Raw genomic sequence first — 61,511 nt, forward strand, 5'->3', positions numbered from 1 at the left:
CATGGTGTTTTTTGAATCTCCCATTGTATCACTATATAATCCTATAATATAGCCTAGAGAGTATAATTCTATAATAATAGCATATAGCCTAACATTTATATAGCCTAGTGACTTATAGTGTGTCTATGGTACTCAGAAGTGATTTTAATGTCATTTTATTGTACTTTATAGTATTTTTTAATCTCCTATATCGCTATATTATTCTAATGCTATATTCTTAAGTAATAATCCTACAGCCTATAATATTCTTATAGACACTTCTAGTGTGTTTAGTAGCGAGTTTATAGTGACCTTATCATACTTTATAGTGTTTTATTTCCTATGGCATAAAAAAAAAATCAGAATCTGAATATTAATTCATATAGGGACTTTTAGTGTTTCAATAGTGAGTTTATAGTGGCTTAATGTGGGACTTTTATGGTATGCAATTATGTTTTTTTAAATTTTATTTCCTATGGTATCCCTATAGTATTCCTATGATATTCCAACAGTAACATTCCTACAGGGACTTCACAGTGTAATAACCTTCTAGATGTTACTGTAAGGACTGCAGCAGCCTCACCTGATGATGTCGTCGTTGTGTCCCAGGTAAAACCTCTGTGTGTGTTCCCTGGTGTTGTAAACCACACCGACTCCGGCCACGAAGTACACCAGCTCCTTCCCCGCCGTGTAGTACAGGTTATTCCGGCACTGGTGGCCCCGGTACCCGTAGACCCAGTCCAGGCGGAGCTGGCAGCCCGGGGCGGTCCGGTCCGACATGACTCATCTGCCGGACGGCCTGCCTGCTCCCGGTCCGCCCGCCGCTGCTCTCTCTTAGTCTGCTTTAGTATTATCTGAAAGTCCGGAGCCAGGAGGAACAGGTGGGAAGGGAAGGAAAACTGCAGCGCACTGACATGAGCAGCCTCAATGAAAACACTATACGACACGATACGATACGATACAGTATGATACAACTTTATTGTCAGATTTCTCTAACCACTAGGCTATAATATTACCATAGGAGGTTTATAGTGTGTCTCGTGCTCAATAGTCCAGTTGACAGTCACCTTATTGTACTTTATGGCATTTTTCTCCTATTGTATCACTATAATATTCCTACAGGGACTTGTAGTGTGTCTGTGGCACTCAATACTGGGTTTATTGTGACTATATTGTACGTAATGATATTTTTATTCTATCACTATAATAATCCATTAATATTACTATAGGTAGTTATAGTGTGTATGTCGTCAATAGTGATCCTATTGTACTTTATAGCACTTTCATCTCATATAGTAACACTATAATAATCCTATAATATTCCTATAGGGACTTACAGTGTGTCTGTTGTACTCAATCGGGTCTTTATAGGTAGGTATCGTTACATCGCCTGCGATATCACTATAATATCCCTATAATATTCGTACACGGTTCTTGTTGTTCTTAATGGTATTTTTGGATCTCCTATGATATCTCTATAGTATTTCTCTAAAATCTACTACAGGATCAGTCCAGTTCTTCAGGCAGCAGCCAGCCGCTCCTCTCCTGCTCAAACTGCAGCAATTAAAACGGATGGCAGTTTCCACAAGCTGCGGATAACAGGCAGCTTAGTTCCAGCTCTTTACTCTCTGCCAGCCATCATCATCATCATCGTCACTATCACTATCATCATCATCATTACCATCCTCATCCTCGGGGCTGCTGCTGGACGGGACGCACCCATGAAGAGAAATCACATTAATACTCCTATAGGGAGTAGTGTGTCTGTGGTGGTCAATAATGAGTTTATAGTGACTTTATTGTATTTTATGTCATTTAATTACTATAATAAAAGGTATAACAGCGCCCTATAGGGATTTATAGGCTAGTGTTGCTGTAATATTTGTATCCTTCTAAAATATATTACAGGATTACTATAGTTCTTTTTCGTAAGGCAACGCGCTCCAAGCCTCATTCATAATTTCTGCCTAAACCTGGAATATTCTCCCTGCTTTATTCAGACAGAGTGGGTTTGGTTTTCTGTCAGATTCCCTTGTAAATGACATAAAATAAAACAAATCGGCATTTGACTTCACAGGTAAAATTACAGGCTCCTAATGCGTCCGCAAAGTTGCCTCAGTCCAGTGAAAGATGCCCAGTCGCACTTCAAGCCACTGGAAAACAGACAGGCAATATAGAATAAAACAGCAAATGAACGCAACTGCTGGAGGATTCTGCTCTTGGAAAATATAATCCTCACACTAATCCTCGACCTCGGCATCAGCCATGGTTACTATGGGCTTTCTATATTCCCTCTATGTTCATATTCTCTCTGCATTTCCCTCTGATTATAACGCACAGCGTCTCCAAATACGCACGGTGGCGGAAAAGGTGCCGAGAAACGTGCAGCAGCTCACAAATCCATTCACAAATCTGTGTGTAAATCCCAGAAAGAGAGAGAGGGAGAGAGTCGGGGAGAGACTCTAATCCTGACAGAAAAAAAGCTGATTATTTCCACTGTGGATTTCTCCTAAAACAGGAGGACGGGCAGTCCCGGGTCGGTTCTGTTGGAGCCAAGACAAAAAACAGAAATGTAATCCCCGCAAATGGTCCAACTTCAGCGGAGAGAGGAAAGCAGATGGGGATTCAAACCGCAGCATCCCGACCGGATGACGGGAGAGAAAACTCCTGATTCCCGGTAGGAGGAGAGCATCTTTCCCCTCCAGCCTCCTGCCTCCAGCCCGCTGACAGCCTGCAGTTGAACCCGGACAGACTGTCTGCTGATCAATAACTACAATAAACAGGAATATTGACGTTCAAAAGCGTAATGGAGCCTCTCCCTGCCCGCTGAGTCTGATCAGAGTGATGTTTTCTCCCTCTCCTCTCCCGTTTCGGACTGACATGGGCGTCAAGCCAGACAGAATAGGAGGATAAATAGGATTTCCTGTGATGAATTTCAAAATAAAAGTCTTATGAGCGTGTGTTTCTGCGATTTTGAGTGAAAATGAAGGATGTATTTCAGGGGGAATTTGTAGTTAAAGAAGATATAACTCTTGGAATTGGAGCTTGGAGTTATCAGGCTCTATCTGAGTGCAAGTCCAATTCTGAGATATTGAGCATCAGATTTGAAATCCCATCTGGTCAAACTTTTTGAATAGGTTATTTAATAATAATAACAATAATAATAAAAAAACACCACACAAGGAAAAGTAACAATAAAAGATCATGAATATATGGATATCTCAATTTTGATAACAAAAAAGAATAAAATAAAATAAATGAAAATCAGATAAAATTCCAAGCCTACAATATTATTATTATTGTTTATTTTTTTTTAAGTTTGGGGAAAAAAGTAAATTCCACACACACAGGATCACCTCTGCATTCATTTAGTTTTGTAAAAACATAGACAAAACATTAACAAAATATTGAAAACGATAAACTATTGTGGATTCTGTGTGTGCAGGAATTTACCCAAATTTTTCAAACAATCCTTTTCACAGCATGTAGGTTTATTCACACTCATATGGGCCGATGCAGATGGCATATCCGGTATCTATGGCTGTCAAAAAAATCATGACTTTTATCAGACAACAGGGTGTCTACTGTCTTAAGTTTATTTTAAGCCACAGCAGCGGCATAATTATTCCTTATATCCAGTCAGCCATAATAAACCACGGTACATTACATTTTGCAAATCCTATCCTGTAAAAATGCTGTAAATTCACATATTGTTTTTTCTCATATTCTCTTGTTACACTCTCTAGGCTATATCTTGACATTTTTACAATTTCCCCCTTATTTCATACTGCATATATTCATGTTATTGGGAATAGTTTTATATTTCGTATTAATTCATTAATGTCTTTGTTTCAGTATGATGTTGTTGTTTCTGCACACCTTCAAAATGCTGTAGCCCTAATTCCTTTTTTTTCATACTTTTCATTAATATATTCTTATTTAACATAGTGCTGAAACATTACTGTATCATTAAAAGGGGATCATTAAAATGACCTCTTAAAACAGTGCTTACCATATATTGTATACTATGGGCTGTCAAATTTTAGGATTTTATTTTGAAGGTAACATCTTTGCTTTTCCGGTCTTGTTCTGGTTATTTCCGTGTGGCTTGACGCAGTTTGGACGGAGAGTAACCACGACGCACTGAGAGAAAACACCCCGGCTCCGCTGGCGAGGACGCACGGCCGCAAAGGTTTGTGGGATTTTGTGTTTTTTTATGGCATTTGGAATTGATGTGTTTTGATCAGAGAGGAGACTGGGGAGCAGTGAAGGACTACAAATACCAGCAGCAGAGCTGTCCGTGGTGCTGAACAGAGATGAGAGACGAGATGAAACTTTATTGATCCCTGTGGCTCTCTGAAGCAGGAATAGTAATGCAGGGAAATAAGAAAACTAGAATATAAGCATAAAAATATAATATAAAATAAGCAACAAAACAATAAAAGCGATCAGTAATTTTCTCCATGAAGGAAGACCTTTTGGGACCAGAACCCAGACTGCGGCCCTGAGGATCCAAGAATAAGTTTGGTTTGCTTTCATCTTATTGTTAAAGCACTTTGTAAACACTGACTTTAAAACTGTTATACAAATAAAGGTTACACTTTATTTGGATAATCCAGTGCCAATACTCAACTCTGTGTTAATGTGTCACCAAAAAGTCTACTGAGCTTCAGGTGATACAATCGTATGAAAAGTAGATCTGGGTCTGGGTTATGGTTCATGTTAAGGCCCATTCACATCTAGAAAGATAACCAGAATTGTAAAAACATTTAAACTGATCACAGATATCTGTATCTCTGGAACCCTGTGGCCATTCTAGAACCAGAACTCTCAGAACTCTGGGACACAGGTATTCTAAAACCAGAACCCGGAAATCTAGGAACCTCTGGGATTCTACAACCACAACCCGAACCCAGAATTCTAAGGACCCCTGGAATTCTACAGACAGAAACCAGAAATCTAGAGACCCCTTGCACTCTAGAACCAGAACCCAGAACTCTGTGAACCTGGGTGTTCTAGAGTCAGAGCCAGGGTCCAGAATGTGTGGGACACCTGGAATTCTACAATCAGAACCCAGAATTCTGTGAACCCCTGGATATTCTAGAATCAGAACTCTCAGAACTCTTGGGACCCCTGCGATTCTAGAATCCCAGAACCTGGAACTTTAGGCACCCCTGACATTCTAGAACCAGAACACGGAACTCTGCAAACCCCGGGGTATTCTAGAACCAGAACTCTCAGAATTCTAGGGACCCCGGGGATTCTACAACCAGAACCTGGAAATCTAGGGACCCATTGCATTCTACAACCAGAATATGGAACTTTGTGAACCCCTGGGTATTCTAGAACCAGAACTCTCAGAATTCTAGGGACCCCGGGGATTCTACAACCAGAACCTGGAAATCTAGGGACCCATTGCATTCTACAACCAGAATATGGAACTTTGTGAACCCCTGGGTATTCTAGAACCAGAACTCTCAGAATTCTAGGGACCTCTGGGATTCTACAACCAGAACCTGGAAATCTAGGGACCCATTGCATTCTACAACCAGAACATGGAACTCTGCGACCCCCTGGGTATTCTAGAACCAGAACTCTCGGAATTCTAGGGACCTCTGAGATTCTACAACCAGAATCCCATCGACAATACATAATGGAGGCACGGTGCTTTTGGCCAGTTCAGCAAGCAGCCAGCTGGCTACGAGGAACTTCATTAATTATGCATTCTGTCAACCAGTCAGAGTATTCATTCATGTGATTTTGAATAAATATCGGAAAAACGAATGTCCTACTTTGAAATTTCACATGAACGCTCTCCGAAATCAGACGATTAAGTCGATATCTCTGAGAAAATTTTGCTACCTGACTTTTCGAGTTATGCCGTGATGGTGACCTTTGACCTTATCACATTTTATGTCAGTCAACAGTAAGAAAACACATAGATGGTCTGTTACTGCAAGTTTGTAGTTCGCCAGATCAACCTGACATTTGTTTCAATGAAGTTTGTCAAATTAACTTGTTAAGCTGCAGCACATGTTTTTTTTTTTTGGTGGGTTTGATTTACCGACAAAAAGTCCCGGATGTTGGACTTTCCCACCAGAACATGAACCCACAAAGAGTGTTCATTAGAATCTGGGTGTGAGAGCCACTTAGGCACATATTAATATTTGGTAAATTGTTTTCTGTTGTAATCACATGCTATATACAGTATGTTCTAGCATTGTTTAAGTTCATGCAACAGTTAATCCACAGTATATGTACAGGTCAAGTGTATTTCGAGGATTATAGGTGTAAATACTTGCAATTTTTGTGTTCTTGGGTGCTAGAATGCAATAACACATATATTTTTGTTGTTTGCGACAGTGGATTGCGCCCTAAGGTAATTTATTGCGCATGTGCAAGAATGCCCTAAGAAAAACGTGCTGCTAGGATGTAGATGAATCTGCAAATAAGTTTGGATCGCAACAAGTTTTTGACCATGTACAACGTGTTTAATGTATACATCGAGATAGCGGGTAATAACGTGTGTGTTACAGTTTGGAATACAACATCAAGTCGGAAATGGACTGTGCTTTATGTGACTTCAAATATATTTTCATTCAATGTTTTTCCTGCCTCCTGTGGACTTGTGAGTCCATTGGGTTTCACAAGAAAAGTGGATTTAATTCAGTAGAACACGAGTCAAAACTAAGATACTTTGCAGAGTAAGTGGCCTGGGAACTTGGAACATGGTAAAACAGCCACCATACTGGGTATAAGTGACATCATTTATACTAGGAAGTACATTTGATCTTTAAAATGGTTTGATTCTGTTGACAAGCACTCACTGGCTTCTATAATATTGTGGGTAACTTTACCTTAACATGCCCGTTGTTAATCAATACCAAGACTGGGAAATGTGATTCTCATCGCACCGGACCTTTCAGTTTGACGTGTTTTGAACTAACTTCAGTTCGCTCTGCCGGTCGCACCAGTTCCAGTTCTGTCACCGCTCCTTTTTTTTTTTTTACAGCAGGGATCCACAGGCGGTGAGCTGCAGCAGGCAGGAGCAGAAACAAATGAACGGGAGCTTTACGAGCAGCCGAAAATCCTGAAATCAACACGTCTGACCTTTAAAAGCAGTGACTTCTTATTGCACTTCATCGAGCTGTTGACTCTCTGTCTGGACTCATCAGTGGATGTTGGTTTGTTTGGGAAGCTGTGGTGAATTCTGTGTTTTATTGTGCTTTTATGCCATGGTTTTTATTGTTTTTATGGTATCTTTTTTTCTGTTTTTATTGTACCTGAATGAAAAGATACATTTTCTTTAAGGGACAGTAACATTTTGGACTGAACTGATCAGGATCAGATGAGTTGTAGGAGTTCAGACGGGACTTTCTGTCTGTATGATCTCACACCTTCATTATAATGGACTTTTATCATTGTGAGTGTTTGTATGGGTTGGTGTAAAGTGTGTGTGTGTGTGTGTGTGTGTGTGTGTGTGTGTGTGTGTGTGTGTGGGGGGGGGGGTATTTCCATGTTTACTTTAGCCATGACAGCTGTGCTTAATAGAGCTGGCTATGGCAAATACATAAGTTGTATTGTAAAGTGCTTCATAATGGGATATTAGAAAAATAAGAACACATAAAACAGCAAACAACATAGATAGTAAAACACAGTAAAATAGTAAAATGTTGAGAAGACACAGACACAACCAGAGCCGTAGAAATTAACTGTGTCTTAAGCGCACACACACAGACACACACACACACACACACACACACACACACACACACACACACAGCTTAAACTAGCTCTTTCTCCCATAGGACTTGTTAACTGCCTTCCTGTCTGTCCTCACCTTGGTAACAACATAGCGGATTTACATCCATAGAGACATGACATAAAACACGCATACACACACACACACACACACACACACACAGGGGTCTTATTATAAAGTCTGTGTTTACCTCGCAGCCCCGCCCTGATCCATGCCAACACACACCGACCTCTGGATATAAAGACAGTCAGAGATGAGAGTTACGGTTCGAACATTTGTTTATAACTGTAAATAACACATATTTTTGCACTACTGCATATTTGCACTCTGTTTATACAATCACACTCAACATCCTGCACTGATGCCAGATTAATGACTCCGATGTCATTGTATGTGTTTATATTATATTGTCGGTGTATGGGCATATACTGTATATGAATGTATGTATAGGCTGTATAGGCTCTTGGAGCTGGGGCTTTTAACCAAAGTCAAATTCCTTGTATGCGTGCATACTTGGCCAATAAAAGCCTGATTCTGATTCTGAATAGACAAAACAATAAATGAACTATGATCATAGATTTCCAATTAGAATTTTGTTTAACTTTCTATCCCCAACTGCCATCTCTCTGCCATTTTTAAGGTGATGTGAGGTGTTTCTGAAAAATAAGTTTTCAGCCCAAGACAATGAGGGATTCAAGCAGATGGTGGTGAATCCCTTCAAAATTCATTCTATTCCTGTACATATTCCTGTATTTGTATTAAACTTGGTGGATTAAGTCATTCTAAAGCACCTAGGCTGGCATTTGCTGGTCGTCTTGCGCCATCTTGTGGCCAAAAGACCAAAGGAAATCAACTGCTGTCAACAAGAGCCGGAGGTATTGATCCCCTGTGGAGTGTGGAGGATGAAAAGAGAGTTTTTGTGTCTCAGCTCGGTGAGAGAGAGAGGGGAGAGAGGTTGTATGTGAGATAAAGAGTGTATGTATGTGTGTGTGAGATATAGAGCATATGTGTACCTACAGTCTGTGTATGTACTGTATGTATGCGTGTGTGTGTGTGTGTGTGTGTGTGTGTCTAAACTGCCTGGTGGTGTGTTTAATTAAACGGTCACAGCATGGAGTTGGTAATCCTGTCCAATCCCTGCTTCCTGCTGCTGTAATCCAGTCTGCACCGCTGCAGCGTACACACACACACACACACACACACACACACACACACACACTTTCTCTCTGTCAGGGAAATTTTGGTTAATTTTGGGTAATTTTGCTCTAAGAATAGCATCAGTTTGATGCAGTTAATGTGTGTTATTGGTCAAAAATGCGAAACCTTTAACATCTGAAGAGAAACACACACTTAAATGCAATAAATCGCTCCATAGAAAATAGCTGAGTGACTTAATTTGTAATTTTTGTTTGGATTTTTGGAGTCACTTCACCTGGCACTCGTCAGCTGGTTGAACAGTGAGGAGAGTTTTATGTACAGAGGCGCTGCAGAAGCATTCCAGCGCCCCCTAGTGGCAATGTTGGAAGACCGTCACGCAAGTCCAGCACAACGTCCTACTTCAGTTTACTGCTGTCAACACTGAAAACACCATGGTCACCTTCTGTTGTGTGGCAGTCTGTTCCAATTGAAGAGAAAACGACGGAGAACCCTGGTCGTCTACCCCCCCCCCCCCCCCCCCCCCCTCCCGACCCCCCGACCCCCCGACCTCCACACCCTTACTTTCCACTTTCAAACTATACTGAACAAAAATATAAACGCAACACTTTTGTTTCTGCTCCCATTTTTCATGAGTTGAAATAAAAGCTCTAAGTCTTTTTCTATGCACACAAAAGGCTTATTTCTCTCAAATTTTGTTCACATATTTGTTTAAATCCGTGTTAGTTAGCACTTCTCCTTTGCCAAGATAATCCATCCACCTGACAGGTGTGGCATATCAAGATGCTGATTAAACAGCATGATTATTGCACAGGTGAGTCTTGGGCTGCTCACAATAAAAGGCCGCTCTAAAATGTGCCGTTTTATCTTGAAAAAAGACATTTATTAGGCACTGAACTATGGATCTCACATGACTAGGGCTACAGATATGCATTTTTTGAAAACCAGTCAGTATCTGGTTTGACCACCATTTGCCTCATGCAGAGCGACACATCTCCTTCACATAGAGTTGATCAGGTTGTTGATTGTGGTCTGTGGAGTGTTGCTCCACTCCTCTTCAATGGCTGTGCCAAGTTGCTGGATATCGGCGGGAATTGGAACACGCTGTCGTACACGCCGATCCAGAGCGTCCCAAACATGCTCAGTGGGTCCCAAACATGCTCAATGGGTCCCAAACATGCTCAATGGGTCCCAAACATGCTCAATGGGTCCCAAACATGCTCAATGGGTCCCAAACATGCTCAATGGGTCCCAAACATGCTCAATGGGTCCCAAACATGCTCAATGGGTCCCAAACATGCTCAATGGGTCCCAAACATGCTCAATGGTTGACAGCTTAGATCTTTTATTTCAACTCATGAAAAATGGGAGCAAAAACAAAAGTGTTGCGTTTATATTTTTGTTCAGTATACTTCCTGTTTCTAGTCCTGTCTCCTCCACCTGATCCTTTCCTTCAGGGGAATCACGTGCATAATTTGCATTTCAAGACATCACTCTCATTTCAAGACATTTTGGGAGACCAGGCTGAAGTTAGACACTTGTTTCCCGAAATCTTCTGTGTTCTGTTATACAGCGGCAGCTGCAGCAGAGTCCTCCTTCATGCATTTATCCTGCAGTCATACTGTAGAAAATTCTTCCTTGAAAGGTATGCAGATATAATACAAAGGACTATATTCTAACACAAAACTCCAGTGTCTCTAAACCAGTGGTTCTCAACCACCAGGGCTCCTTGAGGGGGTTCGAGGGGGTCCCCAGCAAATTGATCTATTGTTAAACTTCAGCATTATTTAATTTACAAGAAGTTAACACAAACAGAGAATGTAGAAGAATGACTGTTTTGATCATAGTTTCTCTGTTATCTCTCTACCTACAATACAGACAGTCATGGAATTCTGGACAAAATCATATCTGACAATAAAAATATTCTCAGATTTGGGTCCAAGAGACAAAATCTCATCAAATGGGGGTCTGTGGCTCTAATGTGGACTAAACTAGGGTCCTTGATATGAAAAAGGTTGAGAATCACTGCTCTAAACTACTTACTAGATCACTCCTTGTAACTTCAGATGACTGATTCTACCAAATAATTCCTCTTGGGGATGCAGCTAAAGTGCAGCAGTAGTTCAGCAAACATGTAGTAAAAGTGGGACTTCTACAACGTCTTCTTCTTTAAGTCAAGAAAAGACAAAGATCCTTTTCACCACTCCCTAAGTTTATCTTTAAAAAAAAAAAAGGTTTTCTGTATAGTGTGTGAGTTGAAGGCAGTGTGGTATTATCCTCTCCAGACTCCCTGGAGCAGAAGATGAAAGTAGAGGAGGTTCAAAGTTAATTTTCTACTTGAAACTGAAGTGAAGAGGAAAAGGATCAAAGAGAGAGCTGTGATTCTGAAAGACAGCAGAGTCGCATATATTTATCCAAAACCTGTTAAATAGGTTGGATAGACATAAAATAAAAACACAAAACATCAAATAAAAAAAAAAAAAAACAGTTTGCTCTCTTCAAGTATGTTGCCAAAAAATGTAAATAGTGGATCTCCAGATGCGAGTTTCTATTTGAAGTCTTTTATGATCTGTCCGCGGTTTTAAAGTTTCAGTAAAGGAAAAAGTAAATTTCATGTGCAGCAGAGTGTCCTGGTGGCTAGAAAGTCCCGCCTGGAACAGAAAGGCCACAAGTTTGTTCCCCGCAACGGCCAATGTGTCCGGTCGAGAGTCCTTGAGGAAGACGCTCACAGAGTTTAATTCTCTTTGGGGAAGAAAAGCTTGTTGAAAGTTGTCGTTTTCACGCCCAGCACCCACGTTGTTTAAATAGCAAATGTACTTGCGCCCATCTTTGCGCCCATGGTCTGAAAATGAGGTGTGGTCAGGCTCATTGTTGGTGCATTGCTATCTTGAGGCAGCGGAAAGCAATTGCGCCATTGACCAACAAAAACCTGGTCTAAAGTCTGGCGCAGTATTTTCCTGCTATTTAAAGGGCGCATTATTCAGATAGTAAGATGTCTCTCTCTCTCTCTCTCTCTCTCTCAATCACACACACAAGGTTACCATGCAAAATAGAAAAATTGGATCATCTACTATGAAAATTTGCACTTTACTTCGTTCCTGACATGTACAGTATGTTGTTGCCAAATTGCCATATGCTTTCACCATTACGCAGTGCCAAATGCGCAACGTTCATGTCCCGTTAACCATCATCACACATTGCCAATTGCTAAATATGCAATCTACAACCAAGAAAAACACAGTAAATATGTAAAAAGCACAGCCCAACAAAAAGTCATGAAAATAAACTGCAAAGGCATCTTACCTTCACCCGACGCACAACGCAGGCCGACCCGCACACACACACATCGCCATCGCGTATGAGCAGATCCGTTTCCTCAGCAGAAAACCATTTGTTTCTCCAACTTGCCGAATCCACCTTTTAAATAGAAATGCGCCAAGGTGCAAGCGCACCTGGCTCTTAAAGGGAATGGGAGATGACACTCTGATTGGTTGAGTTCATGTTACGCCCAAAACACACCTATGATTAATTAAGGGACTTAGTACAACCCCTTTGCACCTTGCGCCTTATTTTGCGCCCACATTGTGCGTCGTTTAACTAGCAATTTGGATTTGGACACGCCCTAAATGCACCATGCGCCATGCACTTTAGACCATGTGCCATGGATCGTTTAAACAGGGCCCTCAAAGTCACTTAGCTAACTGACATGGAGAGAACACTGCTCTGCTGAAGGCTGTTGTCAAACAGATTGGCGAGGCGACTCTCCCAAATCTGTATTTCTTTACGGCCCATAAACAAACTCCAACTGGAGAAGCAGATCTGTTTTAGGCGGTCGAATAAATGCTGTTAGTAGTAGCATTATTTTACAAGCTTTGCTTAGCTAATGGCTAACGTATGTATCGACAAACACTGCAGCTGCAGCTCTATCAGCACTTTCAAAACCAACTTAAAAAGTCTGTTAAAAGCTGCTCAGCTCTGTACTCACTGACTTTGATATTCTATATTATGGTCTTCATGACTTTTTTTTTTTTTTGACAAACATACATTTGTGATGTACTTTTGTGTGTAGTTTTGTATTTTGTGTCTTGTGTGTTCTTTTTTGTATAACTTTGTATGTTGTTTTTACTCTGTACTGTTTGTTATTGTGCTGTTTCTACAGGGACTACAGATGCGAATTAGCTTGCAGCTATAATCTGGTACGGTGCATCAAATGGTGACATTTATGTTTGAACTGTACATTGTCCCTTTTAAATAAATAAATAAAATAAATAAACACTGCCCCAGATTTTAACTAAACTAAAATAATGTTTTATTGTAGCGTTAATATCTTGAGCACCTTACCTTGTTGTACTGCTTTGTCCTCATCAGGAAAAAAAATTCTGCTGTTGCTTTGGTTGAAAGTTGACAATTCAAAGGCTACAATAATGTTACTATTGTTTTTTAAAAAGCAGCTTACTACATTTTTATAGATAGAGTAATTTCCGGTAATTTTTTAAGAAAATCCCCATGATGCAATGCATGTTACAATTTTCTACTGTACAGTGCTTTTATAGATTTTACAGTTTTTTAGGGTATTCTGAAGTAATTAACCATAGCTTTTACAGCAAGGGTTAGTAGTATACAGCATTGTTAATATATACAGTAGTATCCTGTAATTTCTAAGAAAATCCCCATGATGCAATGCATGTTACAGTTTTCTACTGTATAGTGTTTTTAAGCTATTTTATTGTGCATTCTGAAGTAATTAACAGTGCATTTTAGCCTGAGTATTGGGAGTGAATACTTTTACAAAATGCTTTTTTCTGTTGTTGAACTTTTATAACTTAACACAAATTTCTTTATTTCCCGTTCCACTTTGACAGAAAAGAGTACTTTGTGAAGATTTTAAATATAGCCAAATTAATATTGGTTACAGATAACATACACTAGATAGAGTCTACAGCATTACATTGAGGAGAAGTTCATCATTCATACCGCTTGGTTGGATTGTTTTAATTGTAAAAATCCAACAAGCTTCACGTTTTTTTTTTTTTTTTAAAGGCTCTCTGTGTTGCCTCCCCTCTCTGGAAGTCTGACTTTTTCCAATGCCACAAAAATGAAATGTCTTCAAGTCATGTTTGAAATCATTAAAATGGACTGCCACTGGATAGGTACGCTGAACACTGCTTCTGTGTTCACTAATGCGCTGTTTAAGAGCCATAGCACAGGGGCAAGTATGGAGGACCACAAGTGTCACAGAAATAGTAATAAAGCATTTCATTAATTAATAACTAATTGTACAATAAAAACAGGCATTAATACATTTGTTTACAAATTAATCTATGAATAAATAGACTAAATTACAAAGTAATTCATTATTTGATATTTTAATGGGCAATAAAAAGAGAAATTATAAAAATAATTTACAAATGAAATATTAATCCATCAATTAATAGTTCAAATTAAAAAGGAATTTACAAAAACAACCATAAAACAGTCAATAAGTACATCATTTAAAAATACATTAATGAATTCATAAATAAATAATGGAATTTAAAAATCTATTTGAAAATGCAGTTCAAAAAGAGAAATAACTAGATTCACAAACTGAATTAAGAATACAGATTTTAATCAGACATTTCAAAGGGCAATTTCCTTTCCCATTTGCATTTCCATTTCCCCGCTGCTTTTCCTATTAGCTATTCGATTTGCTTAGTCATTTAGCTTCTAGCACTAGCTCAGGTTCCTGCTGATGGGAATTTAGTGTGTGTGTGTGCTGTTTTCCTGATCAGTGTACACCTGTTCTTAAGGTGTTCTTAATGTATTCTTTCATTTTGTTTCATTCCGTTAGCCATATTAATCTTTGTTTGCCGACTCTCAACAGCCACTGCACACCTGATTGTCCTGGAAGGGGGATTCCTCTGAGTGTAGCCCTTCCTACGGTTCCTTACTTTTGTTTTTTCTAATGAGGTTGTCATGGACGTTTTTTCTTGTGCTCAGTTGAGGGTCTAATGCTGCAGGTGTCGTTTTCATTTATTGTTTTACTAATGTGGTTGTTGTGACGCCCTTGGAGACTTAGCCTCCTTTAGTCCCTGTATGGAAACATTTCTTTCAGACAGCCTGCCTGTACCTATTTCACCTTGTTTCACAGATAGACAGCAAATGTTAAACCTGACCATGATATTCATGAAACTTATTTTTGGACTCTCAACTGGAAGCAGCACACACATTATTTTAAAAGACGTAGTAGCCTTTAGTCGTATGGAAAAATGACTTTCAGACAGAAGATACAAATTTGTAAAATGTTGTTAGCCAGCATCGTTTCAATTATATTACAGTGATTTTGGCATGGAAAGAGATGATAGCTAAAATGTTTTATATTTTATGTCTCTAGTAATTTGAGACTCAGACACAAGAGATCATTTCCATTTGTTTAATCACCACAATTTTGCAGAACATTTGATAAATCATATAAACATGGAAGTAATTTATTGTTAGGTTTCATCAGTATCAGTATCACAACATATTTCTGGTATCATAAGTGTATATTTCATATATGTGCTGTACTGTTCTGAGGAGCTCAAAAAGAGCAGTTTCTTATTGTTAGGTAGATTTTTCTATCTTCAGTATCTTCTGGGAAGTCCTTTCGGTCTGTAACGGTTGGGATTGCCTCCGTTGCGTCCCCATTCATTAGCTCTCCGATCTGCAGCCAAGTCCTTAGCATCTCGACCCCTCATTTTATTAAAGTTCTCTCTGCCATCACTAAATTAAGAATACAGACATTGAATGTTAGTATCGGACAACACAGCAATGATATTTTTAACAGATCTACAATTGAGATCAATTATAACATTCTCCAGACCGCAGAATTATCTCTATATTTACGTAAAGAAATATTCACAAAGCGCTTCTCTGGGTATCACTGATTCTGTGCTGTTTGGCGATCAGGATTAGAATTGAAATTCAAAATAAAGATACTAAATACCAATCAGAAATTGGAAGACGAAGCGCTCTTTTGCTCTGCTCCATGTGCTAACCTACCAAAACAAAGCTTTTGGAAGAAACTTACCCTGGCTTGGTGTGCCATAAGGTTAGTGGATCTAACTGCAGACTGTGAAAGTGACTTCACATTCATTTTTGTTCTTCAAGTTCTCACATCGTATTTTACAAGTTCTCACATCAAGTCTACAAGCTCTATGACGCATTTTGCGACATATTTACCTTCATACTAAACCCCTGCAATCCTTACACAGATACACTTTAAAAAGAATGGATAAAAAGCCCATCCAGTATAATCACTGTAATATACGTCAGAAACACAACTTTTTGAGTTTTGAGAGATTTCATTCGAATGTGTGTCTTGTTTTCAAGATTTTACACAATTTAGCCTCTCCTCCACAGCGAGCAGCACCGACTCCTCTAGAACTCCTGCAAGAGGAAACCGCTCTGCAGCCTTCTGTCGCTGCTTTTGGACAGTCTGCTTTCTGATAAGGGAACTGAACAGTGCAACACACTTCCAGCTGATATTAAGAGTTGCAGTTCCTTTAGCAGTTTTAAAGCTGAATACAAAATCTGGCTTAAAGCTAAAAAAAAGAACATGTAACCACTAATTGCAGACTGTAACTGACCTAATTTTTAAAGCATATGCACTTTGCATTGGTTTTAAAATTTTGTACACTTCAATGTCTATTGTCTATTATGTGTTAGTATTGTGTGTTTGTATTTGTGTGGATTGTATATATGTGTGTTTTCAATTGTAACCTGCCAAGAGACTGCAGATGAAAATTAGATAAACCTGGTATATAGTAACATTCATGTGTAACATTGTACATGGTCCCTTACAAATAGATACATAAATAAATAAGACATTAACCAACAATATATAATGGGATATAACTTTTGATGCTGACCTGATTTTTCTAGCTGCCCATCTGCCTCCTGGTCCTCTTTGAGCAGCATCATAGTTTCCCCTGGCATGAAAGTATAAGTCTGACTTTTTCCAGTTTGCCTTCCTCATGTCACTATATGCACTCACCATGTCACGAGCTCCTGCACAGAAGGCAAACAGTGATGGATTTTTGACAAGTGAACTAAAGAGTTCATATAAACATGAGGCATGTCATGCAAAACACAAAATATTGGAGATGTCACATTAAAGTGAGACACATTGCTATTATGAAGGCCAGGAAAAAGTCAAGCTTCTAACCTTGAGCAGCTTCGATGGGAAACCGGAACCACTGGGCATGGGTTTCCACAAGGAGAATCAGAACAAGTCCTGCGAGGAGCAACTTCATGGCTGTAGGTGTCTAAAAGGGAAAAAACAATAATAAGTAACAAATTCTAAATCAAAACTGCAAAAAACTATGTACATAGACTTATGCTCTTCCTCATTACCAGTAAAAATTCTAAGTTAATTTGCTGCTGAAGAGTTTAGAGTAAGCCTTACTGGTCTGACTGGATACTGGAGACTCTTGTCAGGACTTTGCTAACCTGACTCCTCTTATATACTGTCCTGGAAAGAGCTTGGATGTGAGGTTTCTAGATGATGATGATTATGCAAACAATAAAAGTGCATCAGTGCAAGAGACTGCTTGCCACTAATCATCAAAAATATGCTTCCCATTTTCACAGTCCTGACCTCAATCAGTTGCACTCTCCAGATATAGTGCAAGAACATCATGCAGTCATGCAAGAACATTTTCGTATTCTTATGTTAAATTTCTCTTACTTTTTTCGTGAGGTGCAGTTCACAAAGCAGTAGTAGCAGCAATTGTGTTTTAGTGGAATAAACCTTTAAAAGTATGTGTTGTAGTAGAAACAGTGTTATAATACAGTGAAAGTCTATGAAGTGCATCAAGCAGCATGTATGTCATCGTTCCTGCTTTTATTAAGATATAAAGTAACTGAATGGAGAGATGATCAGATAACATATCAAAATAATTTTGATAAATACAGGTCTTGACCTGAATAAACCCGAACAAACAGCCAGATAACATCAGGATCAAAGTCCAAACAGTCTCTGATATCAGAGTCAAATAAAAAGTCTGTGTCAGAGAATCAGGAAGTAGTTTTATGATGCGTCTGTCAGATGATGAAATTTAACCTCATCATGCAGTGAACTAAAGAGCAGCTTTCCTGCTCTGAGTAAAACAGGATTAAAAACATTACAACAAATAAACAAGGAACAATGATGCCTTTGTCTCATCTGAGTATTTGTCAAATAACCTGGCAATTATTAGTGTTTTTTGTTTTGTCTTTGTATTGAGCGCACTTATAGGCTACTAACCCACATGGATACTTATGAGATTTTATGCGGCTCTGGTAAAATAAATTACACACTGCCTTCTTTTGAAAAAGCCATCAGTGCTCCCTTGCTATTTTTCCTGTTGCTGTAACCACTGTACTGGTTAATCTCAACATGATTATACATTACTTTACAGTGTCATTTATATATTCAAACTCAAAATTTCTTCAAAGTGACAGAGATACAATCCATTAGTCAACAACAAAGGTTTTTTTTTTTTTGCTTTGGAGAACGGCAGGTTGATTGTGCGTGACTCGTACGACAGGTCTGGACCACTCGTACATTTTGTTCGTACCAAAGAGAAAATTGTAAATAGGCTACGAGAAAGTTGGTGAATGTGGCAAATCATCTTAAATCGCTCGTCTGTTCGTACGAGTGGGTCTTGCATGAGGCCCAGTGTCTCCCAAATCATTCAGTGTTTCTAAGAAGAGATCTTTAACTGACGTCATCGTTGCTCCCTGGCAAATTCAAAGGATATTTTCAACTTTAAGAACAATTATGCAATTTCTCTAACCGGGATGAAGATTCACCTCATCACATCTCACCAGTACCAGTGTTTAAGACATGTTTAAGATTATTTTGACAGCCAGGCCACACAAGGTACTTGGTAATGTTTGTTCTATTGTCTGATCTTATCTACCTCTCAATTACAAACACTCTATATACTATAGTATATATACAATACTCTTTTGTGCCTTTCCCATTCCCTTTATTCCCTTTCTATTTCCGTGTTTCTTTTTTCACTTGGCTGTAACCAGTGTTGCCAGACCCCCACCAAGTTAAATTATCCCAGATAAACCTCTGTAGCCAACAAAAGACCTCTGAAACCTCTGATAATTACACTTTGTACACACACAAAAACTCATCCTGAATCTGCAATCTCTTTGTTTATTGTTGCTTGCTAACATGTGCTAATCTTTTTTTTTTTTTTATTCCAGGACTTCAAACCAACAAGTCATAAAATAGAACCAAACACAGATTTTCCTTCTTTCAGTTTAAATATATCTATCAGCAATAATAAAAGACAGTATAGAGTGACTTAAGTCCCATTTTTAATTAATTACAACCCAGAAATAGGAGAAATTACAAATAATCTCAGTCTGCAGCAATAAAGTGGCTCCTCCTTTCAAAGATGTTTCGAAAGTTTGTAAAGAAACTCCATGATCGCGCGTTTTTGTCATTTTGATTGAAATTGAAACATCTGTCTCACTCATTTTTTTCCCCACCCGCATTCCGCGAAGACCCGCTCTACTCTGCCTCTGATTGGCTAGTACTCGTTGCCATCAGGGTCAGAGCCAGTCAGAGGCTGAGTAGAGCGGGTCACTGACTGTCACCTGTGTGTATGGGGGAAGGGGGGGGGGCGAAGGGAACGGGGTTGTGGACGGATCCTGCAACAGGACAAACTATAGAAAACATCTGCTTGGCAACAACGGAGCAAGCCCAAATAAGCAACTACACTTTAGAAACAAGCCCAAAAAAACGCAACCCGCGACAACCAATATTTGTAAGCGACTTTACAGAAAAACAAGCCCAAAGTCGCTTATAATAAGCGGACTTGGCAACTGTGGCTGTACCTCTTTCCAGCCTCCTGCTGCCAGTAACTAGAATGAGTAACAAAACAGCTGAAAGTCCCTGTGTTCATCCGTCTGTTTCGACATTCACATTCCCTCTCAGTCAAACAGCAAAACAACACAATTAAATATCTACATCCAAACAAAAACTAAAACCGTGTAGCTCCACTGTTTTCAAGAACATGTTAAAGTATACAAACTTGAGCTAATTTTGTAACAGAAGACACTGACACACACACACTAGTTGTGCATTGTCTTGTGTTACAAAATAAGGTCAAAATACATTCATTTGGCTCTTTTGGTTTAAAATCGTTTGAAAGTAGTGTCACTAAAATGTCACTGGTAAACAATTTCACAACATATTTTATTAATATTTAATCTAAAGGCTATACTTGGACATATTGAATATATTTTTCCATACATGCACTAATTTTACTTGTCTTACCAGGAAGTTTCAGTAGCTACATCTGAACAGGATGTGTGGGTGGAGTACCAGTGTCACTTATGGATAACATTTGATTTTAAGGAATAATATATTATCCAGGTAGGATCCTTACCTTGAAACACTGAAAGACACTGCTTTTCCTTCCTCCCGTCAGTCCTGGGTGTCTGTGTTCATTTGGTAAGACAGTGAACCAGTCTAACCTTTGGTCAGCACAAGTACTGTATAAGATGAGATAAAGATAACATCAAGCTCTATTATGCGTCTATAAAATGGTGTAACCACATAATCTACAGTGTAGCCACTCATTCACTGGACGAAAAGTTACATTTCCGTCCGCCAGGAGAGATTCGGGCCGCCACACGTCATTAATTCCCCGAGAATGCACAACTTTTGTGTACCGGACATTTCTGTCACTGTACACACCTCGTTAAATGTCAGTCCACTCCCGTATACTGTTGCAAATTATCAGATATCACTGTACACTCACAGGGAATCTCCATGCACCTGCACACATGGTCCAAACGTGTCCGGAAAAGGCTGATTATCTCCCCCCACATCAATGTATATTTGCCAGAAAAGTCTGTGGGACACAGGGCTTTCCTAACCCTAACCCCCCAACCTAACCCTAACCCTGATGTATCAACAAAACCTAACCCTAACCTAACCCTAACCTCAGTAACCATATGCCTCAGCCCAACCCTAGACCATAGACTTCCCATTCGATTCAAGAGGAAGTCGGGAGTGGTACCATTGGATTGGGCGTCCCTTAAAACCCCTAAGTGGAGCTTGGTTCCGAGTCGATACGACCTTCAGAAAAAAAGTTATTAAAGAAAAACCCTATATTTTAATAAATGTATTATTTTATTTTGAAAATTTAATTTAACATTTTATTTGTAACCACACCCTATACAAGGAAAGCACTGACTGGCCCACATTTAGTTCCAACCTGGAACTCGAACAGACAACACCTCCCCCCCGTCCCTATAGTTTACTATAGGTTCCTACAATACTTCCATGTCCCTATAGTTTCCTATAATACTCCTATAGTTTCCTATGATTTCCTATAATACTCCTATAGTTTCCTATGATTTCCTATGATACTCCTATAGTTTCCTATGATACTCTATAGTTTTCTATGATACTTACTGTTTTTCTTATAGTTTCTTATAATACTCCTATTTTCCTACAGTTTTCTAACTAACTCCATACATGATCCAGATCCAAACTCTAATCTCAACCACTCCCTTATTGGTGCCTGAACGCAACAAAGTCGCTACAGTTAGTCGAATTTTCAAAATTTAAGTTAAGTTCCAGAAAAATGTCACTACAAGTGGGATCCAATCGACTCCAAATAGCCTGAAACGCGCTGTTAGACACTTTCTGGGGGGACGATGTTGGACTTGGCAGTGAAATTTTGGCAACTTTTTTTTTAATGGGGAGTCTATGGCAGCTATATCAAAGAAAGACGCTGGGGATGCCAAACTTTATACACGTGTGCAGTGGGACGAGACGATCACACACACCAAGTTTGGTGGCTCTAGCACGTACGGTTCCGGAGTTATTAAAATATTAGAGGATCGCAGACATCACCTCTAACCCTAACTCCCACTCCCCCTCTCTTTTAATTATTGATTAATTATTAATAATTGTATAGGCTATTTATTGGAGTTAGTTAATTTGTGGTTTGTTTTGGGGTTGTTCGGTGTCATTTTTGTTTGTGGTATGCTTTGAGGTTGTTTTGGGTGTTGCAGGTTAGGGTTAACTGGTTAGGGTTAGGGTATGCGGTATTATGCATCAACCTCAACTGCATCGACTTCCGGTCCGGCTCTCTGCCACACTAGATTCTGAGCGTTTTTAAGTATTTAAGTTTTAAAGTGTGATTTGAGTTTGAGTTTTATCCACATCTTTTTAACGTTCTTAACGGTTTTTTTTTTTTTTTTTACGGTTAGCTGCTAACTGAGAGGAACATTGTGGAGAGTAAACACACATCAGACATGGAGAGCAGTGGTGAGGTGGAAACTGAACTTAAAAACATCAAAGCAGAGCTGAGGACTATGGAGGGGGAGATCCACAAGATACTGGAGCGACAGATGCAGCTAAACACAAGAATGGCCATGTTGGAGACGGCAGGGGCCGGTGATGCTCCCCGTATGGCTGGGGCGGCCATCAACTCCGGTCCCAACGCTGGGTCCGAGGAGGATGAGCCACAAGGTGCCCTGGCTACATCTACGCCGAAAAACTCCCACCTGCGTCCTCCAGGCCTCAGACTGGGCACAGCGTTTTTCACCCCTGCACCCGTGGATGGAGCTTGGGTAGGCCTACGCCAGAGCCACAGAGGCAGTAAAGGCCGCCACCTCCCCTCCACCCCCGGATTTTACCACCACAAACCGGTTTGAAGTTCCCTGCTCCCCTGCATCTTTGTCACCCTCACCGCTGTTAACATCGAATGAGATGGATAATCTTGTCGTCATCGGAGACTCCATTGTGCGGAATCTGGACACCGCGATTGACCACAAACTTTTTAATGATTTTAAAGTACACTGTTTTCCCGGAGCGAGAGTTTCTGACTTTGCACATTTAGTCCCGACAGTAAACACAGACCACTCTGCTACTGTTATTACCGCTGGCACAAATTACATCAGGCTACGGAGATCTGAAATCCTTAAGGAAGAGTTTATTTCACTGCACAGCAAGATAAAAACAATTTGGATTTTATTGACAATTGGGATTGTTTCTGGGGTACACCTGCAATGTTCAGAAGAGATGGTCTTCACCCGAGTCGCAACGGGACGTCAGTGCTGGCCGACAACTTTAAGGACCATCTACTGTCATGACAAAATAATTTTTCAATGAAAAAACAAGGTACTCCTTGTGACCGGGCCCAGTAGAAATAGGAAATTGTCCTGTACCACCTATGGCCTAGGACGTACAGACCCAACCAAATACTTGGGCCTTACCACAATGTTAGATTTAAAAGGTTAGAGACGGAGCGGGAGACGTGCATTCGGTACACACAAAATGTTTATTTAATTTGCTGTAGGAAGAGAGAAAAACTGCTGCAAAGAAACTAAAAGGAACAGGTTAGTCCGACAATAATCTCTTTATTACAAATCATAAATATGGATAAAATATTTGATTAGCCTGATGCAGGTTGTAACCGCAGAGAGAAATCATTTGGAAAAGCCACCACTAGGGGGCAGAGTGAGACAAGGGCACGTACTGCAGGGAGATACTACAACCCCAATAACGACACACCACATGCACAATACACACTAGGATACAGCAGATCCAATGAACGCTAGGTGAAGAGGGTTAACTGCAAACTTTAAAGCTCACCATACCATAAGCTTACCACACCGCATGCAGTGAACACACATTAGGACCCAGTCTACTCCCCGCAGCACGGTCCCTCTGCTTATTTTTAACAATATGACGTCTTCAACAATATAAATTCCAGCACGAAAGCAGGAATGGTCTCATACACAATATAAAAACATATAATGTCCAATGCTCTTCAGATAAACCAGTTCAAATAAAACAATCAAATAAGTTGCTGGACAAAGTCACATTAAGCAAAACACTAGGCAAAACAGCAGCCTGACATGGAATCCTAAGGGAAAAGAACGCAGGTGTCAATCCTCTATATTGGAGGGATGATGTTCATACATTACCTCGGAGGGGTTAACCCTCCTACTGTTACCACTACCAATAGGTACCTGCGTGGAGCGTAGGATATGCTCGGTGTAACACCGGAAAGGGTGACTGGCCTATCGCTGCCTGGAACGTCTGTCATAGGCCTACAGCGCGGGACCAGTCTGAATCCTCACCATATAGGAACACACCTACAGTATTGAACATGTGCATATTGGTAACACATTCTTATATGAATGTTGTGGAGGGGCAGGTATAATAAACTCACCGCCTACCTCATAACCACTGGGCTACAGCACAGGCCACACAGGAATCACTGAGGGACAAAGCCACCCTAAAATCTGAATCACCAAAACAATATAAGACTATGAACTACATACTACAATTTCTCAGTCTCAATCTTAGACTTGCATTACCTGCATCAGCTGTATTGCAGAGGAAGGTGGAGGAAGGAAGTACCCTACACACCAAACTTTTGTCAGGCTCAAACAAAGGAAGGCTAGCTGACACACCTGTCACACCTGAGAATGGACTGCTAATCAGTTCCAATGGCCCGCCTACTAAAGGCAGTGCCCTCTACCTAAGGTAGCAGGCATCACAATCCCTATACATAGACATGTAAGAAATTCATTGCTTAAAAATCTCATATATACACACTGTGATGTCTACAATATTGAAACTGTTACCTCTGATAGAAAAACCAAAGCACAGAGACAGTCGAAGAGAAGGTCTCGTCTGATTATTGTACCCCTGAAAGGTCGTAGTTCAGTAAAAAAGTTCGGCCATGAACAAAAGATAAACATGGCTCTGTTAAGCATCCGGGCACTTACAAATAAGACTTTTGTTGTAAATGATCTTATCAGTGAATGGAAGCTAGATTTTATTTTTCTGACTGAAAGATGGCTCGGTTCAGATGGAGCTTCTCTCTTAACTGAAGCCTCTCCTCCAAATTATAGTTTTATCCACTCGATACGTCCGGGTAAGAGAGGAGGAGGACTGGCAGCTATTTTTTCAGACGTTTTTAAATGCAAGCGTTTACATTTTGGTAGTTTTTCATCTTTCGAATATCAGGCTATTATATTGGAAAGTCAAACGTCAGTGTTGTTGATTACTATATATCGACCACCAAAGCATACAGCTTCATTCTTACCTGAAATGTCTAAACTACTGTCAGTCTGTTTTACTAACTATGATAGGATTCTTATAACTGGTGATTTTAATTTGCATGCTGACAACGTCTCGGACTGCAAGACTATGGAATTTATGCAACATTTACATTCCTTTGATTTTACTCAACACATTGTTGGGTCAACCCACAACTGTGGCCACACCCTAGATCTAGTGATCTCTAGAGGTCTGAGTATTGTTGTTGATAAGACTGTTGATATTTATATATCAGATCACTACTGTTTGTTTTTTAACGTGACTATCACTGGTCTAGCAAAAAACGATACAGAGCGTTTCATTAAAAGGCGTTTTTTAAGTCCATCTTCAGCCGCCAATTTCCCTCATCACATGCGTAGTCCACCTCTCTCAGCTGAAATCGCATCGATACATGAAAAAGTAAATCACTTCAACTCTAAATTAAGATCAGCTTTCGACATAGTGGCACCTGTGAAAACTAAAAACAAATCACAGATTAAAGTAATGCCTTGGAAAAATGAGCGAATACGTGTGCTCAAGAGGGAGTGCCGTAGAGCCGAGCGAATGTGGAATAAAAGCAAACTAACAATCCGCCGAGAGATCCTTACAAAATACATATGTGTTTATAACAAAGCCTTACGCTGTGAGAGGCAGGTATACTTCTCTAAGATTATCAGTGAAAGCGGGAACAACCCTAGAATCTTATTTTCTACCATCGATCGCCTCTTAAATCCTTCCCAGTTTCATGAACAAATATGCCATGCCTCAAAATCAAAACGTGAGGAGTTTGCATCATTTTTTGATAATAAGATCGTTAATATCCGAGCTGGTATTGTGAATACTGTTGAAAATGAAAAAAAATCTGATTGTTAATGGTTCTCGGGGAAATCTGAATTGTTTTTGTAAAATTAGTGACGGGAAACTCCGTAAAATTATTAAGGAGGTCTGAGACAGTTTGATTGGTGATGTACTGGATATTGTAAATTGCTAAATTGCTAGTATGCAGTAATATGCGGTTGTATGCGGTAGCATGCTGTGTTTAGTAGGATCCCAGCAGACTGATTATTAAAGATGCAGGAGTGAACCAAGTGCATTTGTTGAGTGATAACTGTACAAAGTCTTGTATCAAAAATAATACGTCTATGGTTTGACACAACAATATCCTCCATGTTAAGGTTGTTCAGACACAGACCAAGTGTGAAAATTGGGTCAATGGTGTGACCGTGGTTGTGTGTAGGACTAGTAACATGTTGAACCAGGTTTAGAGACTCAGTCATTTTTAAAATCTCAGCGGAGAAATTGCTGTTAAGTACAGTGGAAGAGGCTAGATAAGAGAATTCTGACAGAAAACTGCCTTGTGGCTTAGGAGGACGATAGATGAAATGACATGAACACTAGCTCAGTCGATTTTAAACACAAAGAAGTTCAAACAAGGAGAATGTTCCCACATTCACAGGGCTACATTTAAAACAATTATAAAAAACAACAGCAAGACCACCGCCACAGCCACTAGGCCTGGGGGGGTTTATGAAGTTGTACAGAGGAGGGCACGGTTCAATCAGCTGACTATGTTCACCACATTGCAGCCAGGTCTCTGTCAGGACTAAAATGTCAAGGTTAAAAGAAGTAATACGATTATTTAAAATAAAAGTCTTGTTTGAGACTGATCTAGCATTAAGTAGAGCCATCTTAACATTACTGAAGGGAAGACCAGACTTTGGTTCAGGTCTGGTTCAGGATAGTCTTTAGGTGCTGGTGGTTAAAACACCTCTGGGCCTATGAGGAGGCCTGGGGTGTGAAGTGGTTGCGATGGTCTGAATGGGAAAACCAGGGGATAAGGCACTTAATGCCTGTATTAAGCTTTTTGCATCTGATGTTCTTGATATAGTGTTTGACTTCAGATGGGCATGTATCAAAAGTTAGGGATGTGGCCATTTGTTTGAACAGGCCCAAAATATTTGTGTAGCGGGTAGATAGTCGAGCAGGTTGAGACTTGATTTAACTGACATGGGTTGTTGAAGGCCAATACCAATATTCTTGTATTGACGCTGCTAATAGCCTCCTGATGTTTAATGTGTTGCCATGCCAACACATTGCAAGTATTCAGTGTTTACCCTCGTCATTTTATTCTTCACACAGTGGAAAAAGCCTGAGACCGCATTTAGAACTTCATGGGACATTAAAACTCTCCACTGCAACCCAATACTAACTAAGATTTACCTACACTACCTATTCAATGGCAGGGAAACACTGTGATATATCAGGCCTTTAAATGAAGGATTCATTTCCAAAAAAAACATTATTTAACAATTAAATGAAAAAAATAGAATGTGCAAAGAAAACAACATTTTCTTGCAGATTTTATAGACTGTTTTCATGCAGCTGTGGTCTTATCTGCATGGGACCACATGACTGGCTGATATTTGATATTTAATAAAAGGCCAATATTAACCCCAGTTGAGACTTCAGAGGAATTACAACTTTCCTATTCAGTGGCCAATGAGTTGGTTTCCCATAGAAAAGCTTATCCTTTATACAGTAAGAGTAGCTTGGTTTTTGCTTCTGTTTCAAAAGACACAGTGAGTAAAACAAACATGCTCCTTCTGAGAGCAAAATGTTCTGTCCTCACCGTGCATTTCCCCCGATTTTGTAATCCCAAGGTTTTGTTTAGATTACTTCAGGGCTCCAGACATGTTGACTGCTACCTCTAGTGGAGATTTTGAATACAGTAGATGATACAAAAACAATAGCCAAAATTATTATAATAAAAATAATAATGATAATAATAGCAGCAATAATAATAATGCAGTATATTTGTAAAGCACTTTTGACTAAATAAACCTGTTAAATTAAAGGAACAAAAGAAAAGACAACAAACTATATAACAAAACTAATGTAGTACAATGCAAGCAAAAATAAAACAAATCCATCAATAAATGTAAGATCATAAAATGAGGTTTCTATTTTTTCGCTTTTAAACAGGATAAAGAGTTTACTGGGGCGGGTTGTTCCAAAGTTTAGGGGCTGTGATCACAAATGATCAAAATGATGTGGAGACTGACAGCAGTCTCCACTATACCTGGAGAGTGCAACTGATTGAGGTCAGGACTGTGAAAATGGGAAGCATATTTTTGATGATCAGTGGCAAGCAGTCTCTTGCACTAATGCACTTTTATTGTTTGCATAAATCTACTGCAGTGTCAGCCTTTTTGCCGTTGAGCAGCCAAAGAATATCCTGAAACATTTTTAACCCCTCCTCACATCATCATCATCTAGAAACCTAACATCCAAACTCTTTCCAGGACAGTATGTAAGAGGAGTCAGGTTAGCAAAGTCCTGACAAGAGTCTCCACTATCCAGTCAGACCAGTAAGGCTTACTCTACACTCTTCAGCAGCAAATTGACTTTGAATTTTTACTGGTAATGAGGAAGAGCATAAGTCTATGTACATAGTTTTTTGCAGTTTTTATTTAGAATTTGTTGCTTATTGTTTTTTCCCTTTTAGACACCTACAGCCATGAAGTTGCTCCTCGCAGGACTTGTTCTGATTCTCCTTGTGGAAACCCATGCCCAGTGGTTCCGGTTTCCCATCGAAGCTGCTCAAGGTTAGAAGCTTGACTTTTTCCTGGCCTTCATAATAGCAATGTGTCTCACTTTAATGTGACATCTCCAATATTTTGTGTTTTGCATGACATGCCTCATGTTTATATGAACTCTTTAGTTCACTTGTCAAAAATCCATCACTGTTTGCCTTCTGTGCAGGAGCTGGTGACATGGTGAGTGCATATCGTGACATGAGGAAGGCAAACTGGAAAAACTCAGACAAATACTTTCATGCCAGGGGAAACTATGATGCTGCTCAAAGAGGACCAGGAGGCAGATGGGCGGCTAAATTCATCAGGTCAGTATCAAAAGTTATATCCCATTATATATTGTTGGTTTATGCACATTTTTATTTATTTATTTATGTATTTGTAAGAGACCATTTACAATGTTAAACATAAATGTTACTATATACCAGGTTTATCTAATTTTCATCTGCAGTCTCTTGGCAGGTTACAATTGAAAACACACATATATACAATCCACACAAATACAAACACACAATACTAACACATAATAGACACTAGACATTGAAGTGTACAAAATTTTAAAACCAGTGCAAAGTGCATATGCTTTAAAAATTAGGTCAGTTACAGTCTGCAATTAGTGGTTACATGTTTGTTTAGCTTTAAGCCAGATTTTGTATTCAGCTTTAAAACTGCTAAAGGAACTGCAACTCTTAATATCAGCTGGAAGTGTGTTGCACTGTTCAGTTCCCTTATCAGAAAGCAGACTGTCCAAAAGCAGCGACAGAAGGCTGCAGAGCGGTTTCCTCTTGCAGGAGTTCTAGAGGAGTCGGTGCTGCTCGCTATGGAGGAGAGGCTAAATTAAATAAAATCTTGAAAACAAGACACACATTTGAATGAAATCTAAAATCTCTCAAAACTCAAAAAGTTGTGCTTCTGAAGTATATTACAGTGATTATTCTGGATGGGCTTTTTATCCATTCTTTTTAAAGTGTATCTGTGTAAGGATTGCAGGGGTTTAGTCACTGTTTCTCCAGCTTGATCCCAGATTGTTGCGCAATAGGACAAGTGAGAAAAAAATCCTAGCATGCATGAAAAATCTTGGCAGCATCTAATTTGTTTAAAATTTGCTGAATTGTATTTCATTTTTTTTTTTAATTTATTTTATTTCATCAAGAAATTCTTGCTAACAAACATGCAAACACACTGATTTGTGGATCAAACAGCCATTTATTGAGCAAACAGACAAAGAGGATTTGGTATCTTTATTTTGAATTTCAATTCTAATCCTGATCGCCAAACAGCTCAGAATCAGTGATACCCAGAGAAGCGCTTTGTGAATATTTCTTTACGTAAATATAGAGATAATTCTGCGGTCTGGAGAATGTTATAATTGATCTCAATTGTAGATCTGTTAAAAATATCATTGCTGTGTTGTCCGATACTAAAATTCAATGTCTGTATTCTTAATTTAGTGATGGCAGAGAGAACTTTAATAAAATAAGGGGTCGAGATGCTAAGGACTTGGCTGCAGATCGGAGAGCTAATGAATGGGGACGCAACGGAGGCAATCCCAACCGTTACAGACCAAGAGGACTTCCCAGAAGATACTGAAGATAGAAAAATCTACTTAAAAATAAAATGTATGCAACAAACTGTTCTTTTTGAGCTCCTCAGAACAGTACAGCACATATATGAAATATACACTTATGATACCAGAAATATGTTGTGATACTGATACTGATGAAACATAACAATAAATTACTTCCATGTTTATATGATTTATCAAATGTTCTGCAAAATTGTGGTGATTAAACAAATGGAAATCATCTCTTGTGTCTGAGTCTCAAATTACTAGAGACATCAAATATAAAACATTTTAGCTATCATCTCTTTCCATGCCAAAATCACTGTAATATAATTGAAACGATGCTGGCTAACAACATTTTACAAATTTGTATCTTCTGTCTGAAAGTCATTTTTCCATACGACTAAAGGCTGCTACGTCTTTTAAAATAATGTGTGTGCTGCTTCCAGTTGAGAGTCCAAAAATAAGTTTCATGAATATCATGGTCAGGTTTAACATTTGCTGTCTATCTGTGAAACAAGGTGAAATAGGTACAGGCAGGCTGTCTGAAAGAAATGTTTCCATACAGGGACTAAAGGAGGCTAAGTCTCCAAGGGCATCACAACAACCACATTAGTAAAACAATAAATGAAAACGACACCTGCAGCATTAGACCCTCAACTGAGCACAAGAAAAAACGTCCATGACAACCTCATTAGAAAAAACAAAAGAAAGAAACCGTAGGAAGGGCTACACTCAGAGGAATCCCCCTTCCAGGACAATCAGGTGTGCAGTGGCTGCTGAGAGTCGGCAAACAAAGATTAATATGGCTAACGGAATGAAACAAAATGAATAAATACATTAAGAACACCCGGTTGAAACGTGGGGCATCACCAGCAGCTCGACCGCCACTGTCGTGAGAGTCGGGGACCACAAGGATGCCAGCGCTGCCCAGCCGCAGCCACAGACTGAAACAGACAGGAGACACCCATTCACCCAGCAGATTAACTCACAGACATGAGCAACATGAATGAACAGGTGTACACTGATCAGGAAAACAGCACACACACACACTAAATTCCCATCAGCAGGAACCTGAGCTAGTGCCAGCTCACTGTCTAACCTGAGTCTGGGAACAGACTGAGTCACTCCCAGTCAATGTGCAAAGCTAAGGTTGAGTCTTGCAGTCGGAAGGCACCTGGCAGTATATTTGGTGCAATGAGATCTGCCAAACTGTTAGCAGAAGCATGTTGACGTCACATCTGGCATGAATTGGGAGCCATTGTAGGGAGACAGTGTAGTTGCGGCTTTTAGTTCCTTAGCTTGGCCTTACACATGGGTGACAGTCACATAGAATCCACATTTCCTGTGTTTTTACACTTTCATTATACAAAGTTTTCCCACAATAGATGTTGAATCAAAAATTTAATTTGGCTCCATGTGCCAATCGTGTGGCTCCATGGCTCACAAAACTGAAACTACAAACCTTCTCCTCCTTGAGTAGCCTGCCTAATTAACAGGATGCCCTATCTCTCTTAAAGCAACAGTCCACCTTTAGGCTGCTGCTCACACTGATTTCAAAACAAAGAAAACAAGATTGTTAAGATTCCAAATCCAAAACAACAAACTCCATCAATTAACAACAAGCATATAGGCCTAAATAACATTACAAATCAAACGTTGTACAGAGTATATCCTCTGCATACCACACAGAAAATCTCTTCCCTGCACCAAAGGCAAAAACCAGTGTCCATGTCTTGGCTCCCACAGACAGGATAGGTGTTATGTGGTCACATTTTCTTGTTTTGGCCAAGATTCTGGCAGCAGCATTTTGTACGTTATGAAGATTTTTAATGCCAGTATTAGGTAAACTGGAGAACATGATCTTGCAGTAATCAAGCCTCAACAATACAAATGCCTGTATTAAGCTTTGACGAATGAATCGGATCAAATATAAAGCCAAGATTTTTGATAGCCGATAGCAACATCTCTATTTTGTTGTTAGGGACATACAGTGTTTGACTTCAGATGGGCATGTATCAAAAGTTAGGGATGTGGCCATTTGTTTTAACAGGCCCAAAATATTTGTGTAGATGGCAGATAGTCTGGGATTTGAGAAAAACACCCAAACACAACATGGCAAGCTGAAATATTTGCGAGCAGGTTGAGACTTGATTTAACTGACATGGGTTGTTGAAGTTGAAAACTAATATTCTTGTATTGACGCTGCGAACAGCCAATACTTTGTCCTGATTTTTAATATGTTTAAAATTTTCTATTGTCATGCCAACAAATTACAAGTATTCAGTGTTTATCAGTATAAAGTATCAGGGATAGGTGGTAAGGACTGTCTGCCAGGCTTGTGATTTCTAACATGCTGTCTATCTATGCAACAAGGTGAAATAGGTACAATAATAATCCTACTATAGGGATTACTATAAAATGAGGAAAACTCTGTCCGTCTGTCTGTCTGTCTGTCTGTCTGCATCCATTTTGCTCCTCAATGGGTTGGCCAATCAATCTGAAACTGAAAATGAGCATTGAGCATTGGCATAGGCAGGGACTGACGAAGCTGTTTTTTCCATTTTCCCAAATTTACGCTGTTTATGCGGATTTTTGGCAAGTCTGCGCAGAGTTGTGGTGCGCGCATCCCCGGGTATGGACTAGTAATAATAATAATAAACTTTGTTAGTATAGCACTTTTCAAAAAGCAGAGTTTACAATATGATGCCACCGTTCCCTCAGAGTACCAGGAGTCAGCTTGTACTACACTGTTGATACAAAGGTGAGCATGGAGTATCTTTTATGAATTCTAAACCTCTTGCAATGTACTGTTCTATCCAATATACTTGTAAATGGCCTAAATTAATATTTCTGGACTTGATTCATTGTGGTGCCCTTCCTCCGCAAGACGAAATGCGTATTGAGGAAAGAAGGCAATGAGCATCCCCCTCAGGAGCAACTCTGCAAGGCCAATGCAATCAATCACACATTTCTTTGATTAGACATGACTAGAAGGTAACAGAACAGATTAAACTGAACCTGAGTACAATATTAATATAAAACACCATTATGATCTACTAAAGTAAAATAACCAAACCTGTACTTGAGAAAAGTAAAATAGCAGCTTTGTGAAACCCCTACTACTTTGCAATATTGTAGTATTTCCCATGCAGCATTGAGCATATAATTTCAAATATACTGTACATCTTTCATATAAACATTTTTTTCAGCCATTACGCGCGTGTGTGTGTGTGTGTGTCTGTGTGTGTGTGTGTGTGTGTGTGTGTGTGTGTGTGTGTGTTCCTGTAGAGTGAACTATCATTTCAGCAGCTGTCTATGGTCAGCAGTGTGAGTGTTTCTCTACAGGAGGCGACTCTCCCTCTTCTATCTGACACAGAGACACTGAGGAACCAAACAAGAACCCTATCCTAAGTACAACTCTAGCCTTAGCCCCAAACCCAGGGTAGAAGGGCTCAGTGAATGTGGAGTGGAAGGTGTGGAGGTGGATCAGTGTGTCAGAGGAGACACTGTAGAAGGACAGAGAGCCAGCAAGCCAGTCCAGATACACTGCTACTCTGTTAGAGACAGAGGATGGGAGGGTTAGTATGTCTGTTGTTCTGTTATTGTGCCAGAGTAACCATCATCAGAGCAGAACAGACTCCAGGACGTTTTATTCCATCCAAGCCCGCAGTCATCACCCTTTCCTTTCCTTCCGATTACTCCATAAGTCACTCCTATATAAACCACTCCTTCCCTCTCGACCTCCCAGTAACAGCGACCAGTCAGCGACCATTTCTACACAGCACCTGATCCCAGTGGTCAAATCTCTCTGGGTGATCAGGATATGGCTGCTCCTCTCTTACCTCTGTCACCTTTCTGTTGTCCTCAGACAGGAAGAGGTTTCTGTGTGCTGTGTTTCGGTCCAGTGTGAGTTCACAGGCATCTGATGGAGAGAACAAGACACAATGCAGTAGTTTCTCATCTAATAGACCTGATCTCTTCATTTATTGTTGGTATTAACAAGTAGGCTGTTAATTATTTAACAGTTTCATTGTTGTGAACAATTATTTATTTATTTATTTATTTATTCATTTATTTATTTATTTATTTATTTATTTATTGAAATTACAAGAAAAGGCAACCAACCTCTGATGGTGCTTACCTAAGGTATAACAATTAGGAAAATATTAAATGAGACTAATAATAACACACTGCATTACTGTACATAATAATAATAACATATAGATACCGACACATACATACACACACATATACACATACACAGAAATAAAGAAATAAGGAAATAAATATTTCATAACTTATTTAACGGTTTCATTAAAACACATGATGTAGGATTTGAATGAATGGATGTCACATACTACTGTGTAAATGGGCTTCTATCTAAATAGTTGAATGTGTGCTGCTTTGTTTTCATGAATCAAACTAAAACCACACTTTTCCTCAGATCTGGTTTCAACCACTGCACTCCACCATGGTCCACACTGGGGGGATAAACAAAGTCAGACGAGCATATTCTCTTGGATGATGGAAACATGGGCATTTAATAACCTTCCCTATGATTTTCCATACAGCATCAGTCCTAACTCCTGTTCAACATTAAACTTTGCCCAACATTGCCTCTCCATACCTGAGAGAGTCCAGCCTCCGGTGTGGATCCTCCAGTCCAGCAGAGAGCGGCTTCACTCCTGAGTGTCCTGGATGATTGTAGCTCAGGTCCAGCTCTCTCAGATGGGAGGGGTTGGAGCTCAGAGCTGAGGTCAGAGAAGCACAGCCTTCCTCTGTGCCTGACAGCCTGCACACACACATACACACATACACACAGCTAAGTTTTCTTCCATTTATGTATAGTTTATTTAAAGTTTATTCAAATGTATAGAACTTAGTGTGAAAGGTTGTTACAACCTGTGTGAAACAGGTGAGAGGAATCTGAAAAAGGGGTGGGGTCTTTTATATAGATTTTGGGAGTTTCATATTCAGTTTTCAGTATTTCATACTGTGGATCCAGCTGAGTCCAGACCCTGATGAAGTAGCATTGCGAGACCAGACTAGGGGTCAATTAGTCCTATGTAACCACCCAGTTGGGCCCAGCAACCTGCATGCTACAGCAAGCCCCTCTTGCACAACCACAAACTATATCTGTCCAGGAGCTGCAGCAGCTCAAGTACACCTTACAGACGGAGCTTCATCAGGAGATTTCAGGCCAGATGTCTGCACTGGGGAAGGTACTGGTCGAGGAGCTTTAGAGGTAGCTGGCTGGGATCACATTGGGCACGTCTCAGCATACTGTTGCACCCACAGAAGCACCACAGCTCCCCCAGAGAGCAGTACCAATTACCAGCAATGGAACCTAGGCTTCAGTGGGATGCACAGGGCAGGCCAATATGCAAGGACTGTGGTGAGCCTGGCCACAGCCCTGGTGGAGTTCCAGGGTGTTGACAAGCTACAGAAGGAGTCCCCAGTGTTGGTCCCCCCTGAGACAGAGATGCTTGTTTGGACTCAGGGGGCTGGTTGAGGGGATGGAGGATTCAGAGTATGAATGGTTAGTGGTCAGGACTACTGGGTGGATGTGAGGGAAGCAAGGTCCTGGTAAGGCTGCAATCGTAACCCTTTTCCAACTGCACTGCCCAAAAATGCCCCTTGGCTGCTGTGTTTCAGGTTGATCCCCAATGCAAAAATGCTGTTGACAGAGATAGTGCGAAAGAGAGACAGGAAGGTATGGGAGAGAGAGAGGGGAGGACATGCAGCAAATGACCGCGGGCTAGATTCAAACCCGGGTCACTGCGGGAAGGACTGAGCCTTATATGGTACGCACTCTACTCAGTGAGCCACCGGGCACCCTGATAAATTCTGTTTAATAAAGGATGGAATTTTGTTGGTGTTGGTGGGCCTGATTGGCTGACCCCTTGGTTGACAATAGCAGAGAAAATCCTACAATGGTTAAGAATTTATTCACTCATTTAACTGGTCATGTGTTGACCAGGTTGAGGAATCCTGACCTGAGAGTTTGCAGTCTACAGTATGGACTCCCCAGTCCAGCAGAGCCTACTAGTATAGCCTACTAGTGATATAACCTATTCAAACTTCTTGGTAATTTATTGACTCACCACATGTGTTGTGGCTACACTTGGATTTAATTTTATTACCTCCACTTCCTATGTCAGACTTACCAACACACTATGTTGTAATTGTGTGGCAGGTTCTCTATACTAACAATAGAGTAATAATAATACTTTGAAAACAATCACAGTAATAGCAACAACACTGTGCCAAATTTTCGGGTAAACTTTTCCTTGGGAGATTAAAACTCAAATACAGCAAATTAAAATTCAATCGATGTTTTTTCCCAAAGTGCATTGTACATCCCAAAAAAATGTTGTTTTAATATGACAAACTTATGCCAAGTTAATTTATATAGCCCTTTATCACAAGCATGTCTCAAACGGCTTAACATAGTACCATATCATATACATGTCATATACCATACTACATCAAACACACTCACAGGCAACTTAGACCTGACCTGCATGTGTTTGGACTATCGGAGGAAACCCTCACAAACACACACGCAAACTTCACACAGAAAGGACCGAGGTGGAGATTTTAACCCAGGACCTTGCTGTGAGGCAACAGTGTGGTTCGATGGTGATGAAATGTGAAATGTAAGGCTTTTATTTTGAAAGCAGTGTTATTCTGTCTATCTCTGGCTCTTGGCTAATTGTTATGGAAATGTGATGAATCACAATAGCTGGGTAAGATTTTGACAACAGTTACAAATGGTTACAAATGTTATGATAAGTTACACATGAATCCATAATTCTCCAACAATTGATTGATGTCGTTGGGTATTATATACCGGTTGAGCCACCGGGTGCCCTAAAACCTATTTATTCTTACTGCCATTCACCATCCCTAAGGTTAGTGCAACACTAAGGTTGGTGCTGCTGATCGGTTCGGCTCGGCTACATACGTCAGGTAGGCCTGTTCTGTCTTTCCCACATGCTATTGCTATTGTGTCCTGTGCTTCTTTTGATTCCTGTGTTTTATTTTGTTACAGACTGTATTGATCATTTTGTTTTGCAATTGATTGTTGATTAGTTAGATCTAGTTAGGCTTGTTCTCTATCAAGTCCTTTGAGACAGGCTGGGATGAAGGGTGTGAAATGCTGTAGAAATACAGTTGATTTGACTTGAAAATAACTATGTAAAACTATGCACATTCAGGAATCCTGACCTGAGAGTCTCCAGTCTACAGTGTGGACTCCCCAGTCCAACAGAGAGCAGCTTCACTCCTGAATCCTGCAGGTCGTTGTTACTCAGGTCCAGCTCTTTCAGACTAGAGGACTGGGAGCTGAGAACTGAGGCCAGAGCTTCACAGCTTCTCTCTGACAGGTTACAGCCAGCCAGCCTAAAGAAGAATTAGTGATGAAGACAAACAAGATCTTAAGAAGATCACTTTAATGTATGCCATCAATGGAGATACAGAAATATTAATGTTTTTTTCATATCATTAATTTTCATGTCATTAATTTCTGTACCCACCTAACACATTATACTAGTGATATAACCTATTCAAATGTTTTGATCCACCAAATGTGTTTACTTTAGAACTCTGAAAATATTTCTATTTTCTCCTCAATAAAAAACAAATTTAATATAGTTAATATATCCAGTTATCTATCCACTTACAGAGATATATTGGAGGCTTTGACCACTGGAAGCAGCATCAAAAGAGCCTCCTCTGAAGCAGAGTATTTCTTCAGATCAAACACGTCCAGCTCTTGTTCTGATGACAGTAAGACGAAGACCAGAGCCGACCACTGAGCAGGGGAGAGTTTGTCTGTGGAGAGACTTCCTGATCTCAGGTACTGTTGGATCTCCTCCACTAGAGAATGGTCATGCAGCTCATTCAGACAGTGGAACAGATTGATGCTTCTCTCTGAAGAGGAATTCTCTCTGATCTTCTCCTTGATGTACTGGACTGTTTCCTGATTGGTGTATGAGCTACTCTCTGTCTGTTTCAGGAGGTCTTGTAGGAGATCCTGCTTGGTCTCCAGTGACAGGCCCAGGAGGAAGCGGAGGAACAAGTCCAGGTGTCCATTTGGACTCTGTAAGGCCTTGTCAATAGCAAGCATGTGGACCTCTGTTTCAGATGTTTTCCTGAAACACATCTGCAGACTTCGGAAAGTCAGGTGAGGTTCAGCCATCATATTCTTGTTGCTCTTGATGTGGGACAGGGGTACCTAATCAGCAGCCAGAAATTCCTGAATGCTCAGATGGACAAAGCTGAACATCTTGTGTTTGTCTTTGTCCATCTTTGGCCCATCCTGCTCTTTAAAGATCTGTGTGAACACTCCTGAGTACATTGATGCTTCATTGAAATTAATGCCACTTTTTTTTAGGTCTTTCTCATAGAAGATCAGGTTGCCTTTCTCATAGGCGGATTATGAGACAAAGGACCCCCCCCCCCCCTCCAGTGCGTCATGGTCGCGGTCATTGCGCGTCACGACTGCATTGCCCTCACATTTGTGCGCGTCTGCCGTGCCCCCCCATTAAAGTGAATGGATTTGAGTGTGCAAAAGACGGCATGTGAACCGGCCCCTGGGAGAGAAACTAAATTCTAACAATTACAAAGGAATTACAAGGTGCAAACACATATTATTCTAGGCCTAAAAAACATACTTTAAAGTGCAAAATGCCTCTGATTGCCCACTGACTTGGTATGAGTCAGTGGGTCCTATTCTGACAGATCAGGAGGGGAAAACAACATTTTGGGGTCTTCGTAAACCATGACTTTACATTACAAAGCCTTTGGACAATGATGCACAGCTTTACTGCTAAAGTGCTATAGATAAAATGAGGGGAACATTCACTGTGACGGAGCCATGTTGACACAAATGTTTGAAACAAAGGTTTAGGTTATTGGGGGAATTTTGGGGCTTTGGTAAATAAATAAATGACAAAGCCCTTCGACTGTGGGGCAGTAAATGTAAAGTTAGTGACAGTATCATCATGTATCAGGCTCTGGCTCAGGGGCCCCCTGAGCTCTTGGGCCCCTGGGCCTGGGCCCGGTTGGCATGTTCAGTAATCCATCCATGCTTTTCCTCCTTTGTCAGTCCTGGGTGTCTGTGTTCATTTGGTAAGACACTGAACCAGTCTAACCCTTGGTCAGCACAAGTACTGTATAAGATGAGATAAAGATAAGATCAAGTTCTATTATGCGTCTATAAAATGGTGTAACCACATAATCTACAGTGAACTGCAGCCACTCCTCATTGAAACACTGAAAGTGAAAGAAAATAACTATCCTCATGGCTTTGAGGTTAACTCACAAGCACTGACTTGAAAACCTATTACAGGAAAATGTTGAGAAACAGCAGGTTTCCAGACATGACTTGGCCACAGGTGGGAAATACAGGAGGAAAGACTTATTACTTATGTTTGACTTATTACTGTAAATAGAAGCCAAGTAACCTGGAGGAGAGGAGGAGAGGAATGGAGTGGAGGAGAGGAGGGAGCCAGTGAACGTTTATTTGCTACTCCATCATCAAAAATGGAGGTCTGCTGTTGATGTGGCCCTATCATTACTGATAACATGAAAACGTGAATGTCATAGGCCTATTCATACTTTCAGCATGGTGATATATCTTCTTATCGTGAAAATGTGACCTGATTGTTTTGATTGTTTGTGTCAGTGGGGCTGAACGAGAGACTTGGAGGAGGAGTTACATTTGATCAATATTGCAATCCCTGCTGGTCGCGATAAGGACAAGTCAGTGAAGGACATAGATTACTTAAAGCACCAATATTATAGGAATTAATTTCCCTTTATTTATATACATATGATCAAAGATGCTTAATGAAGATACTGCTGAAGTTTGATTTTGTTTGAGTGGCTGGTTTTAAAGTTATTACATTTTCAGAACTCCATCCTTTTCTCCAGTCAGTTTCAGTGTAACTCCAGGAAACGCATCACAGCTGGACCCGCTCCTGAAGAATGACTGAAATCTGTCCAATCAGGATCCAGTTTGCAACATTTGAACTGGAAAGCCTCCACTCAGCAGGTTTACCTCATTTGAATTAGAGGAGCCGCTGCTGTCGGTCAATCAGGAGCCAGTATTGTGACGACTCAGTCTTGACATAGGGTCGACTTGTAATCCCACCCCAGGCCTACGCCGAAACTGGCCCGGGTAGGCGGAGTCGGCACGCCGGGCGACACCGCGGCGTACACCGGATGGCCCGCTTCAACCTGGCGGCTGAGACCGGCGCTGATGTCACCAGCGCTCTCCTATTGGCTGAGATACTGAACGGGGTTAGAATTCCCAAAATAACTGGAAGATACAAAGGTCTGGAAAGGAATAAAAGGTTTTGTAATTTATGTAATGACAACTGTCTGGGGGATGAATATCACGTTTGTTTGAATGTAAAAACACAAGCATTGCTGAGAATAGAAAGAAGTACCTGCTAAAATACTTTGTAAACTTATATTATTATTGCAGACAGATAAACCAAGGATAGTATGTAAACTGGGTGCATTTTTGAGTAATGTTCTGCCTCTCTTTAAATGACTTAATTTGTGCTAAGATCTATCTGGTTGTTTACCATTGTACTGCTGTTTTGTTTTATGTTTACAAGTACTTCATACCACGATGTGTGGTCTAGAGTAAATAAAATCTGAATCTGAATCAGAAAGAGAACCAGACAAAACACAAGCAGACTGAGGATTCAAGTTTTCTCCTGCAAGTTGTGATTTAGATTTTACTGCGTTCCTATCCTCATGCCAACTGTGCAGCTAGCTGCTGAAGTAAGCATGGAGCATGTGACACATCGCCGCCGGCTGCCTTTTGCACTTCATTTCACCGGCTGACTCCGCCGTCAGGCCCGTGCACCCTGGCTGGCATGAATAACAAGTGCAGCCATTCATTCAGTTTAACTCTTTCAGTTCAACTTTGAACTAAACTACATTTATCTGCAGAACATCATGAAGAACTTTATTCTGATCCTGAGACAGAGGAAACTAAATCATGAAAACTGAATCATATGGAGCTTTAATGCCTCAAATGTTGATTGATGTTCACAAAGATTGCCTACATCTGCACTGGACTCAGATTTGCATGCAACAGCAACTTAAGCCCAGTAGGTGGTGATAAGAGCTGGAGGTGACAGAGGTGCTGGGCTGACCCACAGGCATCATGGGATCACTCTGTTATCTGGATCAATCTGAACCTTCAACACACTGCAAAGACATTTTCCATTACAAGTCCACAGTGTGCAAACACTTTATCTACCATTCTAACACCAGGACCACCAAGCTGAAGACTATTACACCGTGAATTAAGATCCTGGATCAGAACTAAGATGGACAGGTTAATTTGACTATAATTTAATTCACCATATATTATCTCAATGAGAGAAAGCATGACTATTGCCATCGTAGGTTTCACTCTCAGCACCATGGTCTCCCCACATGCAGTGTAAACAAACTAAATCAACAAGAAAAACCTCAGTCCATCAATTTTCATATAGTAGTAATGGCCATAACTTTAATACTAGGCATGCATCAAGAGGTTGTTTTTCACTTCCTGTCCCAAAAACTAATGCAAGTCAACGTACTGTTATGTACGGAGGAATGAAAATATGGAATGGTTTGCCATCCGACATTACACATTCAACAAGTAAAACTGTTTTTAAAAAGAGTTTAAAGAAACACCTAATGGCACAGAACACCAGCCCCTCTCCAAATAGGAAATATACATAATATCTGACTATATGATCATTAATGAGGAATTTTCTTGGTCATGTTTATGCTTTTTTTTTTAATGGTACTACTATCATTCCTGAGCTGTATCAAATGTTTTACTGACTATTTAGATATAGTGTGGGTACGTGTTGTCATTGTTGTTATTGGTAGTTTTATTGTTTTTGTTTCATTGTTGTAGTTTGCTTGTTTTTTTTGTTTTGTTTTGGGGTTTTTTGTGTTATTTTCTGTTTCTTTTTGCCTTGGATTTTTGTTTTGCATTATGATGTAAGGTTTACTTGTGTAGAAGAGGAAGAGTAGTTGCTACCTTGGTGGTGGCTAATGGGGATCCAAATAAATAAATAAATAAATAAATAAATAAATACATTAATTAATTAATAAAATCTGATAATAATGATTATATAATGAGGGTTGATGAACCCAATAACACACCTGTTTCTCTGTATCTGTGGTAAGGATGAACCTCCATCATATCAGAGGTGGATGATTTCTGATATTTAATAAAAGACCAATAACAGGTCAATATATTGGCAAACCGATAGATCAGTCCAAACCTGTGTATCGTTGAGAAAGGCTATTCCAATCCAAGTGCGTCGGTCTTCAACATGAAAACTTGGTTTTAAGAAATCATTCATTCCAATTGCAGTATCACTATTGAACTAATCAAAGGACAATATACAGAGAAATGTTTTTAACCTGACTCAGCACACAGCATCTCACCAGGTTTCAGGTTTATTTTATTCTACATTTGTTTGTTGTTGTTATTTGTTATTTTCTACTTGTGTTTTTAATTTTGTTTTTGATGGCTGTCTCTCTGTTTTGTGTTTGACGAGCCTGACACAAGCCAAAAGAAAATTTCCATGTTGCTTGTAGTAATGGACAATAAAGTTTTCTTGAATCTTGAAGTTTTGTCTCTTACCTTACAAGGCTGTGACAGACAACACACACGACACACAAGACGCTGTGGTTCGTTTTAAAAGCATTTTAATGGCTTTTTGCACATATGTAACAGAGAGGGGAGAAGTCTACAGGTGCAGATCCAACTACCGGTGACCCCTGGTCCATATCACACTGACTAACTCACCTACAGCCCCGGCCCCGCCCGCCCGACCCCACCCGCTATGGCAAAACGAGCGCCCACCCACGCCCACCCGCCCCCATCGTGGCATTGTTGATTGTGCAATATGAAGAAATATCTCGTTACTATCGTTACAGTGACAGAGGAATGCACACTATATTTATCAAATCGCCAGAGAATGTAGCAAAAAGAAATGACAGGAATCATATCAGGCCGACTACCGACTGAAGATCGGTTCAGTTACTTGAAGCGTTTCGATTCGGCTCGCCCGGAGATGGCCGAGCCCCACCCAACTAACCCCGCCAGTTGTGGCAAAACGAGCACCTCCTCCCCCCCCCCCCCCCCCCCAGCTTCCACTTTTGGGCCTTTTTCCTTTGCCGCCATGTTTCCAAGGCAAGAGCGATCACACAAGTAACTGAAGGGATCTAACAGCAAAGTAATCGGCAAAGTCTGAATCTTACGAACGCAGAGCTGAAGCCAACAAGCAAGCGACCATCATTCTGCAACATCACTTAATCCCAGTAAATTGCTTTAGAATCCACTTTTCCACTTAACAACAATGCTTAAAGTAATTTTTTTTTTTTTATAGTACATCTACGTCTCCATACTTGTCGGACTAAATAAATCTTAAACATACATTAACTGTGAAACTCAAAATACATACTGTAGGAAAAACATACTTCAAATAACTAAGGGCAGAAGTAAATGTTCCGAAAACAAACAAAAAGTATAAAATAAAACTTACTGGATGCTCTAAAGTTTGTCAAGAGTTATCGAACATTCTTACTGGTCTTAGTTATTTTTCCCATCGAGTCGGCGCGATTACTGAACCTGACTCGATGGCTCCTTCATTCAGATTTGTAAGTGTACATAGTATTAGGGTTTTAGGTAAAGAAAGTTATATTCAAATGAAGCTTATTATGGTCGGTACGTCTTATTAGTAGTATAGTAATAAGTGAAATTAAACACAGGTTTATTTTTTTTAACAGTTTGTTATACACAAGTTATACATACAGTTCAAAGCACCGCGGGGCGACGCGGCAAATCACAGCCGCCCTTTTCTCTGTGGTCACACTGGAATTAGACAGTAGCTCAACTGAACAAAACATTACGGTGATAATCTACTTTCTATGGCTTTACTCCAGTGTATTGACCTGTGGAGAAGTATTATTCAGTACACACAATACTGTATAATCTCATGTAATGTAGTCAGGGTGCTACAACACAGTTTAAGTACAATTATGTCTGAACATTTTGTACTTTGATTGTGTTTTTCCACCTTTGTAAGTCCATCGTGTATCAGGAAGATTTCCATTCAGGACTTGGACAGTAGCACAGTATTATTCTGCACTTACAATACTTTCCCACAGGTTTACACACAAGTTAAGTGACAAGGGTAAATACAGTTAAAACTCTGATTTCTTTGCATGATTTTGAAATCTTTCAGCGCCGGTTTGTGCAGGAAGCGGGTCGAGGAGAAGTCAGACATTTTGAAAGCGGAGAGGTTTCAGTTCTAAACTTTACAAAACATCCATCGGTCGACTTCTCCTCGGCCCTCCTGGTGTTAAAACACTTGAAGTCTCATCGATACGACTCTGTTTTGGATTTCCTGGTCAGATTCGTGAGATTTGGTTTGAGCTGGGGAAAGCAAACCACAGCAAACAGAGACAAATCCAGAGTCCAGAAGTCCGGTCTACCTCCAGGTTCACAGACAGGAACTTAAACCATGTACTGTCTTCCCTACTGTCTAATAACAGGGTAAATACAGATGTGAGAGGGGTGTGATTTTGCAGGTTTACCCCGCCGCGGTCTCGGTTTCCCCACCACAGAGGGATACAGGTCATCTTGCAGAGACGAGGCCTCGCAAAACTGAGGATGGGCCCTAGGAACTACCTACAACTTCCAACAGAACCAAGACGACTGGGGAGCGTAAACACAAACCCACAAAGGCAGTGGTCGACGAAAGCCGGGATGATGAGAAAGCCAGAAAAAAAAAAACATCAGGACAAAGAAAACACAAAGAATAATAATAATAGTAAGTCATAAATTGGAATATTCTGGTAACTCCACTAGGTCGGTGTTGTTCAGCGGCAAACTCTGGTGTTTTTGTATTTTTAAGATGGCAGCTGCCTGAAGCGTTTGCATCCCCCCCTTTTTGAATTTCTCTTTTTTTTTTTTTTCAATTAGATCTTGTATCGTTTTTGTTTTTCCTGCTCCTTATCTTACAAAAAAAAAAAAAAAAAGAGGATAAGATGGTGTATTGTAGCTGTAGCTCTGAGCCGGACCGGACGGTTGATAGGCACAGAGTGGAGAGTTTTGGCTCGGAGCTTGCATGCTGGAGTCACGCTTTGAGAAGAAGAAGAGGAGGAGGAGGAGGAGGAGGAGGAGGAGGAGGAGGAGGAGGAAGAGGAAGAGAAGGAAGAGGAGGAGGAGGAGAAGGAGAAGGGGGAAGAGGAAGAGTGGGTGTTTGGGTGTTTTGGTGTAAAGCTGTGTAGCAACTGCTGATGTAATAGCTGCTGGATACTGTAATAACTTGTCCAGATGCGATGTAATGTTCTTATCAATGAGGCAAAAATATAATACAGATAAGTCATATTTTCTTCACACTGATATTATAATATATTTTCTCATAATAATGCAATACATCGTTATGGTTACCAGTAACTAACTACATTATAAGGGCTATAATTTTTTACTTTTCAATTATTACAATATCTTGATGTTATTACATTATCTGGCAACAGTTTTAATTACATTTTTAACCCATTTAGAGGGACATTTCATGACATTTTGAGCAATTATTTTCATAATTATTACAATAAAAATTACACTTATTACAGTATCAGTTGCTACGAGCCGCCTCTGGATCAAAACTCAGATCAAAGGAAATGGACATCAGATATTTGACCGAAGATCGACGACGAAGAGGCGACCGCACCCGGCAGCACCCGAGGGAGAGAGAGGGAGGGAAAGAAGAGGAGAAGAAGAAGAAGAAGAAGATGGAGGAGGAGGAGGACAGGGAGGAAGAGGAGAAGGGAAAGAAGTAGCGTCTATTTCTTCTTGCTGAACAGACTGAAGCGTTTCTCCTTGTCTTTCTCTCGTTTGCCCGGGCTGGACTCGGCTGCCATGGCGACGGAGGCGGGGAGCGTCTGAGCGCGTGCGGCGGCGGCGGCGGCGGGGGCGGGGGTGCTGTGGCTGCTGGGGGTGACCTCTGACCTGTCGCCCGACACGGCGGCCGAGATGGCCGAGATCCACGAGTTCATCTCCTCCTGCAGGACGGACGAGGAGAGAGGGAGGTTTAGACAGACACACACACACACACGTACACACACGTACACACACACACACACACACGCACACACACACTAAATAGAGAAGCGATATTGGATGGGTTACAGATGCTCTGAATCTCTCACACATACAAAAAAATGTGCTTACTTACACACACCTGCTTTGAATCACGCGCACACACACACACACACACACACACACACACACACACACACACACACACACACACACACACACACACAAATAGCACAGGAGAGAGATGTGATCTACACTTCCATCTCCTGAGAATGAACATGGATAGGAGGATTAGACAAACACACAAACAAAGCACAGAGGATAAACATGATCTGCACATCCATCTCCTCCTCAACACACACACACACACACACACACACACGCACACACACACCTTCCACAAAATACCTCCAGGTTTACATCTCATATTTTAGGCTTTATCTCCTCTTCACTACAGTGAATTACAAACAGCAGAATAAGTGAACAGTCATGAATCACCTCAATACAGAGGAACCTAGCAAAAGAGATGTTGTTGTTGTGGAAATCCCAATTTCTACTGAACCTACTGCTGCATTTTGCTCCATATGAGAGGAAGCATTTGGAAAAGTTAAGTTTGGTTCTTTTTCACCATTAGATAATACAAGGACTGTTCTAGTGACCGGTTAGTTAGAGACACTAGAGTTTTTATGTTGTAAGAAATAAAATTAATACTGTGTTGTTTTTATATGAATGACACACTCTGTTCTTGTGTTCTTTGTTCTCAGAGTAGAGTGTCTTTTTTTCTCTACATGCCATGGTGAGGTAATCAGTGCATGTATGTGTGCACGTGTGCTTTATATGGTTATGAAATGATTTGTGTTCTTATAGGTGAATAATAGTTTATGCTATTCATATGTGTGTTTCCGTGTGTCCCATATTAGGTGAGGTTTTTGTCTTTGAGCCAAGAAATCTGAACTGTGGGTTTGGCTTTATGCCGAGATTTATGTTGTTGTTTACTCTAGTGTATAAAAGCGATTATACAACAGGTAGTTCCGACCAAACGATCTGATTGGTCAACTAGACATTTAGAACGTGATCAAATCAGCATGACAGCACACCTAGCCGTGCTCATCACTAAATATTACTCCGCCATATTATCATACAATATATTTAAATATAACGCTACGTTAACTCTGTTCAGCCTTGATGTTACCAGACGCTCTGCATCCTCCATCAGCTGTGCCGGTGAGTCGGCGACACGGCGCTACTAGCTTAAAAATACATGTGAAGTTCGCGGACATAGTAGCTAAATCTGTCCTTGGAAAAATTATTTTTTTCAGCAGATATCTTAGTTACAACAAGATTGAGCTAGCAAGGCAGTTTTGTGTTTATATGTGTGGTATTTATTCAGTTTGGGAAATCCCGCGATCTCTAGAAAGCATTAGCTCAAGTTGGCTGGCTGACTCAACAGGGACTAGAAATCGTCTCTGTTGCAGGTCGTTACTAAGGCTCCGCCTACTTGCTGGAGCAGTAAACTAGGTTCCATTACATAGGAGTCTACTGACGTGACTGATTGTTTTCCAGTTATTAGTCAGACCCCATGTATTTCCAGGGAAACGGAGATAACACTAGCAAAAAGTTTTTTATTTTGAGAGAGAATTGCCCCACAGTGATGCTAATGACGGTAACGCACACCCTCTCGTGTAATATTGCTTAAGTGTAATGAGCTTCACTTCTTTGTCTCTTCTCTGTTACCTGTTTGGAACACTGAACTGAACCATGCATGCATGAATAAAGGACTTCACAGAAGACTCTTGAACCTTTGCTCATTCATTTTGACCCACAAGGGTGAAACTTATTTTTCCCCTACAATGTCACAGTCTACTAATTTGGTTCTAATGTATAACATTCAATAATGAACTGTTTGCAGCTCTAATGTTTTTATTTTTACTTACGTCATCTTTGGCTTGGAAGAGATACTCATTCCCATCAGTAACTCTGCGGGGAAAAAAAGCAACATTTAATAATCAATCTGAACATTTAAAGGAACAGTTTACAGGATTCACTTTGGGTGCGATCACATCTACAGTTCATTTTCTTTGGTCTGAACCAGAGTGGAAAATTTGACTTTGTTGTATTATTCAGGCTTCCTACACATTTTCAATAAAAAAATTCCATACTTATTCCAGACCTTGATTTGTTTTGAAGATTTTGTCTGGTGTTCAATATGATTTACACAGATAGACATCTTGCCCCTGCTAACTAGGTCATATCACTGTATAGATGAAGATTGTTCTTCACAGAGACAAATATCAGAATATGTGAGATGATTGGCAGGGTTCCTACACACTTTCCATTTTAAAATTCCATATTTTTTCCCAGACCCTATGTTCTTGAGTGGATTTGATTTTGGTGGGTATTTGGTATAATGCATGCTGACAGCGGCTGGGTAATAAGAGCGTCCCTCTATCTGAACATTATTCTTCACATCCACAAAAACTGTGGACTCAAAGTGGCTCTACAACAACATAAAAGCTAGAATTATGTGTGTATCGGACCTGAACCGCAACATTTTCCATACTTTTCCCAAACTATTCAAGACCTGGAAATGATCCAATTCATTTTTAATACTTTTCCAGACTTTCCAGACCTGCGTAGGAACCCTGATTATTGGACCTGCAGGTTGAGGTTTCCATAGGTTTCCACCCTCAGGACACTCACTTGAGTTTGAAGACGTGTTTCTTCTTCTTGTAGTCCAGCGCCACCTCGCAGACTGCGTCCTTCAGGCTGATGGGAATCTCGCTGTGGTAGGGAATGCCCTGACTGGCACTCTTCTGGTCCTTATAGAAGCCCATCTCCTGCTGATTGATCACACAGTACACGTTGTGCCACGACCTGCAGACACAGAGAGGAAGAGTTAGCTACAGCCTGCTGCCAGTTAAATTGAATTAAATCAAACTGTAATGATCCAGAGTACACTTCCAAAATGCCATCGTTCTCTACAAAGACACAGGTATCGTCTTGGCATTCTTGGATTTAATAGTCACGAAATGTTTGCCTACCTGCTAGAAGCCTTCTTGTTATGCCCCTCCCACTCATGTTTGCGGTGCAGGAAGCCCTCCAGTTGGGAGGTGGGCGAGTCTTGCTGGGTTTTGGCCGGCAGCGTCGCAGCCTGGCTGGCCTTGCCCTTGCGAGATGCCCCGGGAGACCCCGCGGGACTGGGCTCCGACACCCCGTTCACAGCCTCGCCTGCGTCCGCGTCCTGGACACCGAGGAGAGAGAGAGGAGTTAGAGACAAGCTGGGGATGGAAGGGGCGAGAGACGAAACACACACATGCTCTGAATCTTTCTCATTCTCTCTCTCTCTCACACACACTTTCAAACCTCTCTCTCTCTCTCACACACACACACACACACACACACACACACAGGCACAGGCACAGGAAATCAGAGTTATCAGAGTTGCAGCATGCAGAGGCAGAGCAGAATCACAGGCTGTGTCACATTAAAAATCTCTGAACAAATCTCTCCTAAAAAATGTGATCTGGCTAAATAAAGGTTACATGAATGAAATAAATTGTACAGACCAGGCCTTTCAACAAAGTTTTAACTTATTGCACATACAGTAGCTAGCAGCTCGACAGGACGACTCAGTACTCCAACATCAGAGAGGGCACTAGCTTCAACCAACACCATTAAAATCAGTTGTGATTTAGAAAAGTCACAATGTTCTTACAACCAAAACTAGTGTGGTCTGCCAAAATGCATAAATTTACATTTTTGCATTCTTTGCATTTTCAAAACATGAGTTAAGTCTTTTGAGACCAAGGACCACATTGGAAATATGTCTGTGGAAATATACTTTTATGTTGTTCACACCTGTTTAAATTTTTTCAAGAAACTAGACAAGACTTAACTAAATCAAACTAAGTTAAAAACACAAAAAAACAAAAAACAAAACATGCTATACAAAAATAAAGCCAAGGTAAACTAAATATAAAAATCAAACCACACATACATTAAATGTACCAAATTACGCTAAACCAAGCGAAAACCTAAACTAACCCAAACTAAAAACCAAACCACATAACCACTCAAAACCAAACTAGCCACAAAACCAGATTAAAACTAAAGTGACCTAAACTCAACCAAACCAAGTAAAATAATTCAACTAATCCAAATGAAACCAACCTAAAATCTAACTTAACTCAACCACAATAAACTAGACTTAACCAAACAAAATTACACACTAAATTTAAGACCTGTCCATCAAACCACTGCCTTCAGCTACATCAGCCTTTTGATGGATTTATTTTTTTGCATTTTAATGATGTGAGCTCAGCATTGGATTCCAGTATCGATTAGAAAATCATTTGAAAGTAAGTCATTTGCAGTATAGAAACAGCAAGACAGCCAACATGGTCCGATCATGCACTGATTACAGGTTTTAGGACATGCATAATAAATCACAATATCACTCCATAACACACAACATGGTCAACAGTGTGAAGAGACAGGTAGAGCTAGCAAAAGGGAAGGAGGGAAGAACAATAAACACAAAAATCTCAAACAATTATCCACAAAATTGCTTGGAACTCATTATTCAGTATCATTATTGGTGAGGGGAGAATGCGATTGGCCTAGTATCAAAACAGATTTTATTTTTCCACACCACACCCACTCCAACCGGTCTCTTATTACCCTGTTACTGAGCTCTTCAATGGCGGGACCAGTGATGGACGCTCCTATTGAGAACTGTTGGAGCTGGACCAATCCTGGGAGCTTTTACTGAGAGATTGTCAAGGGCTGGACCAATCCTGGGAGCTTTTACTGAGAGATTGTGGACTAATCCTGGGAACTTTTCCTGAACTATTGTCAAGGGTTAGACCAATCCTGGGAGCTTTTACTCAAAGACCATCAAGGGTTGGACCAATCCTGGGAGATTTTACTCAAAGACCGTCAAGGGTTGGATCAATCCTGGGAGATTTTACTAAAAGACCATCAAGAGTTGGATCAATCCTGGAAACTTTTTCTAAAAGTTCGTCAAGGGTTGGACCAATCCTGGGAACTTTTACTGAAAGTTAATCAAGTGCTGGACCATTCCTCAGAGCTTTTACTGGAAGCTCGTCAAGCGTTAGACCAATCCTGGGAACTTACACTGAAAGTTCATCAAGGGTTGGACCAATCCTGGGAACTTATACTGAAAGTTCGTCAAGGGTTGGACTAATCCTGGGAACTTTTACTGAAAGTTCATCAAGGGCTGGACCAATCCTGGGAACTTTTAAGGATGTCCTAGGAACTCACTGTCAAGTTTTGAAACTTTTGATTCATCACCATAACGTTTCTCTCAACCTCTGTAGGGCTGGGCGTTAAACTGTGTTTTATGCTATGTTATACCATGCATAGTTTCTGCCAAGGAATCTGATTGGTCAAAAACACATTCCAACCCTGTTGATTATTCCCATAAAGTAAAGCTAACCATGCTGTATTGCGGTCAACTCTTGTGGTAACCATGGACCCTTTGGCAAGCATTCCTGTTTACTCCTTTTTATTCTTATGTACAGTATGTTTACTACTTTGGAGAAAACTTTTGAACCAGTACACATATTGGTAATCGTTGTATGAAAGCCCTAATACCCATGTGGACATTTTTTACTGGGATTATGGAGACTTCAGTGCTGCCCAGGGTACTTTGCTATACCGTGAACCAGTTGCATGACTGCTGTGCCCATAATCACAGTAAAGAATGTCCTCCCCAGTATTATTGCTATGTTATGCATATTATTTATCGGTAAATAGTTCATTTTTTAATACTGTTCATGTTTCTACAAAAAGTGACTACAGATCTATACCATAGCTTTACCTATTTTCTCAGCCTAGTGTAAAGCTTCATCAATCTGAATTGGTGAAGAAAACATTGAGCACCTAGTGGTTGGAAGCCTGGTGTCATGGACTTTTCATGAGGTCTAGCTTTCACTGGAACAAAACAAATCCTGTCAAAAAAGTCAAATATTTGACTTGAATTTGTTACAATTATTTGATGTGTATTTGTCAAATATCATAAATCAAATAACATGGAAAATATGATAACATATTTCAATATGATATTTCAGCCACATTGCCCAGCCCTACTCTTATGATAACTAATTGGTTGTGATTTGACTTTCTGAACCCTAATTCCCAGCTATGTAAGAGAGATACATTTGGTAACAATTAATTTGACTGTTCTTCTGATATGTAGCATGTGTACGTGTATAACTAGTACCTTTACATAACACAAAGGGCTGGTTTCATGGAAATTGATTACGTTTTTCAAATTGAGGTCTTTCTCAATGGAAATCTCCATACAGGAAAAAGCAGGATCAGCTATGATCAGGGCTTAAAACTATAATCAGCAACCACCCAAATTCTGTCCCATTTTTACTGGCTAGTACATTCGTTTACAGATCCATTTTGGCAGGTTACCAACCATCATTTGGAGTCCTATTTTATTCTGAACATCCATTTGGCTGTTAAAATAGTAAAACAGGCTAAGTTAGTTTACTTTACAGGTAACCAACCATCATTTGGAGTTTCCTTTCCATTCCAAAAAATTTAGAATGTTTGGCTGGTAAAATAGTAAAAGTGTTTGGTGAATTGTGGAATCAAGCAGCGTGTCCTACAGGCTAATAAGTTTCCTGCCCTGGCCTTGGTCCATGTCCATGAAACCAGATTGAAGTAAAATATCTTGTACGAAAACAACAATATCCATAAATATATGTGTATAAAGCAGCCCCAGGATGAAAATCAATGAAGAACATGAGATGAAAACAATAAAAAACAGTGACAGGTAATTCTACCAACATGCTAACGATGGTGACAGCATGCAACAGAACAATAACACCAACACAGTATATAGGGACAAGCCACATCTACATGGAAAACACATAGACAGACAAACCCGATGGGTCCGAGTGCACTGATTGATTCTGACAGGGTTTATTGGGGAATGTGTGTTAGTTAGGGAACGACTGAAGGGGGTTGGATGGACATGCAACAGAAACCATGAAGAGAAATGGAGAAATCATAACATTAAACCATGAGAAACAATGGAGAATAATGATAATAATACAAAACATTGTGTTGCAGTAACACATGATAATGTTGGTCAATTATCAAGACAATGAGGAGAGCTGGGGGAGTAAAACTACTGGGATGGAATGGATCAGAGTGATTCTTTTCTCTGATAGAATACACACACACACACACATACACACACACACACACACACAGGGACATGTCTTAGTGGGAATCAGTTCTACATGAGGAGGAAGTGGAATGATTTTGAAGATGGACCGATTCATGTACATATAATCAATATGTACAAAGATATGTGCAAGGATATCGCTGTTGTTAGACGAAAACCACGTGTGTACTTAATGTATTTTTCTGGAATGAATAAAGGAATGCTTTTCTTATAGAGGCCCATGGATCTTTGAAATTACTCAATGGGGTTTTTAAAGTCCAACAGTCCTGAAACTCACCCAACACATAAATGAACATGTAAACTTTAAAGTTCAAGGTAGAAAAAGCAATAACATTTGCTTGTACGTGGTGTTTATCCAACAGCAGTGATTTACAATGGAGGTTACAGTATGAGAGTGGAGATGCAGCAAGGGGAGATTTGAGGGGGATAAAGTATATATTGTATAAGTATATATAAACTATTGTTTTAATTTCAATCTCTCTTTATATAGTGGTTGCTTAACCATTAATAAAACCTATAGTTTTAAAATGTTAATGTTAACTTGTCTTGTTATAGTACTGTTATACACTGTGGTACTATTTCTTCTCTGCTGACTGGGCTTTAATAGTAGTGCATAAGATTATTTTATTCCCTTTATTTTACAGTACTGTGCAAAGAAAAATGCACAATAAATCAATTATTATTATTATGTAGAGAATGTGAGAATTTACTTTCAGTTCTAATTTATTTACTTGACCATCCCCCTTGTTGCCTTTCAACAAATCACCCATTAACTACATACAATGACATTTTACATGCAGTACTGTATGTGCTGTAGGCTAGTAACATGGAATAGTATTTTACATAGAGTATAGAGTATGTGTGATGGAGTACATGTGGTACACATACTGTACTCTATGGGGAATATTATGAGGATGGTAACTATGGGCAATGGGATGGAAATGCACCCGGGGCAGGTAGATACCAAGAGTTTGGTTGGAGAAAGTGTCTCCTACTCTTACAAAATGATTGTTTGCACAAACTTAAACCAAATTATGGAATTTTCTAAAACGTAACTTAAGTCCTTGTTGGACATAATGATAATGATTTTTTCCCCTAAAATGGATACGATGTAGCGTTTTGGAATCTTCATATGTTTCTATTGTACATCAAATAAATTACATTTAAATTTTTTAATTACATAACCATAATTTCTGAGTGATTTAATTTTGAAAAATGATTTAAGTCTTCAGTGTGAATGATCATACTAAACTTTATGTAGCATGACAACCATTTATTTTAAGACTGTGAGAGTCAGACGGTGATTTAGCTGAATGTGCCATCAATAAGCTTTCATCACATTTAAGAATACATACACTTACAGTACTGTAAGGCACTTTGGATAAAAGTTTTTTTATTGCTTCCTTACATTTTCTGGATGATTCTTTATATTTTTGCATTATTATCTCTGTTTTTCCTATGCTGTATCTCATTATGCTGATGACACCACCATTTACCCTAGGGAATAAATAGCCTATCTATCTATCTATCTATCTATCTATCTATCTATCTCTATCTATCTATCTATCTATCTATCTATCTATCTATCTATCATAAATCCTACATACGCCCACAAACCTTAACTGAAAAGTAAAGTGAAAACTTTTGAAATCACAGAGTGGCTGTCAAACCTGATAGGGGGCAGGTCCCTATATTCAGAAATATATTTTCTCTCGGTTGTCTTTTCAGCTGTTCATATTCCACATGGTGAGTTTATAAATGATGACGTAAACTAGCAGAAACATTAACAGTTGTGGGGAGAGGACAACAGGAGTGTCGAGCTGAGAGGGGAGAGGGGAGAGAGAGAGGGAAGAAGGGGGAGGGGAAAGGAAAATGAGGGGAGGAATGGATAAAAACAGACGTGTGTCTAGGTGTGTGTTTGTGTGTGTGTGTGTAAATGTATTTTGAGAGTCCCATACACCACTCATGCAGACTCATTCACTCTCTCACCAAATGAGGATTCACACATTCTGTCGCTAAATGCCTTCTAATAAAATGTTCCCCTTTTTTTGTGAAGGATGGAGAGTGGAGTTCTGTAGCGGTGTCAAACCTGCTGCTACAGTCAATCATATCAGACAACTTCCCTTTCCAATTAGTTTCCTTTAAGGAATGAAGCACAAAAAATTGGGGTGCTAGGGAAGGATTTTTAAGAAAAGGAAACTTGACTTTATACTTGTGTGAGAAAGCCTAATTGAGGAGAAAAATCAATGGTGTTTTTCCACCATTAGCAAAACCAGGGCATCAAGTTAGCAACAGGGACGGGTACTGTATGAAGAAAAATGAAAAGCATATCCAGCCAAGCTACCTTCCTATGTGAATAGATCCTAACATTGTTCCCTGACACTTCCCGGCAAAATTATCTCCTTCGACTTCACTTGTTACAGAGCAGAAACAGAATTAAACTGAATTAAGTTGCGTGTCCACAGGGAACCTCTCCTTTCCCGTGCTGATTTCTTTTTCCTCCTAATATTCAATGGAGAGGAAGTGCTGTTGCATGTTTCTGACAGTGCTGAGAGCTTAGCATGTTTTTAACGTGCCAGAGGGTAAAAATATTTCTCAAAAGAAACATTGGATTTCAAACTGTTTTCTTACAGTTTGGTGTGCTACTCCCTGATGAAGGTGGAATACGGCCAAGTTGGTTTAAATATGTGTTTTTGAACCAGCCATGCAATAAAGTCTTTAATTTCTTTGCTTGAAGAGTCCTTAGGAGCTCCTTCTTTTCAAGATTATCAATAGTCTCATAGCAGCAGCAGGAGTCATGACCAACACTTCCTACAAACATCTGATTATCACTAATCCGAGGTTCCAGGTGGACACAGGGCCATAGAATAAAACCTGCAGCAAAAAACTGCATCAAAACTCTAATCAGCAAAGCTATAGCTTGAAGGTGCAACATGTAGAATTTTTAAACGTCAAAATATCCTAATTAAATTAATAATGCTGCCTTGGTATAATTACCATAAACAAATGAGACCATGGTGGATATGACTGGTATTGTTAGTGCTAGTGTTTCTCCAAATTAAGACTACATTTCCCGTAAGCCCCATTGCCTCCTGCCCCCCCCCCCCCCCCCCCCCCCCCTCTCTGAAGAGGATCAACATGTTGGAAGTGATTTCTCCATCTTCCTTTTCCTCCTTCCACCATCTGCTGCCAGAAACTCTGAAAGCTTTAGCTCCGTTTGCTCTGGAAGAACAGAACCTCTTCCTGTTTTGTGCCGTAAAGCGATCCAGCAGATTTCCCTCCAGATCCACCAGGTGGAGAAACAATGGAGGATGCAGAGTAGAGGCTGAGAGAGGCTGACAGGCTGACCACTGATGGACTGGTTTGTTTACGGTAATTATACTAATGTCTCAAAATTAAAATGCTAATGATTTATTGATGCTAAAATGCTACATGTAGCACCTTTAATGTTAAACACATACTTACAAAAAAAGTAAATTATTAATCAGTTGCAAACAATAAATGCTAAAGATAAGGTGATAAATACAGGAATGGATTAGGGTCTAGATCCCAGGAATGAGGAGGGATCAATGGATGGAAACAACAGAGTCAATGATATCTGTGTGTGGGGTCATGGGTCAGTGTGTGCATATGTGGAGTGTGTGTTCATGTATGTGTGTTAGCGTGTGTTGGCGCTTGCATGTGTTTGTGTTTTCTGATGCGTTTACTGTGTGTGAGTATGCGTTTTGGTGTGTGTGTGTGTGTGTGTAAATAAATAAGCGGACATTTAGCATATGCATGTCATTAGCACGTGCAGATATGAGAGTGTGTGAGTGTTTAGTGAGTGAGTGTGTTTTACATGTGTAGGTGTGTGTATTTCCTATATCCATTTGAGTGTGTGTGTGTGTGTGTGTGAGAACATCGATTCGCCACACCCCAAGTGTGTTTTGGTATGGCTGTTGGTATTTGGAATGGTAGGATGCATGTATTCGTACTTGGTGTGTGTGTGTGTGTGTGGTGGTGTGTGTGTGTGTGGTGTGTGGTGTGTGTGTGTGTGTGTGTGGTGTGTGTGTGTGTGTGTGTCAGGGTGCGGCGGTGGCCCTGCGGCTCTGCAGGGTGCTGCTGTATTTCTGGTAGGCAGGCGAGCGGTAACTAACCCTGGGAGACTCCTGGTCAGATGGCAGCCCGTTCTGAGACACCGGCTCACCCTCCCTGCAAACACACACACACACACACACACACACAGTTACAGAGTTAGATACATTTTTGACAGATATACACATCCGAAATACACTGTTACACACCTACATACAGTTTTTCATGTGTTTGTCAGATGCTCACACCAACACAAACTGTTAGATGCATAACACACAAACTCACCAACATGTACTGAGATGTGTTTTTGACAAACACACACACACAGACACATGAAAACACACACACACACACACACACACACACACACACACCTCGGCTGTGGCTGAGCGTCGGGGGGCGGGGCCTCAGTAGCTGGGGGTTGTCTCCTCCTCTCTTCTTCCTCTTGCCTTCTTCTCACTTCCAATAACTCCATCTGGACACACACACACACACACGTACATGTTCAAGTTAGACTGGAATCAATTGATTAAAGTTAATTTCCTGTTTGATCAGCTGTGGGGAAAAATCTGAATTCTCATCCAGAGGCATGGTGTATTTAAAAAACAAAATCATGAAAACTGAACAAAATGGGACCTTTAAGGCTTTGAGGGCTTTGGAAGTGGACTGACTGACTAGTTGTGTTTGTCTCACCGACAGAACTAGAACAGATAGAATGGTCATTCAACGGTCCTGGACGCTCGGAGCGGCGGCCATCTTGCTGTGACCCGTTGGACTAGCTTCTGTATAAAGCGACTCGCAGCAAGTCACTGAGCTGAGAGGTTTTACAGCAAGAACCAAAGCAGCTTCCCTGTCTCCTTGCTGCCATGGATTGCTAACATGCTAATGTTGACTAGAAGAGCTAGAGAGAGAAGTCCAGTCTGTGATAAAGCTACAGGGAGCGTATCTATGTTCCCAGGGTCCTATGTTCCCCAGTTCAATATTCTGTTAACACACATTAACCCTCCTATTGTGTTCGGGTCAAATTTGACCCGTTTCAAGTTAAAATATTTCATAAATATTATCCAGTTTTTCAGTTAGAAGACAGATGTGAAGTTAGATTCAAAAACATGTATACTAGGCTAGTTTTCACCTAAGGAAGCATTAAGCTATGACCTTTGGTAATTCCATGACTCCAACCATTTGATAAGTTCCCTCAAGTGTAACTGAGAGCCATACGGCAGTGCTGGGGAACAGAAAACCCCAGAAAACGAGTTCTCACAATAGCCCATGTCATAGGGTATGGGTATGTGCTATATAGAGCTGGGGAACATAGGACCCTGGGAACATAGGACCCTGGGAACATAGGACCTTGGGAACATAGGACCCTGGGAACATAGGACCCTGGGAACATAGGACCCTGGGAACAAAGGACCCTGGGAACATAGGACCCTGGGAACATAGGAATGACTCCAAGCTACGTTAGCCTCATCGCTAACGTTAGCTTTCAGTTGAGTTTTGACAGTTTGCTAACAGACTCATCTGCTCAGTTCTCACAGTGTGACAGACTTACCAGCCTTAATGTCCAGACTTGTGTTGTCACCATAGCAACTAACACCTAAAATTCCATTGTTGTCATTTTATGCCGTGCTAGCCAAATTACCATGACAGTGGCAGGACCGTTGTGCCCGGTCAGGGTGTGTGTCTGGTGCCATGCCATTGTTCCGACGGCCCATTATTCCGAAACCCCAATAGTCTCCATGCCTGGCTCCATCCACAACCGCGGCTTCTGACGGCCTTCACCGTAAGCTTGCTCTATCCCTGACCTCAGTGACCCCATGCCTCAACCCAGCCACCTCCGGGATAACGGGCTGTCGGACAAATGGGCTTTTCGGTCCAATGGGTGGACATTTTTCGGACTATTGGGGTTTCGGAATAATGGGCCGTCTGAACTACGGGCGGTCCCCGTGTGTCTCACCGTGGTCAGCCTCTCCAGGGCGGAGAAGCGCTCCTCCCAGGTGGCGGCTGACTTCTCGAAGGCCTCGTGGCGTTTGATGAGCTTCTCCACCTCGTCCACGCTCTGGCCCATCTCCCTGCTGGACAGGTAGGGCTCCTGGCCCAGCAGCCAGGCCTCGGCCACGCCCGCGTCCCGGGAGAACTGGTGCACCTCCAGGACTGCGCACACACACACACACACACACACACACACACACACACAGACACACACATACACCACACATACACACACACACACACACACACACACACACACACACACACACACACACACACACACCACACATACACACACACACACACACACAGACACACACATACACCCACACACACACACACACACACACACACACACAGACACACACATACACCACACATACACACAAACCATAATATTTATTCAGCAAATACACTTAATAATACATTAATAATTAATAATACATCTAGCAGCTGAGAAGATATCTGATTGACTTGTTGACTGACTAATGGACCGGTTGACTGACTTGTTGACTGACAAGTTGATTGGCTTGACTCACTGAATGAGTGACTGTTTGATTGACTGACTGGTTGGATGGCTGAGTGACTTGTTGATCGACTAAATTACTGACTAGTTGACTAATTGACTTGTTGACTGATGAGTTGACCGACTTGTGGAATGACTTGCTGACTGAGTGAATGAGTGACTCTTTGATTGACTGACTGGTTGGATGGAAGTGAGGGACTTGTTCATGGTGACTAAATGACTGACTAGTTGACTAATTTGACTCATTGATCAACTTGTGGAATGACTCGTTGACTGTTGACCAGTTGACGAAATGAATGACTGACTTGTTGTGCAAGTGACTGACTGGTTCAATGACTTGTTGACTAGTTGATTGTATGACTGCCTGCCTGACTGACTTTCTGAGTAACCTGACTGCCTGAATCACTGACTAGTTGGCTGACTGGTTGACTGGTGAATGGATGGAAGTCCTTACCCAGTCTAAGCCACTCCCATCTGTCCTCCCACTTGTCAATCATGTCTTTCCTCTTGTCCGTCAACTGTAGCAACTTCTCTTTGATCTGAAGGGAAAAATAAAGATTCAGAAGGGAATAAAAATGTGAAAAATGTATTCATGTGATTTGGAGACTGGAAGCTAATAAATACATTCATACACACAGAAAACACACTGAGGGAACAAAGCATCAGCAGCACCTTCCTAATATACAACTCCTTCTTTCAGTCTGGATTTCATGTTACACTGAAAATAACATTTCCACCATGTTACTCATACAAAATTATTGATAGCACAAAATTCAAACAAATAAGGGCACTTCATAATGAGTACCTTAAAGAGTTTGCCTTATAAAATAATACTTCTGCACACAATTTGGGTTTAGAATGGTTTAAATTCAACACTAGAGGTTGCCATTTCACCATGGGTAGACTGGGAAAAGGGATATTAGTATGAAACACTGCAGATACCAAATAGAAATTTAACTGAAATAGACAAAGGAGATGAAAGACAGAAGAAATGACAAGAGTATCTGCAGGTTTCACAAAACCAAATTCCAGACTTTTCAAGACTTTTTGATGCTACCTGGAATTGAATTTCAGATCAATTCCAAAAACCAAAATAAGGAACCACAGCGTGTGTACAGCAGCCTGTTTCTGACTGAACAGCTGATGAAAGCTGTGAAACTATAAATGAGCAGAATAAGAAAAAGGACAGCATGAAATTAATAGTTAAGGGACATGAAGTCCAGCTGAGTTTAGGGAAGCGGACAGGATGCTGACTCTGTCCTGGATTCATCTAAGAAACCTGAAATCACATGGTAAAAAAGTAAAACCTCTGATAACTGGATTTAGGATATTTTTCTGCTTTTTAAGGCCTTATATCCAGATATTTTAAGACTTTTTCAGACTTTTTATGGACCCTCAGATGTAGTG

At 40.4% G+C, this 61,511-nt stretch overlaps 3 protein-coding genes across 5 annotated transcripts; 1 reads left to right on the plus strand and 2 right to left on the minus strand.

Annotated features, from left to right (window-relative positions):
- Nucleotides 1-15,318: 15,318 nt before the first annotated feature.
- LOC139667099 (serum amyloid A-5 protein-like) lies at nt 15,319-17,410 on the minus strand. Of its 2 annotated transcripts, none has more exons than XM_071546503.1 (4): nt 17,322-17,410; nt 17,082-17,181; nt 16,786-16,924; nt 15,319-15,637 (listed from the first exon to the last, which is right to left on the minus strand). In XM_071546503.1, exons 2-4 carry the CDS (start codon nt 17,167-17,169, stop codon nt 15,499-15,501), a joined length of 366 nt encoding a protein of 121 aa, XP_071402604.1. In that variant the 5' UTR covers nt 17,170-17,181; nt 17,322-17,410; the 3' UTR covers nt 15,319-15,498. The 2 variants fall into 2 exon arrangements, with proteins under 2 accessions (XP_071402604.1, XP_071402605.1); XM_071546504.1 differs by having other exon boundaries at nt 17,366-17,382.
- A 10,865-nt stretch (nt 17,411-28,275) lies between these two features.
- LOC139667100 (serum amyloid A-5 protein-like) lies at nt 28,276-30,375 on the plus strand. 2 transcript variants are annotated; one of them, XM_071546505.1, is made up of 4 exons: nt 28,276-28,409; nt 28,495-28,594; nt 28,752-28,890; nt 30,034-30,375. In XM_071546505.1, exons 2-4 carry the CDS (start codon nt 28,507-28,509, stop codon nt 30,170-30,172), a joined length of 366 nt encoding a protein of 121 aa, XP_071402606.1. In that variant the 5' UTR covers nt 28,276-28,409; nt 28,495-28,506; the 3' UTR covers nt 30,173-30,375. The 2 variants fall into 2 exon arrangements, with proteins under 2 accessions (XP_071402606.1, XP_071402607.1); XM_071546506.1 differs by having other exon boundaries at nt 28,295-28,357.
- Nucleotides 30,376-43,335: 12,960 nt separating this feature from the next.
- On the minus strand, nt 43,336-60,643 carry LOC139667098 (spectrin beta chain, non-erythrocytic 1-like; the record flags this gene model as incomplete). The annotated part of the gene is made up of 8 exons (XM_071546502.1): nt 43,336-46,250; nt 48,222-48,264; nt 48,988-49,161; nt 49,329-49,528; nt 57,649-57,703; nt 57,961-58,061; nt 59,544-59,740; nt 60,559-60,643. Coding segments are annotated over 8 exons (1,074 nt in total), but the record flags the coding sequence as incomplete, so codon positions are not given.
- Between the last annotated feature and the right edge of the window lie 868 nt (nt 60,644-61,511).

The sequence above is a fragment of the Centroberyx affinis genome, unplaced genomic scaffold (genome assembly GCF_046629955.1).
Source record: "Centroberyx affinis isolate AG114_WGS23_722 - 3 ecotype Tasmania unplaced genomic scaffold, CSIRO-AGI_Caff_v1 ptg005295l_1, whole genome shotgun sequence".
In the NCBI taxonomy this organism is placed as follows: Eukaryota; Metazoa; Chordata; class Actinopteri; order Beryciformes; family Berycidae; genus Centroberyx; species Centroberyx affinis.

Bases quoted from the DNA above. Each gene is read 5' to 3' on its own strand.
- LOC139667099 (XM_071546503.1), bottom strand. From the start codon at position 17,169: ATGAAGTTGCTCCTCGCAGGACTTGTTCTGATTCTCCTTGTGGAAACC. The intron at 16,925-17,081 runs GTTAGAAGCTTG...CCTTCTGTGCAG, and splicing joins TCCCATCGAAGCTGCTCAAG to GAGCTCGTGACATGGTGAGT. The intron at 15,638-16,785 runs GTCAGCATCAAA...TTCTTAATTTAG, and splicing joins TGGGCAGCTAGAAAAATCAG to TGATGGCAGAGAGAACTTTA.
- LOC139667100 (XM_071546505.1), top strand. From the start codon at position 28,507: ATGAAGTTGCTCCTCGCAGGACTTGTTCTGATTCTCCTTGTGGAAACC. The intron at 28,595-28,751 runs GTTAGAAGCTTG...CCTTCTGTGCAG, and splicing joins TCCCATCGAAGCTGCTCAAG to GAGCTGGTGACATGGTGAGT. The intron at 28,891-30,033 runs GTCAGTATCAAA...TTCTTAATTTAG, and splicing joins TGGGCGGCTAAATTCATCAG to TGATGGCAGAGAGAACTTTA.